This window comes from Arachis hypogaea, chromosome 9 (genome assembly GCF_003086295.3).
Source record: "Arachis hypogaea cultivar Tifrunner chromosome 9, arahy.Tifrunner.gnm2.J5K5, whole genome shotgun sequence".
Taxonomy (NCBI): domain Eukaryota; kingdom Viridiplantae; phylum Streptophyta; class Magnoliopsida; order Fabales; family Fabaceae; genus Arachis; species Arachis hypogaea.
Genome location: NC_092044.1, coordinates 92,148,763 through 92,220,851, shown reverse-complemented (window position 1 = coordinate 92,220,851; position 72,089 = coordinate 92,148,763). Strand labels below are relative to the sequence as shown.

Sequence of the window (72,089 nt, the reverse complement as noted above, 5' to 3'; positions counted from 1 at the left end):
TAAGAAAAACTAACACAAATTTCATTGTAACCCTTTGTTTGGTCTTTGAATCATAATAGAAATTTTGCCCCCAAAAACTAAAAAGCAATGAGAAACAAGATATTAAAATGGGAAAGAAAAGGTTACCGGAGTTTACATACTCAAAAGTTGTTTTCCCCTGCTAGAGCAGAGAGCAGGGACGATGAGGAGAAGTGGCTGCGATGCCGACGAGTTGTCAGTGACGGCAACGCCGAGGAGAAAATTTAGTGACGACGACGCGAGCAGGAGCGACGGGGACGCCAGGAGCAGAGTTAGTGACGGCGCGTTGAGGAGAAAGAGACAAACAGAGGCGTGGCCACGGTGGCAGTTCCTTCTTTGTCCGGCGCCGTGCTCTCCTTCTTCCTCTTTTCTTCTTCCCCTTCGATCCCACTCTCTTCTCTCTTGTACTTATCTGTTCTTTCTTTTATTCCTCCGTCCGTCAGTGGCTAAGTGAGCAAGAATAAGGTGTATGTATGTTTAATTTGGAAATTAGGTTAGGGTTTGGGTTAAGGAAAAAAAAAAAAAGTAGTGAGTTTGAAGATTTTGATAAAATTTTAAAGTAGAATAGTAATTTACAATTAAATTTATTATAACAAAAGTATTTTAAGAGTACTCAATTTATAAATTAGGGTTCCGTAATTACTCCTATTTAAAATTAAGAATAATTTAATATATTAAAAGATCAGGTCTATATATATTTTGTTCTGAAGGGAGGTTCTTAAAATTTTGTTAAGTGTTAAAAAAATATTATGTTAGATTTTAGAGTGAGAATGAAATCAAAAGTATATAATATTTGTTATATATTATAACAATAATTTTTGAATATTTTATAAATTTAATATTTATAAAAAAAATATTTAAATTTGCATGATTATTTATAATCATTTTTATATGTATTTTTTAATTTATATAATTATTTAAATAATATTAAAAAAATTGTTATTTGATAAAATATTATTGTAATATTTATAAAACCGTTCTTTTGGCAATAGTTTTTATGCGGTTTTTTTGTAAAATTATTTAAACAACAATAAAAAAATCATTACTTAAAAACAAATCATGATAACGATTATAAAATCATTTTTTAAAATAGTCAAAGAGAACGATTTTAGTTTGTTGTTATAAAATAATGAAAAATTAAATTCAATAATAACACTATAAAAAAATCGTTATCTAAAACTATCTAAAAGAAATAATTTTAAGACTTTGCGAAATTTGACGTTACTAAAGTCTATATTTATTGTAGTGTACTAAAGCTCTTATTTTTACCAAAACAAAAAATTGTTTTCTCATGATAATTGATTAAGGCAATTTGCTAGGTTTGAGATGTATGTGTGTGAAGAATAATTTTTATGGATGCTTCTGCATAAATAATTACATAAAATATCTTATGATGCCTTCTGATTCCTGTGTGAGTTTTCTAAGACATCAGATCGCACTCAATGGAATTGTTTTTTGCTCATTAGTCATAAGATAAGGTATATTATCTTCTTTTCTATATTTATAATTTAAATTTTTACCTGAAAGACTAACATAATTATTATCTTCAGTTACTTAATATATTTATTAGATAATCTTAATATTTATTATATTTTTGTCTTACGAATGGTATCAAGAGAGTGAAGTTATACTATAAAAAAAAGTTAGAAAATAGATCTTCTGAAATGAGTAATAAAAAAACGTTTTTTTTTTTTTGACGAAGACTTTATGTTTAGCGACTATATATTAAGACATGTATAACTGAAAAACTATATGTTATCTTTGATACTTTATTTATGGCTTATGCGGTATAACTTTTAATTTTTGATACTATGTATGAATTATAAAAATTATAACTCATATTTGATGTTTTGTTTATGGCTTATGATTTCTAACTATTACGAAATTCTAAACAAAAATTTATTTGTTCAATGAGGTTAAAATAACAGTTTTAATTGCTATTTTAATTAAGCAAAATGTGTCATTTTAATACGCTAAAAAATAGTATAAAATTATTATTTTAATCATGTAAAAATAATTATTAAAATTGTCATTTCAATTAGGTAAAAATGATGGTTAAAATTGCGATTTTAAAATGAGTAAAAGTTATCATTTTAACTGGTAAAAACGACAGTTTTAACCGCCACTTTAAATGATAAAAAATTACAATTTTATCAGATAAAAATGGTGGTTCTGACCGCCCTTTTAAATATAAAAAAGTATTATTTTAACTGATAAAATCGGTGTTTTAAACCGCTGTTTTAAACAAAAAAATCCCGCCATTTTTACCGGATAAAATGGCAGTTTCAACTGTCATTTTAAACATGGAGAAAACTGTAATTTTATCCGCCTTTTTAAACACGTAGAAAATCGCCATTTTAAATCATGAGAATTGTGGCGATTTTTCGAAAACCACCGTAATATCTAAAATGACATCCAAAATTATGGTTGAAAGCGCAGTCTTGAGAATAATGACAGTTAAAATTATTGTGCATAATTACTCTACAAAACCGTTATTTTAACCAAAATTTTTTGTAGTACTCATCATTCTTCTATTACTATTACTATTATTGTATTTTTTTCATTTCTTCTCCTTCTCTTTTTGATGTTATTATAATATTTTTTATTTTGTTTTTTTTATTTTTGTTTTTATAAAAAATAAAACAAGAAGAAAAAGATAAAAAATAAAAAAGAAGATTAACATGATGACAATAAAAAAGAAGAAGAAAGAGAATTTTAATTGTATAAAATTTATTAAAAAATATATCAAATTTTATTAAGATTGACACAAAATTTTTAAATTTTGATACCAAAATTTATTAATAGTAACATAAATTTTTTTTAACTAATTAAAAGTTATCAAAAATAAAAATAACACCAAAATTTGTTGAAAATAACATTAAAATTTGTCGATCATAATACCAAAATTTTTCCCAATATATCTCTTTCTATTTCTTTTTAGCCAAAATTTTCAATTTTTAACTAAACTAACAGTTAATTTTATCTTTGAATCGAACCCATCCCATGGTTCTGAAAATCGGACCGGACCGGCTGGTCGAACTGATTCAACCGAGAACCAACGATGCAAGTAGTCCGATCCTCCCCCTATAAGCGCTCGAAAAAAAATGATGAGAACCCGTCGAATCGGCTGAGAACTGACTGGTTGGGCAGACTGATAACCGGCCGGTTCGGATAACACGACGCCGTTTTTTAATTTGTAAAAAAAAAGAGGTAATGACCAATTCGGTACCTGAAAGATTCAAACGCTGACATTTTGGTACCTGACTATTGTTATTGACAAAAAGGTACCTGAATGTTTTAAATTTTTCCCATGCGTGTCCACGTGCTTGCCGGACCATAGCTCCAGTGAGTACGATGCTTACGGGGATGCCGGATTTTGCTGACAAGATGAGTTTTATATTAGATGAAATTTGTAATTAAAACTATGGTTAGCCTACCTGAAAATTAAGTTAACCTAATTCAATCTTGGTTTTGCCCCAATTTAATTTTGCCCTAAAACCCAATTAGCAAATGTTGTTACTAGTTACTGAGTTATTGTGACTTAGTGTGTCACTACTAGTAAAACTTAAAGGTCACGTAGAGAGGGAGAGACGTTGCTCTGGAAGCTTGGCACGAAGAAGAACGAGAAGCCTGAAGACTATGTCCATCACAAGCTCACCATTGAGGCATACAATAGGACTTACCAGTTTCACATTAACAGCATACCAAGTCAAGAGTATTGGGAGCATCATGAAGGGTTGCCTTGTCTGCCTCCTCCATACAAGAGTCCTATTGGCAGACCTTCAAAGAAAAGGAAGAAGGACAACAGCGAGCAAAAAATTCTGGGAGCCAATACAATGCCAAGAGAAAATATCGCCAGATAACATGTCAAACCTGCAAGAGAGTAAGTCAAACAAATTTATTCTCCACTATCTACTTACATAATATCATTCAATCATTTCTAAATTTGATGAATGCTGATTTACTTTATTCATTGTCTATCTGCAAGGTTGGACATAATAGTAGAACTTGCCCTGAAAAATCAACTAGAGCAGCAGCTGAAGAAGAAGGAATTGATGAGGAAGAAGCTAGAGAGCAAGAAACTAACTGGGAGGAGACCATGGAGGCTGCACATGCTGCACATGTTGCAGATGAAGAAGACCTCACTCAAAACCACCCAAAAAGTCAGCTTGATGAGGTAAACAATTGTATTTTAGCAAACCTTATTCTTTCCAAAATGTTGGACCTGGAACTGAGAAAGCCTTTTTTTAAACTAATGACCCTACTGATACAGAACACTGAGCTTGATGTGTCTATTACAACAACTACTACACCCCCTAATGCAGCCACTACACCAGCAACCAGCTCAGAACCAGCACCTCTAGTGGCAGCAAGGCCACTAGCACCAACATCACCAATACCACCAACAAGAGGAAGGGGCAGGACCACTCGAAGAGGAACAACAGCAAGCTCAACAACACCTCCCACTCCCACACAAAATGTTGCAGTTGCACCATCACCCCCTGCTCAACCTAGGGTTGTCAGGCATGCTGCTGGGTCTAAATCTCAGATCCCACCCTCACCAACCAATGCTGCAGGACCAAGTAGTGGGCCTGGGTCAATGCCACAAGGTCCATTGGTTAGGCCCACTCTTCAAGCCCAACCTTCAGCCACATCTAGGCCACCAAGTGTGACTAGGAAAACCATGGCAACAGCGAGCCCAACCACACAGAGCAGGTTCACAGGCTTCATGCCCACCCCATCCTTGAAGAAGAAAAAGCAATCTGGACCACAACTATCAAAGCCTTCAGCAAGCAACAAGAAGTGACCTTAGTTTCTTGGGTTTTCATTTTGTTTTTAGTTCCATGTTGGACCTGATGTAGTTACTATGCACCTAAGTGCCATTATGGCATGTTAAGTGCTAACCAAGTTTTTTGTGATTTTGTTACTGTCATCTTGGATTAGTAGTACTTGCTATGACCATAAGTGTCATTATGCCATGTTAGGTTTTTTTGGGGCTGGCTTGTGTTATTTGGGGTCTGAAATATGTTACTCTGAATACTTATGAATTATGATTTCATGCTATGAGACAGGTGTTTTATTCAGCTTCTGTTTATGTTATCTTTTCTTAAATGCTTACCTATCTTATATATAGCTTGCTCACAATTCAACAACAATAACTCAATCACAGAATAATAATAACATAGCATCCATTAATTCATCTCAATTACAATTAGGAGAACATTACAAAGAAATAAAATTTCATTCTTAAACTCTTAAATTTAACCATTGTCTTCCTACTTAGCCAAACAAAGCAGACTCAAAACCAGATTTAACCCAAACAATATACAGATAACAATCAATAACAACTCAACCCTCTTCAGCTGCTCCTTCATGTCATTCACCACAGAAAGCATCATCATCATCCTATCCCTTTCCCGGCCATCACTACACTCCAGATTAATTCTGCTTTTCTTCTTTGGTTTTGTTATGTCCACCATGTTGCTATTCTCCGAAGAAACTTCTCCTTCCACACATTGCTCTTCTATTTCATCCAAACATTGAAAATACCCACAACGTCTTTGTGTGTTCTAGCACGACACAAAAATTTCATGAATCAGAGTGCGATCGAAAACTAAATCTGAATAAGTGGAGAAAACAAACCCAAGAAGATTGCATCATTTCGTCACGTATCCATCAACATTCTAAGCTTACCTTCCACATAGGGCAACGTAGAAACCATCTATCAGGGTTGCTATTTGTCTTCGACTTCAACGGAACCACTGGAAGGGGACAAAAGCAACACCCGTCGTAGATTTTACTGACAATTCTTGAACCACCATCCACGTCGAAGGCTTGAATGGATGAGTGCTTTCTCACAGTTCCACCTTTTTCCACGAGCCCTAGTTGCTTGCATCTTCCAGATTAAGATCCTGCTCTACGAGCGAACGAAGAGAGCAAAATTGGGTTTTTGGACAAAATTAAATTGGGGCAAAACTAAGATTGAATTAGGTTAACTTAATTTCCAGGTAGGCTAACCATAGTTTTAGTTACAAATTCCATCTAATATATAAAACTCATCTTGTCAGCAAAAACCGGCGTCCACGTAAGCAGCGTACTCACCGGAGCTATGGTCCGGCAAGCACGTGGACACGCTTGGCAAAAATTTAAAACATTCAGGTACCTTTTTGTCAATAACAATAGTCAGGTACCAAAATGTCAGCGTTTGAATCTTTTGGGTACCGAATTGGTCATTACCTCAAAAAAAGGGAAACGGATCCAGGTCATTCCCAAACCCCCCCCCCCCTCGTGACCCAACCCCCCTCTCTTCCCTCAATAATTCATTCATTCATGTTCTGAATCAAAGAAACCCTAGCCGCCTAGCCCTCCATCGTCGCCGCCTAACCTAGGTCCTCAGCGCCGCTGCCGTCCCAAGTCCTCAGCACCGCCGCCTCTTCCTCCATCGTTGCCGCCTAACCCAGGTCCTCCATCCACTACAAGAAAATAAGCTTTCTGCCACGATTTAAAAGCGTGCCGAAAAGTGCAAAAAAGCTTGCCGATAGCTTTTCACCACGCTTTTTGAACTATCAGCACGCTTTTGAAAGGGTCACATCCGCCAGCGTGCCGGTAGCTCTAATGCCATGCTTTTGTGGATCTATCGGCACGCTTTTGTATCTTGCAATGCTTAAAAAGCATGGCCATATCTATTAACCTATAGCTACGCTTTAAAAGTGTACCAAAAAGTGTACATATCGCCACGCTTTTGAAGTGTGCCAATTAGGCTGGTTTTCGGTACGCTTTCATACAATCACACTTCAAAGCGTGGCTTGCCAGCTAAAATCTTTTGCCACGCTTTCCTTTGTCAAATTAAAAAAAAGGAGAAAATTAGAAGGTATAAAAAATTGATTTTTTATTGATTTACATGAATTATTTACATGCTAAAATTGTAATAAAAAATTACAATACTTTAACAAAACTAATAATTAAATTAGGACAAAATAAGTTCATCATTAGAACTTAGGAGATCATTAGAACTATCAAAATTATCATTAGAACTTATCACCAGTCTTGCTCTTTGATGCAGTCTCTCGTAGGTATGCTACCATTTTATTAGCACCTTCAGATTCACATTCCTACATGAAGGAGATGGATTTGTAAAATAAACCATTACACTTAACCATGCTCATTTTAGTAAGAAAATCAACAGATAAAACTGAAATGCCAAGATCATGTTACAAATGAAACTTCAATTGCAACCATGATGACACCTACCTCATAGTCATATCTAAAAAAAATTTCTTCTATAAGTTGTCCAGTGTTCCTTCACAACATCAGCCACAGTGATCAGTTTCCCCCCTGCCTTCTTGTCTTTGTTGTGGTGCGCAATAATAGAAGGCCAAGCTAAAATAGCCCTGTAAACACAAGATACATGGCTGATGCATGTTGCTGGTTATTATGCTCACAATTTATGAAAGTCTCGGTCTTGAAATTGATTACATCTTTTTATGTTTTGCCCCTTTATCAAAACAAGGAAGACGCAACGAACAGAGAGCGAATAGAGTCAAAATGAAAAGAACTTACCATTGCTTTCGAATAAATGAGTTCCACATATGCATGAATTTCTTCTCAGCATTGGTCACATTGTCAAAATTACCGAGCCTCTGCAAGGTATCAAAATGTTTCAATGAATCTTCAAAACGTATAGTATGAAGAAATACTAAAAGGTGCAATAGATTTCATATTCCCATCCCAAAGCCTCAAACTAAACCTTTACAATGATAAAGCAGAAATTTAATTGTCAAATTAGAATCACAAATGGTAATTAAGCTCTCCTAACAAGGTCTAAAATTCGATTAAACCATCCAATTTAAGTGTTGGTAAAGTACATTTTTTTTGTTCCTGAAGTTTTCGAAAAGTATCAAAAATATCAACGTTTAATTTGTTTCAATTGTGTCCCTCTTGTTTCAAATATGTCTCTTAACCCCGAAGGGTATAATTGAAACATATTTGAAATTAGAGGAACAAAATTTAAACGTTAAGGGTAATTTTAAAATTTCTCAAAAACTTCAGGGACAAAAGAGTATATTTTATCCTTTAAGTACAGTTGATGTAAATCCAAACAACAATTTGTTAACAAACGGCATATAAAGTAATTAGGAGACTCTTATGGGTTAAGTAATTAGTGACATCACTAACATGTAAACACTATTAAGTAGGTTTTTGGGTAAGCGGCAAAATATTTCCCTACAGCTTTTCTATGTTCTTTCTTTCTCCCTTTGAGACACTTGTATTTCAAGAAGTTAATAATAAAAGTAACAAAGAACTACTGAGCCTCATAGCCACAGGGCCATCCAAGTTTTACCCAAAAGCTTTATCAGACCATTCTTGTATCACAAGAGTTACATTTAAAAAGGTAAAAGAGATTATAAATTTTGAAACAAGGATCATATATATAATCATGCATACCCTTAGCTCTTCAAAATCAGCAACTTCATCATCAACTTCATCATCACTATCTCCTTCTGATAGAACTTCTTCAAGTTCCATTGGCTTGAAGGACAAATAAATAAATAAATGAAAACGGAAATGAGGAAAATATTTGTCCGACATAAAAAACCATTAAAGAGCATGTAATTACATATTTTGATTTCTTTTGAGAGAGGGAGAGTGGAGATATTTTTCTAAAATATAGAATTGCTAGCATACTCTATTAAGAACTTTCCATTTGATGGACAAAAACATATTTTTGGTAAAAAATTGCTATTTGCATCCCCAACATTATCGAACCGATGATCTAAAATCACATTTATTATCCAAACAATTGCAACAAATAGAAAATTTCCACAGGAAGATACAGGGAGCACTCTGTATAGGCCTCTCATTGTACTCGGCTCTTGTTTTTTCAGGACGATTTATATGTGGTATGTCAAGGAAACTGAAGTGCAGAACAGTAAACAAATAAATGGCAATCACTTATTACCTGGTATATGCGAGAGTGATAGAATTTTCGCTTGCTCAACTGGGAAAGGCTGAAATGTTTTCGAAGAGCTATGTCAGAGCTGTGTACATCAAGTAATTTACAGGAAAAAAGATTTATGATCACATGTAGACAATGACATGACAACTTATTTCAACCCTTCCTATATACCAGTCCAAATATCATTTAGGCAGATCAGTTTTATTCCCTCTTAGTAAAAATTGAGAAAAACTACATCTCTCTACTTCCAATTTTTATTTTTACATATTCACTTCCTCAGTATTCTACATTTGTAAGATACTCTCCAAACACTTGAAAACTTAAAGAATTGCAGGGAATCATAAAAAGCTTTAAAAAAAAACAATACTCCCACCCCGAGGTAAAGCACAAACCTTCATTCTCTGCTGATCTTGTGCAGCAGCTTTTGCTCACACTCTAACTTCTTCTGGATCAATTTTAGACTGGGGACGGATCACAAAATCCAAAAGTGTTGCTTTTGGCCTTGATGCATGTTGCCTTGAAGAAGACTGTCCAGACCTAGGCCTGCATTATACATTCAGAACAATTAGCATCTATAACATAAATCAGTGACAACTTAGTTCACACTGCTCCACCAGTAATATCTTAATACCCAAGACTTACTGTGGAAATTCCAAATCAAGATCACCATCTCTAGATTCTATCCCTGCTGCTTTATTTGCTGGCCTGTAGAAATTCAGCATATTGCAATACATAAGACAAATATTGCTTAAAGACAAGCAATTTAAATCAGAATGGTTGAGCACTTTTTAACAGTTGGCCTCCTGAAAGGAATCCTGTCGTCCTCAGCATTTCTCATGTCCTCAAACTGTGTACTCTTATTAAATATGGGTCGGCTCTGCAATTATAAAGCAAAAATGATGTGCTTTTTTAAGTATCTGCCCCCAAAAAAGAAAACTACTCCTGGATGAAAAAAGGATAGCTTGTAAAAAAAAGAAAATGCATACTATTATAATGTATTCAAGAATCAGTATAATTTTTAAGGAAAGATAAATGATACATGCTGAAGCAAGAGTTTCACAGATTACTTACCCATTTGTCAACCAGTTCCTTAGCTAGTTTTCTATTTACATTGATTTCTTCGTCAGACTTCGATAAGAGAAGAGAAAAAAATGTGAAGTAACTAATAACAGATGACAAGCATAGATATAGAAGCTAAACTTCAAATTTATACCAGCTTTTTCATGATCTCCCAAATCTGAAAAACATTGAGCTGCAATATTAATTATTCCTATTCCTTCAAAAATTTCAGCAGCTTGCCTAAGAATTTCGTGCGCATCCTCAGGATTCAAATCACGCAAATGGTTTGCAGTTGCCCTAAGACCAGCAGCCTTAGACTTTTTCTCCCAGTAGGAGTCCCCTGCTCTTTCAAAACACATTGTCGCCAAGCAGAGTTATTAATTAAAACGACTTATCACAAGCAGAGTTTCTTGGGGCAAGAACAAATCTAAACACAAAGTTTAATTCATTTAACAAGTTTCAATCCTCTTTCATAAAAACATACAACAACTCAGATCTTAAACCACACACATAGCAAAGGAACAATTAACTCAAACCATTAATATCAATCAACAAAAATTAAACAAATAAAAATCCTAACCGTGAATGCTTAAAGTATGAAAAGATTAACCTACTGCTAGTTGATGTAGAAAAACTAGAATAACAGAACAGGCAAAGCAGTAGCAGTTCAGCATCACATAGCAGCAGCTGAGCACTACCACAGCTGTAGCAGAACAGAACCAAATGTCAAGAAGTTTAGAAAAAAAAAACCTAACCCAAATATCAGATTAGAACAAAAAATATAAATTTAGAAAAATCAGAAAAAAATGAAGAACCAAGAAAATCAAAACAAAAATCAAATTCAAAAACAAATAATCAGATCAAGAAAAATTTTGAACAGATAATTTACCACGGTGCTGCGAACGCTGAACGTGGCTGATGGAGGTGCGACGAGTGAAGGAGATAGAGACGGCGACGCGACGACTTCAGAGAGGGAGACGGCAACACGGCGGGTGCTGAACCATGGAGGGAGGAGTGACGATTGAGGGTTTGCGAGAGAGAGTGAGCGTCGACGGAGGGTTTGCGATAGAGAGTGAGCGCCGAGGGAGGCCTTACCAGAGTGAGTCACCGCCGAAGGAGGGATAGGTGTTTACAGGAGAGACGGAAGGAGCGCCGACGCAGGGAACACCGGCAGAGGTGGCACCTACGGAGGGGTTGCTAGAGAGGGTTGGAACGAGGTTGACCAATGAATGTTATTGGGGGAAGAGACCGAGAGCACCGGCGATGAGCTCTATGTTAGGTGAAGAGCGCCGCCGCCGTTAGGGTGATGAGCTCTGTGTTAGGGTTTTCGCTTTTAAGGCATTGTTTCAAAGAAGAGGAGGGTGTGTTTCGAAGAAAGGAAGAAGTGTTGTTAGGGAGTTGTGTAAACTGTTTGTTTCGAATTAAGAGCGGTGGAATTTTTCTTTTTTTTTTTTTTGGAACTTTGTGGCCACGCTTATAAAGCATGCCGAAAGATTTAGAGGAAACGGCCACGCTTTAAAATGTCACGATAATGAAACCATTTTGCCACGTTTTAAAAGCGTGCCAATTTTTTTCTATGGCCACGCTTTTTAAGCGTGGTAATAAAAAAACGTAGCCAAATTTTAAATAAGTGGCCACCCTAATAAAAGCGTGCCGATTTCTCTCTATGGCCACACTTTTCAAACGTGGCTAAATCACAAATCAGTGGCCACCCTCGCAAGTGTGCCCATAGACCACTTTTGGGCACGCTTTAAAAGCGTGGCAAGAAAAAAGGGTGCCGACAGGCCTTTTTTCTTGTAGTGATCGTCACCGCCTAACCCAGTAACTCAGCAGGTCCTCTTCGACTCTTCGTCTTCGCTGGCTTCTCAGCACGGACCCAGGTTAGTGGCTTCTCGTCTTCATCTTCACTGAGGATTTCAACTGTTTCAAGTTTGGTTCGGTCTTGGTTTCAACTGTTTCAAGTTTGGTTCCATTTTTCTTCAAGTCTGCTTCGGTCTTAGTTCCAACTGTTTCCAGTTTGGTTCTAAGGGTTGGTTCTTCAATTCTTTTTTTGGTTCTGTCTTGTACTGGATGTTAATGGTGGAAATTTTACAAAATTGCAAATTTGTATGTATGGTTCTGATTGTATGGTTCTATATGTATGGTGAAAATCTGTATGTATTAGAAATTGTTTTACCAGTTGCTGATAGTGTTTTACCAGTGGACTACTTATTTGTTGGCATGAGCTTGATTGCTATCTGAATATAAGTATGAAGTTGTGTAACTAGTTCTTGAGAAGAGAACTTTCCCAAGATTTAAAGCATCTGGCAACACTCAGATGGATTCTTTTGTTTTCAAATACTATTTTTATCTTATAGTTGAGTTCTGATTATCTATATATAAGACGATTATGTACTTTTCTTATCTTCAGAAGTTTACTTCATTATTGGGAATGTGTGAAATGTTACATAATTGCTTGAATGCACAATTCTAATTAACAATAACTAAATTGGGTTTCTTCTCTCATAAGAAAGAAGTTATTTTGTTGGGGTTATGTCAAATTGGATTGTAATGTTGAAAGCTTAAATTGTAGTATATCTGACCACTTGATTCTGGTCAAGGTCAAGCAGCTTCTACTCTAAATTCAGATTCAAGTCTTCAAGCTAGACTCATGGATAATAGCAGCCTTGATCAACCTTTAGACTCATCTGCTCACAGCACTGCTCAACAGTTATTAGGAGAAAGGTATGAGACAGTGTTGAGCATACTTGATAACTTATGGTGGTTGTTTTATAAGTAAAATTTTAATGTGCTGACTGCAATCATTTTGTGTCAATACTAAGATGTTTATGGTGTTAAATGTTTGATAATTTTAATAGTATCGTGTACTCTCAACATAAACAATTATGAATGTAAATGGGAACTATGCTAAAATCAAATTACAATATTTTTTGCTTGGGCCAATTAATGATTACTATTCTATATTGGGAAGTTTGTGTTGTTGAGTATTGACCTGTTAGAATGTTCACTTTATTTTTTTGATTCAATTCAGGAATTCAGCTGATAATGTAGCAACAGTGGCTGCTAGTGTTCCATAGCATGATGCTCCCTTTACATTCCATTGTTACTAATGCTATTTTAAGATTTATATTAGACTATAATTATATTTTAGGATGTTTATTTATAATTTATTTATTATTCTATTCTAAAACGGTTTTTCTGGTTAAATCACCAATTAAACTGATTGAACCAATAAACTAATAAATTAGTGATTAAAACAGTTGAATGACCAGTCCGATTCTCATAACCTTGACCCATCCTGTACACGGTTCCAAGTTTACTCCGGGTTTCTCATAACCATGTGCGAAACAAAATACTACTAGCTAAAACTAAATAAGAGCAATGTAAATTTCGTCATAGTACTGCTAATAACAACAACAACTAGTTCACGCGCGCGCATCCTCACTGAAATTACATTTGTGGCTCTATTTTGGCCAACCTATTGTGGGTCATCATATTTGCTTTGCGAGGCAGAAACACACCCTAAGAACAATGCAACAAAATCAAAGTCTCGAAAAGAACTTCATTTTTCCTCTGCATATATTTTCTAAAATTTAGCTACTAATGACTTGATATGCTTAATTGGAATCAGTTTTAATAATAATAGATCTAACTCCTATCTCCTCGCACAACTTAAAGCTAGTGATTTTGTATCTAAGTATGTACATTCTAAAAAAAGTAAATCGTAAAATTTATCTTAAAAAGATTATTTGCTTTTTAAATTGATGTTTCTGAAGGATTTTTATTGTTCATGGTCATAGCATCAGAATTTTTTGATAAAGCAAGTTAAGTGATGTCACAACACACTTGACCCTCCTAATTAAATACTAACATAAAAAATTTATGAAATTAGATTAACTCAATCCTAACTTAAGAGATTTCAATACTTTAAAATTAATTTCTCTCAATTTATTATTTTAACCGTCAGTTAGCATTGTCAAATATGCTAATGTGATTAGTATGGTGTTACTTAATGTAGTATATCAGTAAATTTTGACGCCATCAACAACAAAAGTAACAGAAAAACTAATGTGACTAATTTAAAATATTTAAAACACGAATTTAATTAAAAAAATTTTAAAAAATAATTTAAAAAATGAGTAATTTTTAAAGGATAAATTTAACCATTTAGTCTTCTAAAAAATAAAATAAAAGAATCTTTCTAGAAACAAAAGAAAATTGTCAACTTGTATATATATTGACTTGGAAAGTAAACTTATGGGCGCCTACGTTCTTTAGTCATCACACTATTACTTCATTAGACTTTTTCTTTCTTCGGTCTCTGAGTTGAATAGTCATCTATCTACTATATGTACAACCAATTATATATTAATAATTAAATAATAATAGAAAACAGCTTGATAGGAAACTTCCCTATTAGTATATATAGTCTTCATAAATAGCGCAGCTCACATGTATGCATTGAGCTTCTGCAATAGAAAGGAGTAGCAAGCTACGCAAGACAAGGTGAGCTAGAATCATTCCCTCTCCTTTTTCGTCCCTTATATATGACTATGAGTTGTGATAGCCCCAATTAAGTACCTTAGTTACGCATGAATATATGTGTGGTCTTATTCGGGGAAATAAGAAAGTCTCAACTACTGAACTACCATATATTTCAATTTCAAAAATTATCATCTATAGGGGTTGATTTTTGTTATTTCTCCGTATTTATTCATATAATTAACGCTTATATTTGTACTACTACTCCTCCTCTAGAGTTGTAAGAGCTAAATGCCACTACCTGAAATTCACTTATTATTGTAAAGCTTTATTAATTTGCATATATACATATATATTATATATACTTTAATTTGGCTGATTGAGTAGGTTTCTGAAATATGAAACTTCGGTTCAGTGTTTAATTTTTTTTTTCTTCTTCCCTTTTTCATTGTATTAAAATTCCTTATTACAACTAACAAATAGTTGTACGTAGAAACTAGGCTACAATATCTTCTTATAAAGTTCTTTAGCTAGTTGTAGATCATCATTACTTACTTTTTGTTGTTGATTGGTGAATCATGGCTGGAATTAAGAAAGGACAAAAGAATATTCAAATGGCAAGATGGTGGAGAATTATTCTAAAAGATATAATAAAAGGATTGAAGAAGCTGACAGACGAAGGGGAGAGCAGGCAATGGATGGAGGACATAAGAGGGAACCTGGCTATGGTAGCCACCGTGATCGCAACCGTAACCTTCCAAACGGGACTGAATCCACCGGGCGGCGTTGTCCAGAACGGTGACCACGGGAATGTAAGTTGTTCAAAGATGGTTAAATCAGGAGGAGGCAATTATCAATGCCCTGGAATATCCGTTATTGCAGGAGGTGAAAGAGCATTTCAATTCAGCGTATTCGTGACCTTCAACAACCTGTCTTTCGCTTCGTCTCTGTTGGCATGTTTCTTTCTCGTGAGCGGGGTTCCTCTGCGTAAGCCACTCGCCATCTTGCTCATGGCGGTCGACATGTGCTTCTCTCTTGGTGCCCTTGGAATAGCCTATTGCGTCGGTGTTTTCATGACCGAACCGCAAAATATCAGCTTCGTCAGGCATTTGTCCATCATGATATCGGTCATTACCTTCTTTGCAATTGTGGTTTTCTATCTTCTTTTTCGCCTTTTAATTACCTTCAAAGAGTTCTTGAAAGGAAATCAAATCATTCATGCTGCCCCTTCATCAGCTATTGCTCCAAGTCTAGAACTAATCTGAAATCCGTATAACATAAAAATTCAATTTAGTTATTTTCGTGTTTGATTCCTGATCTTTTGTGTCCTAATTTAATTTGTAAATATTGATTCATATTCGTATTTTATTTAGTGGAATTATATAATGGTTTATTTTCAACATGTAAACTCCCTCTTAGTTACGTTGTTGTTTGATGGGATTATATAGGCCGGTTTGGTAATCAACTTAATTAAGCTCTTTTTGATAAAATAACTTAAACAATAAATGATTCTGTTAAAAGTAATTTATAAATAAGTTATTTTGTGTTTGAATTTTTAACTCTAAAAATACTTATTTTATAGAAATGTGATGAAAAGTAGAAGTATTATGAGATAAGTCATTTTTTTTACTTTTCTGTAAGCTCCTAAATAGCTTCTTAAAAAATTACAATTTGGTTTTGAAAATTGCACCAGACATTAAAACTACTACTTTTCATAAGTCAAAAATTAAAAAAAATTACTTCTAAAATTTTCAAACGGGCCTATAGTACTAGTTTGGATTAGTTTTTTTCGTAGAAAAATAATTTTTTAAAAAATAAAATATTTTTATTCAATTTAAAATTTATTTAGATTAAAATTGTAAAAATTGAACCAATGAATGGATCGATTGAATTACTGATTTAATAATTCAGTGGTCTAATCGAAATTAAATTGTAGTTAAATGATTTAATTCATTGTCCCACCATAAACTTCAAATTAGCCTACACCTAGTCCAAAACAAAAGAAACAAACATTAAAAAAAGGAAATAAAAGCTTGAATCATAATTCTCAACCAAATCAAATTGCATAGCATCAAAATTCTTTCACCTCTCTTGATAACCATACACAAAGAAAAATGTGACTGACTTTTTTGGCCGATGCTTTTTAGGTCATAGGCAACTGAAGTGCTTGGTATTGTCTGATACAAAAGTTGGAGATACTGGATTATTTAAATCTAAATCACAGCTTTCTCAGAAGTTAATATTTAACCACCTTAATTAGCTTTCTTATAGTCTAATGTTAACACACACACATCCTTTTCAAGCCGCTATTGGATTCCAACTGCCGTGGATAAATCGTCAGTTTCAATCCCATCTTTATGTTCATTGTTTCTGGTTTCTTTCTGGGGCCACACTTGATTCCTCTTATTCTTCATACCTTAAGGATAAGAGCCGCTGATTCAAAAGACCAAAAGTTATTCATACAATCATACTCAATCCATTTTTATCGAATAAAAGAAATTATTAGGTAGTTTTACGTACCTAACAAGCACTATCATTTATAAGTATTCTTGGAGTAGTAGAGCGATAATTTACCTGATTAACAAATAATGCAATAATTCATTGTAAAAAAAAAAGAATATACAAAAAGAGAAGATTTTTTTATTTTTCTTTTAATTAATATTATAAAATATGATCTCTTATTATATTTTTTATATAATAAAAAATTATGTTCGATAACTAATTAAAAAATTAAGATAATCCATTTAAAAAGGCTTGGCCTCATCTAATTGAAGACGCCTGATCCCATGTCAGTGATCATCACCACAACAATTGTTTTGCCATTGGCAGTTGTCACCTGCTTCCACTTTGTTTTGTTGGCTACATTTGAGCTCGAAGAATTAATATTTGAAAAACGTGAGAATGATCAAAATTTACTATTTTTTTGTTATTATTTATTTATTAATTTAATTTTTTTAATCTTTTGTTATTATTTTAGTCTATTAGTTGATTAGAAACACTTGGAAATTTTAGTACATTTCTTTTATAAAAAGACTGCATCGATTCCTAATGTTATCACACACAAAAAAATATTTCCAGATGAAAAAATAAAATAAAATTTGATTGTTTGAATTATAAAAATAATTACTTTTTTTAGTTTCTTAATTTGTTAATTCTTTATGAAATTATTAATTAGTTATTTTTTCCTCCTAGTTAACAGAAGATTACAGAATTAATTAAGAAATGATATGATAAACCATATAAAAATTTTGGAAATGTCCCTCTTTTATACTATATAAAGTAGTCATACAAGTTCATACCATATAGATATTTGTTAAACTTTATTCGGACTATTGCTATTTTATTGTGATCCATGCATTATAATTTATTTCATTAGGCATTATGGATGTTGAGCATCTTGGTCCTGCTTTTGATTTAAACATGGATTATTTTCTTGATTTTATTTTAGTGGCGCAAAACCAGAGGACAAACAGATTAAATTTAAAATAGAACAATCATGCAATTAATTGTCTATTTTTATTTTATGTGCTTTTTAGTTTCTTGTATGTAACATGCATTAATTGCAGCATGCGAAGCAAAGGTGAATTTATAAATTTTCAGTGTACAGTTTCATTTCAATCGATTGGGTACCATTACCAATCGATTGAAATTGGCAAAACATTCAACTTTATCACATTCCAATCGATTGGATTACATTACCAATCGATTGAATTTAGCTAAAACTTCAATGTCATCACTTTCCAATCGATTGTATTTGGCAAATCCATGTTGTTTTCGTGAATTCAATCGATTGAGTAACAACAACAATCGATTATTTTGAGGCATTCATTCGATTGGAAAGTATAAATAATCGATTGGTATAAGCTTTTTACCATTCTACCTTACAACTTTCAATCGATTGTTTTGTGATATAGTGTAAACCAATCGATTGAATTTCAAGGAAACACGATTTGGAAGCCATGGACGAACGTAACGAGATCAAAGTTAATTATTTAATCAATTGGAATTATTAGGATGAATGGAGAATATAATTGGTTGTTATTTTTGTATTTGATTGTTAATAAATATAATAGATAATTGATAAAATAATAATTTATAAAATAAAAAACTATTTTTATAATTAAATAAAATATATGGGGTTGATTTGTAATTAAAATTAGTTCAAGGACTACGTAGCAATTGATAAAAAAACTCTAAAAATATGTTTTCTACTTGGACCACTAAGTGGTCCAAAGGTTCCTGGACCACCGAATCCTGTGCCAAGTTAGAGTATCAAATAGTTCCATTGATGTTCCACTATCACCGCCACCGCCGCCACCTTTATTCTCTTCGGATGACGATTATGATGATGATGGGGATGAAGATGACACTAAAGACTATAGTTGTAAGTCCCAGAATTTTTTAAAATTTTATTATAAATTAATTTTAAATTTAATTATTTATTTATAACTTTAATTTTAAAAATTTTTTTATTAAAAATAATTAAAGTAAATTTTAATTAATTGAATTTGAAATAAATTAAGATTCTTATTTAATTTTATAATTATTGAAGTATTTTTTATATTTAAATTATAAAATTTAGTAATTATAAAATAATAAAAACTTTTTATATTAACAAATTGATAACTAAATAATATTTTAAAATTAAACTTAAAGAATTAAATTAAATTTTTAATTAATACTTTATACCCTTAATTTTATTAAAATTATCATAATTCTAACCCTCTGTCCTACCGCCATCCCCTTCCCCAAACCTAAACCTAATTGCTTCAGGAAACAAAAGCAGAGAAGGAAAGAAAGAAAAGAAAGGGGAGACGGAAGCAGGGGAAGGAAAGAAGAGGGGGAGTTGCGATCCAAAGAGGAAGGAGAAGGGAGACCACCGCTGCCATCTGCGCCACCGCCACCATGTACAGCTGCCGTCGCGCCGCCGTGTTGCACGGAGGAGGGAGAGAGCGCGAAGAGCAAAGAGGAAGAACGTGCGCGAGGTTGCTCAGCCGCGGGGAGAGGAGATGCGCGTCTCGCCCGTCGCCGCCGGTCCGTCCAGCCAGACCTGTCGCCGTCGCCGCTGGTTTGCCTTGGAGCCGCCGTCGTCACCATTGAAACCGAGGAGAGAGAGAGAGAGTTCCCGAGGAGAGAGGGGACGCGCGTGTGGCGTCGCTGTCGCCGTCTTCGACTGAGCCGCAACCAGATCCGCTGCTGCCGGAGCTTTTGGCCGCGCCTCTGCTTCCAAGGAACGTAGCTGTTGTCCGAGACCCATTGCCGTCGCCGGGATAAACTCTACCGGCAAGGTTTTAAGTATTGGGTTTCGTTTCTTTTGAGTTTTCGGAAGCGTTACAATCATTGCATGTTAGTTTCAGTTGCCCTCGCCGGAGCTCCACGCCGCCGCCACTACCGCCAGAAACTGCCACTGAAGCCTAGGTCTGCTTGGTAAGATCTAATCTTGCCTTAGATCTTCTTTTCTGTTAAGTTGGTTCTATCGTGAGTTGTTACCGAGGTTGTCTGGGTCAGGTTATACAGTCACCGCAAGTTTCTCTATTGTACGCCGCCATCGGAGCCACCATCCCACTGCTGCCGCCTTTGCTCTAAGTCGTTGTTACAGCGAGTGTTGTTGTCGTTGCGGCTACTCGGTTTAGTCATTCCTCTTTAGTACGGTAAGCTATTCCTTGTTTCAGTTTTGAACTCTTTTAGTCGCTGTTCTGTTGTATGTTATTAAGATTCTTGAGACGTTAATGTTTTAGAATTTAGTCTTCGGGGCTACATGTTGCGATTAAGGTTGCTTCTGTTGTGGCGGAAGTGAATGGAGCTGAGGTTGCAGTTGTCGTTGTTTCGGGCCTAGGAAAAAGGTTTATGTGTTTCGATTTATCGAGGTAGGAATTTTTTTAAAATTTATTTTATCTAGAGTTGTTATAAATAGATATTTTTGTTTACTAGTTTATCTTCTTCAGAAGCAAATTGTACGAGGATCTATATCAGGAAAAATGCAATTTTGTAAATCGTGGCTATAGATTGTTTTAATAGATACACATGTTCGATGATTATTTTCTCCTAATTTTTCTCCAATAGGTGTAAAAAGTCTTTAATTTAATAATTTTGTATTTGCTCTAAATTAATTGAGATCTTGATTGAAGTTGTTGTTGCTTGTAGCAGAAGATGAGTTGTTTGATGAATTAACTATGGATATTGTAGAACCTTAAGCTCGTCATACCATGATAGAGTTTTGACAATAATTTTGTACAACAAAAAGACTATGATAAATTCAAAAAAAAAAAATGTAGAGAAAGTTAGTGAAAAACAAAGATATGAATTAAAAGAGTTATAAAATCAAAAGCTTAGCTTTAGATTGAGAGAGAGCATTATTTACGCTGCTTTAAGTTTTGAAAACAAGATAAATTAAGACATTAAGAACATAAAATACAAAATATAGAGATATAAATATTAGTGTTTTTATATTTTGTTTAATAATAAATTAAACTAGAATAAATTATAAAAGTTCAATTTATTCTTTTTTTTCACATAAAAAATTTGGAATTAAAAATATAATAATAAAAAATATAATTATAAAAAATTAATAAAAATAATAAAAAATAAATAAAAATATAAAATACATTAATTCAATATTTTTAATTTGAACACAATGTTTTTATCGTCTTATCTATTCAAATAATCTTCTCGGAATTCCTATTTTAATGTCGCGGGTCTATAATAGACTAGCTACATACAAGATTAACTCAAAATTCTAACAACTATTACAACAGGAATTTTTTATTTAAAAAAATAAAATATATATTTTATTTACCAAAATAAATAATTTGTAGTATTTTTATGAAAATTCATTATATATATTTATTTTATTTACATTATAAATAAAATAATAATGTACAAATTTTATTTGCACTGTAAACGAAATAAGGTTAAAAATAGATGACATGTATATTTCGTTTACAGTATAAATGAAATAATAATATTTTGTTTACACGGTAAAGGAAATAATGATATTATTATAAAAAAATTACGATTAAAATAATATCAATTTAATTTTTATTTTTAAATTAATCTAATTTTTAAAAATTATATCTTACTCTACATATTTAAAACTAGTGATTTAAAATTCTTCATTTGAAATAAGTACATTATTTTCTTAAAAACTAACCTATTTGAATTAGTATTCAAAAAGAGTACATACAAAAATAAATCGAATTAGATTGATTTATATTTTAATTTTAAAAATTACATGGAAAAATTAAAACGTTGAGGATATGAGATAATATTAACGATGAGAAGTTATGTGATCAGGGATCAAAAGTTATGTATCTAGTTTTATGATGAGAAGAAACGAGTCCGTCTGAAAAAAAATATAATGTACACGGAATATATATATATATATATATAACATTAACTTACAAACATACATATTACAATTTTCTATCACTCTTACAGACTTAATAAAGATAAGGCGAGGAAAACATAATAGCTAAGATAATACAAAAATACCGAATAAGCAGAAAATAAACATAACTCTTCTAAAGTTTCGTCGTCCATATCCTGAAAAGGAATAATCTATAGGAGATTGAGAACGTCGTCCTCGCTTGTTCTCACTATAAGATTACAGAAATTGCTATAACAAGATACGTAAAATAAAATTATCCTTATAGTACAGTGATCATTGCTCGTCTTATAAGTCTTTCCGAAAATCATGGGTTCACATTCGAAATCTAGTCCTTTTCGAAGACTTGGTAAATTTCTCAAATATTTTAGAACGAAATCTTTTTCCTTTCTTGTAAAATCTGAAAAGTTTTTCCTAGACAGTATGGATGACCAATATGTCCCAAGTATAGGTTCAATTAAATCTAGGATGTAAGAGTTTGATTTTCCTTACTTTTCTAGACCACAACCATGAAAGCAGTTACCTAGGCGGTATAAATGATCATCCCGTTCCAAATATAGGTTCATTAAGTCTATGCTGAACCGGTCAGATACTTTATATAAAACTAGAACTCAACATACCAATCACGGCCTCAAGCCCATCCAATCCAACACAGCCCCCGGCCCAAACAACTCAATCATCAACCAATTCATCACAAACCAACTAATCAAACACAATCACAATTAATGTAGTTCAAATATAATCAATAGCAATTACAACAATTATAGCAGTTAGCAGTTAACATAAGTATTCACATACGCAAACTAATTACAATATACACACCCAAACAATGTCACATAAATGCATATGATGCATGCCTGTCCTACGGCCATGAGCTCACGTGTCGGTTACGTTGCCAAACCTGACTCGGATAAGCAAGATCCAACCACTGTCCTTACCCGTAGGTCCCAAAGACAAGCGGAATTAAACCACCGTCCTTGCCAAGGAACACGCAAGTGGGATTAAACCACCGTCCTTGCCTCCACCATAAGCGGGATCAAACCACCGTCCTTACGCGGGCGCTGCACCCTCGACAAGCAGGATTAAACCACCGTCCTTACCAGGTGCCAGCAACTTATCAACAATCTTATCTCAGCATAAGCGGAACGAACCTAGCCCTTATGCCTACCAAACTATAACTCATCAATCTTGAGGACATCCATAATCAATCAGGCTCAATAACTTATTTCAAATTCATTCTTGACCCATTTTCTTTTAAATAACAAACGTATTCAATTCACATCTTGCCAAGAATCACTTTCCAAAACGGAGACACTTTCCACATCTTTCCAACACTTCCAAATAATCACAAAATCATGCCAAGTTCAAAATCTCTTTGAAAGACTCAAAATCATTCATTTCTAAATCAAGATTTGGTCATAAAATTCCTCAACGGAGTCTCAAAACTTTAAGGGAGAATAACCTAACTCATTTCTTAAATTCGTTGAAAACCTCCAAAACTTTAACTTCTTGATTTGAATAAATAGAATAGAATTTAAACCAAAACCAAATTGTGTTTTCAATTATTCCGAACCAATTTCAAAACCAACGAAACATAAGCCAAAACCAAATCATTTTTAAACCAAAAATCAATTTCAGTTTCGTTCTTAAATCTGTTTCCAAAGGCTCGGAAAGTGTTTCAATTTTACTAAGTCAAAGTTTCAGAAAATACTTCAAACTCTTCCTAAAATGTCGTAAAGTGAAATTAGTTAATCGAACTCCATTAAAACTCCTTCAAATTTTCTTATTCAATCAAATTCTAAAACTTGATTCTTTTCTTCTTTAAATCGACTTTAAAACATGAGTCTTTTCTAACATAGTTTACATTCAAAATATAATAATTTTCTTAATAAAAGGGTTCAATCTAATTCTTTTATCGGTAATACAGTTCAAGGCATAATCCGTTCCTTCTTAAAATACCGTTTCAAATAAAGTCTCGTATTTTATAGAAATTTTGGCAGCATCTCCCTTAAAACTTGGACTTTGCCACCCTATCCAGGTCCCAACCAAACCAATCCTCAACTCTTTCCAACAGGTTCAAGACCAAATCAGTTTCTAATAAAACAAAAACTCGAACTTTCAGATTATCGAAAATCATTTCAATTCAACCAAATCCAGAAATCTCCAATTTATCAAAGCAGACATTATCCCAATCCAAAGGCAACCATATTCATTCAGGACAAAATCAGACAATTCATAAGACTCATATAATCACTAGAAATACGTTTCACACAACATATCTATTTATAACAATTTCTAATTTAAAATAAATTAGTTCGTATAAAAATCCCCTACCTCGACACGTTGAAACCACAACCCAACCTCGTTAACTGACTCCTTTCATCTCGACCTGAAATGACTGCAACCAAAACCTCAGCTTCACTTGCATTCTCAACAACCATTACGACTCTAATCGCAACTTATAATAATCAGGACTCGACCCCACATTACCAAAACTTATATTCATTAACCAAACACAATAGAATACTAACGCGAAACTTTTTGAAACATACTTACTTACCGAAATAACAAAATGAAGTAGCTGCAATTCCTAATCGACCCGGCAATAGCTCCAAGAATAATCCTAAGTGGCAGTCGCGAGCAAAAACCCCCGTGACGGTGACTGTAACAACTACGCAGTGTTAACAACCTTTCCGAAATTCTAAAAAAGCAGAAACCAAACTTAAAACTCTTACCGGTGGTAGAACTCCATGGTAGCAGAGGTGTTCTTCGGCGGCAGATTCTTGGCAGCAGCTCCGGTAGCGGCCAGAAGCTCCGATAGATCAACTATAATAACCACACAGCATCAAAACCTTCTTGAATCCAAAAAGGACAGAAGCCAAAATTAAAACCCTTACCGGTAGAGCGTTTTCCGGTGGCAGAGGCAGCCTCTTCTACTCTCATCCATAACCAACCCTGATGGAGGTGGAAGCTGGCAGTGACGGCGGTGGTTTCGACGGAGGCGCTCCTCGCGTGCCGTAGTTCGGCACGACTACCTCCTCTCTTCTTCTCCCTCTCCGGTCTTCTTCTCAACGCACGTCAGGCTCCTCTTTGTGCGTCCCCTTTCTTCTGGCAGAACCCCATTGACGGCGACGGCGGAATGGTGGCGGTCAGTGGCACAACAACGGCGACTGGACGCAGCTCGTCCAGCTCGCGTCTTCTTCTCCCCCAGCATCACTCAGTCTCGGCCTTCCTCCTCGACGCGACGCGGCAGCAACTGGCCGTAGTTCATGGATCCATGGGTGACGGCGATGAGGCACGAGCTCCCTCTTTCTCTCCGACGCAAACTCTCTCTCTATATCAGTTCGGCAGCGGCGGTGGTAGCGAGGCTCACTGGTGCCAGTGCCCCTCCCTGTTCTCTTCTCCTCTCTGCCGCAACTCAGTCTCCCCTTCCCCTTTCAGCTTCGTTATTCTCTCGTTTAATAAGGAGGGAAAGCTGTGTGTGCTACTACTACTAGGTAAGGAAAACATTGTGTGTGCTACGGCTGGGTCCTAGGGGGAAAACGGTAACCGAGTAGGGTTTCAGGGTTTGGGTTTTTGAGTAAAATTAGGGTTAGGGTTAGTTTTATAATTTCAAATAAAAGTAGGAGTAATATAGTAATTAGAAATAATTTTAATCCAACAATAATAATGTATAAAAATATTATTTGTTCACCAATTTCACAAATTATTTTCAATAAAATGTTCAAATCTAAAAATTAAAAATAATATACTTAATTTTTTTATTTTTCAAATAGCAGTATTAATATTTAAAATATTAATTATTTAATCCAAATCATATAAAAATTCTTATTATTTCATAACTATCAACTTTATAATTTAAATATAGAAAATAATTCAATAATTATAAAATTGGATAATAATCTTAGTTTATTTCAAATTCAATTAATCAAAATTGCCTATGATTATTTTTAATAAAATAATTTTTGAAATTAAAACTGTAATTAAATGTATAATTTGAAATTAGTTCGTAATAAGACTTTTCAAAAACTTTGGATCTTACATTCCACTCACCTTATAAGAATTTTCATCCTTGAAAATTAAAGTAATACAAAAGATCATACATAGACTTAGCACTCTACTTTTTAAATACTTTTTATGAAAATAAAAAATCTTAGCACACATATGTATAAAATTTCAAATACCGGATAACCATAAGGTTTAAATATAAGGATAAGGTATAATGTAAGGTAAAAGATACAAGATAGGCTCGATGCAAAAAGGTTATATGGTTTCAAAACTTTACAAAAGCTTGGAGAAACAAAATAGGGTGCAAGTCAAGATAGGCGTTCATAAAGCAAAGCGGTGGTTAACATGGCAAAAAGGCTACAAAGCAGGTTGGTATCTAACAAAAGATATAACGTTCACTCACAGATCTCGTACCCCTTTCCAAGTATCAACTTTCTAACTCCATCAATTACTTCACAACCCCATAACTGGTCACAAGCCTAACATCCGAAACTCTCCTGCGAGAAACAAAACTCCCATAACTTCTCATAACGTCGGACACTTACCGCTTCCCTTTCCATAACCACAAACCACAATCTAGAGAACTAAAGCATCGCATTACTGTATCTAAAGATCGCACGTGACATCAAAACAATTCTCGAGTTTATTCAGAAGGATAAAAGACTTCGAAAAAGAAGGACAAACAACAAGGATAATCTCTGCAAGAGTTTTGAAAGAACTGCTAAATCTACAAGTAAACAAGGATGTACAATCGATGAAGAGTATTGAAAAAAAATTCTGTTTAACAACCTCAAGGGTGACTCCTGAATCAGAGATAACTGATAGGAACACAAAAAGGATAAGCAAGGCTGTAGTTTGGAACTAAATCAAGCTGAGTTAAAAAGTATAAAATCATAAAAGAAGGTTAACTAAATCTAGTGATGACACTCTTAAGGTTTAAAATTTATGATTAAATACACATAATACATTTGAATATAAAGAATGAAAAAAACATAAAGAAGATCACCTCATGTGCTAAAAGAAAAGTATGTAACTGCCATTTCACAAAAGGGTGACATAACATATATCAAAACTGCAATATGGTTAAAGGAAAACAAAATTGCATTTTGTCTAAATAGCTTCCAAGTAAAAGACATAATAGGTGAGGTTTGCAAAATGAAAATCAATTGAGTTAAGGCCAAACAATTTTGAAAATCCTGGAAGACATTTAGGTACTCAATCAAATAAAGGTACACATTGAAATTGTGGCACGGTTGTAAGAAAATCAAATGTTTGTTCAAGAATTCTCAAAGTTTAAATTCAAACAAACGTGTATAAAATTTATAGCAAACATGGAACAAGTTAAACTCTATTTGGAAAAGAAAACTTCGAGGTAAAAATTTGCTTATCAGTCGATTTCAAAACTTTATTTAAAACAGTGCATGCCAACTTCAAAACAACTTTGCCAATTTAAAGAATAACTATGGATGCAATTTAAGCGAGAAGAATTAATTTAAATTTCTTAAGAGAATCCAAAACTTGTTTCGAAAGTTCACATCAAAACTCTAAGAATACACTTGAAATTGTCATCACATAAGAACATTCAAGAATATTAAGATGTACTTAAAAAGAAATCAGACCAAACAAGAAAGGATCTTAATTCAAGGGAGTTCAAACAAGATCCACGAAGCATGGGACATCAAATAAGTTTTTCATTGGTCCAAAAGAATACAAAACTCGTAAGAAAAGACAACTCAATCAACAGTGAATTTTCAAGAAAGAACCTTTGACTAAAGAAGGACAATTAAGAGGACAAACAACGCACTAGATAGAAACAAATTCAAGCTGACTTAGAGGAGTATGAAGCTCACAAGAGAAGAAAAATTAAGACTACTGCTGGTGTTCATAAAAGGAAAAGAATAGTTAAAAACTAAATCAAGTATCACAACCATAGAAACAAAAGCTTAAAGAATTAGTCCATACTTGAGAGGGAAGGTATGAACCCAATATTTTCAAAAGAACAACGAATGTATAAATAATGTATCATGCTAAATTAAAGTCAATTTGTCAGACGAAAGCTAACTAGAATAAAAGCGAAAATCCTTTCCTTTAAGAATTAAAAAAAAAATACCTAAGCACATCATCAAATAAAGTTATGTATAGGAATCGTAGTAAAATTATTTGAAAAGTCAAATTGTATTTAAAGCAAGTGCAGTTTCATAAACCAGTAAAAGAACATGCGAGGTATTAGAAATAAATAGTTTTTAAGTTGTATAAGGAATTTTCAAAGTTTTATATAGATAGGTGTATATCAAATCAAAAGTGATTTTATAAAAGTTTGAAAATTGGTTATAAATATATTCAATTAAGAGAAAAACTGAATCACCATTTCTTTTAAAAAGGACTCAGAGTAAGGACATAAAAAGGCACACTACATCAAGACAAGTTCAAAGTCATGTCAAAAAATTACATGGATCAAGAAAAGAGTTCGAACAGAGAAAGACAGATACACCAAGAAATTCAAACCGGCATATGCAATTTAGGATCAAATAAGAATGCATATGAACATAAAAATAGGATTGAAAACATCAAACTACTATCCAAAAGAAAAGGCAACAAGAACATCAAGATGGGTTAAGAAACAATAAGTTACATGACTCCGATAGAATCCAAAGTACATAACTGAGTAACCTCGAGAAATAGTTTCTAATGTTCCCAAAACCAATGAGTCGCGTTACCTATTACTCGTATCTCGTCTATGATAACCCATTAGTACATTCATATACATAATCCACTCGTTTTAAGCCGGCCAAACTTAACACAAGGAGTTATGCAATGCAAGACTAACAGCATTAATCAATAGACTGTCATGTGTAAAAAGCTCTAATTCTTATTATTTGAACAAGACTATTACATGACAAACGCTCAGAGTATGCAATTGAAGCATAGTCGGTCCATTCCTCAGGCTCTACAGGAAAGAAGTGCTTTGATACCACAATTATAACACCCTCACTATCCGAATGTCACGCTTCCGGCTGCATCACTCTGATAGCTTGGGCATTACGACAACTCTAAACATATTTAATACTAAAATAGGAGCCTGTTTAAAACTTAAAATCGCATAACCTTTCAAAAACACTTTTTCGTTGAAAACATAAACATACAAATACATACAAACCAGATACAATACCTTAAGATATATATATATATATATATATATATATATATATATATATATATATATATATATATATATATATATATATATATAACACTAGCTTACAAACATACATATCACAATTTTCTATCCCTCTTACAAACTTAATAAAGATATGGCGAGGGAAACATAATAGCTAAGATAATACAAAAATACCGAATAAATAGAAAATAAACATAACTCTTCTGAAGCTTCGTCGTCCATATCCTGAAAAGGAATAACCTGTAGAGGAGTGAGAATGTCGTCCTCGCTTGTTCTCACTATAGGATTACAGAAATTGCTATAACAAGATACATAAAATAAAATTATCCTTAGAGTACAGTGATCATTGCTCATCTTATGAGTCTTTCCAAAAACCATGAGTTCACATTCGAAATCCAGAAAAATCCTTTTCGAAGATTTGGTAAATTTCTCAAATATTTTAGAATAAAAGCTTTTTCCTTTATTGTAAAATCTGAAAAGTTTTTCCTAGACAGTATGAATGACCAACATGTCCCAAGCATAGGTTTAATTAAATCTAGGCTGTAAGAGTTTGATTTTCCATACTTTTCTAGACCACAACCATGAAAGCAGTTACCTACGCGGTATAAATGATCATCCCGTTCCAAACATAGGTTCATTAAATCTATGCTGAACCGGTTAGATACTTTATACAAAACTAGAACTCAACATACCAACCACGGCCTCAAGCCCATCCAATCCAACACGGCCCCCGGCCCAAATAACTCAATCATCAACCAATTCATCACAAACCAACCAATCAAACACAATCACAATTAATGTAGTTCAAATACAATCAATAGCAATTACAACAATTATAGCAGTTAGTAGTTAACATAAGTATTCACATAGGCAAACCAATTACAATATGCACATCCAAACAATGTCACATAAATGCATATGATGCATGCCTGTCCTACTGGCCATGAGCTCACGTGTCGGTTACGTTGCCAAACACGACTCGGATATGCGGGATCCAACCACCTAATTCTTACCCGTAGGTCCTAAAGACAAGCGGGATTAAACCACCGTCCTTCCCCAGGAACACGCAAGCGGGATTAAACCACCGTCCTTGCCTCCACCGTAAGCGGGATTAAACCAGCGTCCTTACGCGGGTGCTACACCCTCAACAAGCGGGATTAAACCACCGTCCTTGCCAAGTGCCAATGACTTATCAACAATCGCATCTCAGCATAAGCGGGACAAACCTGATCCTTATGCCTACCAAACCATAACTCATCACTCTTGAAGGAATCCATAATCAATTAGGCTCAATAACTTATTTCAAATTCATTCTTGGCCCATTTTCTTTTAAATAACAAACGTATTCAATTCACATCTTGCCAAGAATCACTTTTCAAAACGGAGCCACTTTCCACATCTTTCCAACACATCTAAACAATCACAAAACCATGCCAAGTTCAAAATCTCTTTGAAAGACTCAAAATCATTCATTTCTAAATCAAGATTTGGTCGTAAAATTCCTCAGCGGAGTCTCAAGACTTTAGGGGAGAATAACCTAACTCATTTCTTAAATTCGTTGAAAACCTCCGAAACTTTAACTTCTTGATTTGAATAGATAGAATAGAATTTAAAACAAAACCAAATCGTCTTTCCAATTATTCTGAACCAATTTCAAAACCAACTAAACTTAAGCCAAAACCAAATCATTTTTAAATCGAAAATTAATTTTAGTTTCATTCTTAAATCTGTTTCCAAAGGCTCGGAAAGTGTTTCAATTTTACTAAGTCAAAGTTTCAGAAAATACTTCAAACTCTTCCTAAAATGTCATAAAGTGAAATTAGTTAATCAAACTCCATTAAAACTCCTTCAAATTTTCTTATTCAATCAAATTCCAAAACTTGATTCTTTTCATCTTTAAATCGACTTTAAAACATGAGTCTTTTCTAAAATAGTTTACATTCAAAATATAACAATTTTTTTAATAAAAGGGTTCAATCTATTTCTTTTATCGGTAATACAATTCAAGGCATAATCCGTTCCTTCTTAAAATACCATTTCAAACAAAGTCTTGGATTTTATAGAAATTTTGGCAATATCTCCCCTAAAACTTGAACTCTGCCACCCTGTCCGGGTCCCAACCAAACCAATCCTTAACTCTTTCCAACAAGTTCAAGACCAAATCAGTTTCCAATAAAATAAAAACTCAAACTTTCAGATTATCAAAAATCATTTCAATTCAACCAAATCCAGAAATCTCTAATTTATCAAAGCAGACATTATCCCAATCAAACAGGCAACCATCTGCATTTAGGACAAAATCAGACAATTCATATGACTCACATAATCACCAGAAATATGTTTCGCACAACATATCTATTTATAACAATTTCTAATTTAAAATAAATTAGTTTGTATAAAAAGCCGCTACCTTGACACGTTGAAACCACAACCCAACCTCGTTAACTGATTCCTTTCGTCTCGACCCGAAACGACTGTAACCAAAACCTCAGCTCCACTTGCGTTCTCAACAACCACTACGACTCTAATCGCAATATAATAATCAGGACTCGACCCCACGTTACCAAAACTCATATTCATTAACCAAACACAACAAAATACTAACACGAGGCTTTTCGAAACATACTTACTTACCGAAATAACAAAATAAAGCAGCTGAGATTCTGAATCAACCCAGCAATAGCTCCAACAATAACCCTAAGTGGCAGTCGCGAGCAAAAACCCCGGTGACGGTGACTGTAACAACCACGCGGTGTTAACAACCTTTCCGAAATTCTAAAAGAGCAGAAACCAAACTTAAAACTCTTACCGGTGGTGGAACTCTGTGGCAGCAGAGGCGTTCTCCAGCAGCAGATTCTTGGCAGCAGCTCTGGTAGTGTGAGAAGCTCTGGTGGATCAACTATAATAACCACGCAGCATCAAAACCTTATCGAAATCCAAAAAGGACAGAAACCACAATTAAAACCCTTACCGGCAGAGCGTTCTCCGATAGCAGAGGCAGCTTCCTCCACTCTCATCCATAACCAACCACGATGGAGGTGGAAGCTGGCAGTGACGGCGGTGGTTCCAACAGAGGCACTCCTCACATGCGGCAGTCCGACACAACTCCCTTCTCTCCTCTTCTCCCTCTTCGGTTTTCTTCTCCACGCACGTCGGGCTCCTCTTTGTGCGTCCCCTTTCACCTGCCAGAACCCCATTGATGATGGTACACAAAATCGTGATACACAACTTCGTGCAGCTGACTAGCAAGTGCACTGGGTCGTCCAAGTAATACCTTACGTGAGTAAGGGTCGATCCCACAGAGATTGCCGGCTTGAAGTAAGCTATGGTTGTCTTGTAACTCTTAGTCAGGAGATTAATGATAAAAATGATTTTTGTTTAAGAATAATGAATAACATGAAATAAAAAATACTTGTGATTCAGTAATGAGGAACAGGTTGAGGTTTTGGAGATGCTCTGTCTTCTGAATCTCTGCTTTCCTACTGTTGTCTTCTTCACGCACGCAAGGTTCCTTCCATGGCAAGCTGTATGTTGGTGGATCACCATTGTCAATGGCTACCATCCGTCCTCTCAGTGAAAATGGTCCAACTACGGGTTACGTAGGGCTAATCATCTGTCGGTTCTCACTCGTGCTGGAATAAGATCCATTGATCCTTTTTGCACACTGTCACTGCGCCTAACATTTGTGAGTTTGAAGTTCGACACAGTCACCCCTTCCCAGATCCTACTCAGAATACCACAGGAAAAGTTTAGACTTTCTAGATCTCAAAAGTACTATCAATTGGTTCTAGCTTATATCACAAAGACTCTAGTTTCACAGATTTGAATGCTTTGTTGTCAAGAGAGGCAATCAAACTCGTGAACCAGGAACCCAAGAGATACACGCTCAATCTAAGGTAGAACGGAAGTGGTTTTCAGGCACGCGTTCATAAGTTGAGAATGGTGATGAGTGTCACGGATCATCACATTCATAATGTTGAAGTGCGAATGAATATCTTAGAATAGAAACAAGCGTGATTGAATAGAAAACAGAAATAATTGCATTAATCCATTGAGACACAGAAGAGCTCCTCACCCCCAACCATGGGGTTTAGAGACTCATGCCGTAGAAGATACAAATTCATATGTAAAATGTCATGAGGTGCATATTGAATTTCTAAAAGTAGTTTTTACACTAAACTAGTAACCTAGGTTTACAGAAAATGGGTAAACTAAGATAGATAGTGCAAAAATCCACTTCCGGGGCCCACTTGGTATGTATTTGGGCTGAGCATTGAAGCTTTCACATGTAGAAGCTATTTCTGGCGTTAAACTCTAGCTTTGGTGCCAGTTTGAGCGTTTAACTCCAACTTTTATGCCAGTTCTGGCATTTAATACCAGAAAAGGGTAAAAAGTTAGCGTTAAAACACCAGTTTGCGCTATCAAATCTCGGGCAAAGTATGGACTATTAGGCATTGCTGGAAAGTCCAAGATATCTCCTTTCCAACGCAATTGAGAGTGCGCCAATTGGGCTTCTGTAGCTCCAAAAAATCCATTTTGCGTGCAGGAGGATCAGAATCCAACAACATCTGCAGTCCTTTTTCAGCCTCTGAATCAGATTTTTGCTCAAGTCCCTCAATTTCCACCAGAAAATACCTGAAATCACAGAAAAACATACAAACTCATAGTAAAGTCCAGAAATATGATTTTTGCATAAAAACTAATAAAAATATACTAAAAAGTAACTAAAGCATACTAAAAACTACATGAAAATACCACAAAAAAGCATATAAAATATCCGCTCATCAGACGGCGACGGCGAAACGGTGGCGGTCAGTGGCGCAACAGCGGCGACTAGACGCAGCTCCTCCAGCTCGCGTCTTCTTCTCCTCCAGCGTCGCTCAATCTCGGCCTTCCTCCTCGACGCGATGCGGCGGCATCTGGGCGCAGCTCGTGGCTCCATGGGTGACGGCGATGAGGCACGAGCTCCATCTCTCTCTCTCTCTCTGTGTGTATCGGTTTGGCGGCGATGGTGGTGGCGAGGCCCACCGGTGCTAGTGCCCTTCCCTTTTCTCTTCTCCTCCCTGCCGCAACTCAATCTCCCCTTCTCCTTTCAGCTTCGTTTTTCTCTCGTTCAATAAGGAGGGAAAGCTATGTGTGCTACTGCTACTAGGTGAGGGAAACATTGTGTGTGCTACGGCTGGGTCTTAGGGAGAAAAACGGGTAACCGGGTAAGGTTTCAGGGTTTGGATGTTTTAGTAAAATTAGGGTTAGGGTTAGTTTTGTAATTCAAATAAAAGTAGGGGTAATATAGTAATTAGAAATAATTTTAATCTAACAATAATGATGTATAGAAATTCTATTTGTTCACCAAATTCACAAATTATTTTCAATAAAATGTTCAAATCTAAAAATTAGAAATAATATACTTAATTTTTTCATTTTCCAAAATAGCAGTATTAATATTTAAAATATTAATTATTTAATCCAAATTATATAAAAAATTTTATTATTTCATAACTATCAACTTTATAATTTAAATATAAAAAATAATTCAATAATTATAAATTGAATAATAATCTTAATTTATTTCAAATTCAATTAATCAAAATTGTCTTTGATTATTTTTAATAAAATAATTTCTGAAATTAAAACTGTAATTAAATATATAATTTAAAATTAGTTCGTAATAAAACTTTTCAAAAATTCTGGATCTTACACTAATAATTACTCGAGATTTGGAATATTCACTTTGGTCCAAATTGAAAACATAAAATAACAAATCGTAGTATAAGCAGTGGCGGAACCAGAAATTTCATAAGAGGGGGCCAATTAAATATAAAATATAACAAAAAATTAACAAAATATGATTTGTAGCATATATATCAAAAAAGTAATTATATTATATAAAAGTCAATGTTCAACTACATACTTTAAGATTTTGATATTTTTAAACTTGCTCGACGATGCTTCATGGAACTAAAATCATCAATTATCATCTCTGAAGTGAATTTTGAAGCAATTTCTTTTTCAATATATACAATCATACAATCTGCTAAAAATTCATCTTCCATCTTGTTTCGAAGCCTTGTTTTAATAATCTTCATAGCTGAAAAGGCCCGTTCAATTGTTGCTGTTGTCACAGGAAGAGTCAAAACAAGACGAATTAATTTATCAATTAAAGGATATATATTTGATTTTCCTGTCTCTGTCAATTTTTGACACAATTCAGCAAGAGTAGACAAATTCTGAAAATCTGGAGCTTTAACCACATCAAGTTCATAATGTTGTAACTCATAATCCAATTGAATCTTTTCTTGCTCAGAAAAATCTAAAGAATAGAAATTCTTTGCAAGATTGCATATGTTGCAAACACTAAATAACTTGAAAGCATCTTTAGGATCTAAAGATGTACTCAATATGAGGAACTCGGTTGCTTGCTCACTAAATCTACTATTTAGCTCTTTCAATTGAAAATCTATCACGCTAGTAAAAATGTCAACACGATAATGGTGTTCAATAGTGACAACATCCTTTTTACGACGAGACCGAATTATGTCACTAAAAGAAGCACCCATATCAGGTATCTGAATAGCATGATCATTGCAGAAAGAACTAACTTTCTCCAAAAGTGCTCCCCAACTACTATCTCTTAACTATTGAATCAATGACTTTGTACTAAAAACCAGATGCATAGCATTCAAAATGTCTTGAGATTTTTGTTGCAATGCTTGACAAAGTTTATCAGTGATTCCCATGATTTCTTTCATCATATGCAAAATGAAAACAAAATCAAATGATAATAAAGATTTAAGAGCATAAGTAGCATCACCACGTTGAGAATATGTAAATTCATTAGTAGCCAAATCTTCCAGAACTGAAGTTGTTGCTCCAAACATACGTAAAAGGCTACAAATTGAGTTGAAGTGAGAGCTCCACCTAGTATCTCCTGATCTTTTTAATGTGCCAATTTGATTTGCTCCTCTTCCTGTTTCAATTTGATTAGTTGCAACTAAATGAAAAATTTTAGTTGCATAAGCAGATCGTAATTCATCATTGCGTTTGCAAGAAGAGCACACAACATTGATAATATTACTCAAACTTTGGAAAAAAGCATGAACATCAACAACTTCTTTAGCCGCGGCAACAAGAGCTAGCTGTAATTGATGAGCAAAGCAATGAACATAATATGCATAAGGACATTCTTGAATAATTAAAGCTTGTAACCCTTTCCATTCTCCACGCATATTACTAGTTCCGTCATACCCTTGACCTCGAACATTTTGAATGTTGAGATTGTGATGAGATAATACATAACAAATCTCTTGTTTTAGAGTAGCAGAAGTAGTATCTTTGACATGAACAACATCTATTAGCCTTTCTTTGACAAATCCATGCTTATCAACAAATCTAACAACAAGTGTCATTTGTTCTCTTCTAGATTCATCTCTAGCTTCATCAACAATCAAACAAAATTTTGCATTACCAATCTCATTGCGAATTTCATTTTGCACCTTTCTAGCAAAAACATGTAGAATTTCCTTTTGAATAGAAGGTGATGTGTATATTGCATTTTGAGGAGCATTATCCAAAACAACTGCATCCACTTCTTTATTGTAAGAAGCTAATAATTTTAACATTTCAAAAAAATTTCCTCGATTCTGAGACTCATGACTCTCGTCATGTCCCCTAAAAGCACAAGCTTGAAACGTTAACCATCTGACAGTATCAATAGAGGCTTTAAGACGCAATCTATTGCTTAAAACTTGTTGTGAGCTTTGCTTAGCCAATACTTTGTCAATGTGATATAATTGATTAAGCAAATCTTTACAAGACTTAACAGCAATATTATGAGGAGAATTAAGAGATTTACCCACATGAGATAAAAATGCACAATCCTTTCCATTATTCACTTTTTTCCAATTGCGAAATCCTCCTGATGTGAATGGACTTGATTTTCTAGAAAATAAATAGCATGGAAGACAAAATGCAGCATCCACTTCTGGCGAATATTCTAGCCAAGAAAAACTCTTAAACCAATGAGCTTTGAAATGACGAGGATGACTTTCTAGACCAGAAAGAGGGTACTCATCCATAATAAATTGATATGGTTCAAACTTTATGTATGCTCTACGGATTTCATCTTGTTGATTGATAGGATAATTCCAAATTTGCGGACGCTTTCCGGGATCACGCATCGATGTATCAATATTAACTTGATCTATTTCAGTCCTTGTTATTTTGGAAGCAGGGGGTTGAATATCTTGCTCAACAAGTTGTGTCACAGGTTGTTCAATAATATTTTGAACATTACTCAAAGAATCTGAAGCTGAATTTTGTTCATCATATATTCTCTCTTTTCTCTTGAAAAATGAGTGAATTGTTTTCATCTTTGACATTTTTAACTTAACTTGAACTATCTAACAAAAAAAAAAAACAAAAATAATTGCATATATATTATTTTCTTTAAAAAAAATATTAAACCTATTGAGCAATAACAAATAATTTTAGAAACATAAATATATAATAACAAAAAATAAAGTTATTGATTTACCTGGTTTTTTTTGTTCCAAGTCTCACCCAAAAATAATTCTATTGAGTTTTGCCCTCACTTCAATCTTTGAACATTGTCCATTATAAAAAAAATAAATTAATTATTTTAAATAAATAATATGAATAATACTTGACATTGTTATTAACTTAAAAAAATTGAAATATACCTCTTTGAATCTTTGTTGTGCATTCAATGGTTAATATTTTGCTGTTCACTTCTCTTCAATAGTTTTTTTTCATATGTCTTGTTTTGGTATGAAAAGAAAATTAGAATGAGAAGAATAGAAGACCAAAAATTTGAAAACCACTAAAAGAGAGAGAAAAGTGGCGCCTGATGGTTTGAAACAAATATTTGAAAAATGTACTAGTGTTACTTTAATTAATAGTATGGACTTGAACTAGTATAATAGAATCATTTTTATTAATTATTAGAATAAACTATTTGTTAACAAGAGCAATAATAATTCAAATATCTAATACAAAGTGCAGTTTTTAATTATTTTAATTTATAAAATTTTATAACTTATATTTTTTTCAATATTATATATAAAAATAAATTTAATATTATTAATTATTACTATTTACTATTTTTTTTTAATTTTGGGGGGACCATGGCCACCTTAGGCCCTCCCTTGGATCCGCCACTGTATAAGGAGTAACCCCGCAGTGCCAACAAAATAAGACCAAACTTTGAATGTCTTGTTGGCAAAAAGGTAAGATCTGAAGCCATCGGGAGTGATCATGTATGCACACCAAAGCAGTAAGTAAGTGCAAGGATAGTAAGAAAAATGCACATTCCTATCGCCAAGAGACACGTAGGGACACGGTGGTTGAGAGGGAGAGGCACATAATCAATGAAGCAAAGGAAGAGATGCTGTTTAACACCATGAAAAAACTTAAATACTCCTCTTTTCATACAACGCAACTGCATATACTGGTTCTCCGTTTTGTGGACACAGGACGTATCCATTGGCCAGAACTGGGGCAATGCCGCCAGGTGGGTTGAGACCGACAAGAAAGGTTGTGATGGTTGTCCCCTCATGTTCTTCAACCATTCGCCTTTCTCCTGGGTATCCCCCCATGTCAAGGCACTGATTATAGCATCTTTAAATCTCTTGGTTTTGGGAGTTTGAATGGTTGTGGATGATGGTGATGATAGGTGCTCCATTTCAAATGTTGAGTTTGGTTCATTGTACTCTCTCTACCTTCTAAGAGACGGTATTTAAAGCCACCCTTGCGGGTTAAAAAAAGAAAAAGAATGTAGCTCGAAAGAAAAAGAAGAGCAATGAATTAATTCATCAGCAGAAAATAATACGAAAAGCTTTTAAGTATACCGATACAATAGTATTTCAGTAAATTTTAATTAGTGGTCTTAAATCTTAATTATATATCGTTTATCTTCTAGTAGTGTTGTTTCTGCTTAAGTACAAGGTTAATAGGTTTCTATATTACAAAGTAAGAGGTAATAAAAATAGAATTTTTACACACAACTTTCCAGCTTACAGTTCGAGCGAGGCATTTGATAGTAGAAGTGTTTGTGATGCGGTTTGAATCGGTTTTAAGTCAAAAATTCATTTGATTCGAACACTATATTTACTTATAGTGCGATTTGAATTGGATGATTTTTTAAAAAATTCCAATCCGATCCGATCCAATTTCGAGCGATTTGGATTGAAATGGATTTGCGGTTTTATAAATTAAAAAAATTAAATATATATAACAAGTCTCAACATCAAATTTTAAATAACTAATAATAACATAACAAGTCTTAACAATATGTTAAAAAATCAACGATATCATAATAATAGAAATAAAATTATAAGTTAGTTAAAATAAATAAATAAATCACATTTTGAACATAAAACATTTATTAAATAATAATAATATATAAAAATATAAAAATATATAACAAATTGAATATGTTATAAGTATAATTGTAAACATAATAATAAAATAATAATATTATAACACATTGTGCGGTTTGGATTGTATTGGATCAATTGTGAAAAGTAGATCCGAAATCCAATTCGATTCAGGAGTTTGCAAAAAATAAAAACCAATCAAATCTAAATTAGTATGATTTTAATCGGTTTTCGGTTTGGATTGAATTGGATGAAGGGTTTAATTTAGATCGGTTTAAATTTAAACACTCCTACTTGATGGTGGAGTTTTTTGTGCCTATATTTGTTTGGACAATTTCTATTAAGTCTTACATTATCTAAAATTAAAAATATAATAGTCTTTATAAATGCGAAAAAACTTTTATCTCTTGAATTAGATTTGGAATAAGTTAGATCTACTTAATTTCTTATATAATATTAGAACAAAACTAAAATTAAGAATTGTTATTGAACTATTCTCGCATCACAACAAATTTAAGCTAATTTTTATGATAAGTTAAACCGACTTAATTTTTTACAATTTCTTTGTCTCCTCCGTTGGATTGATGAGTTTGGGCTTCTCATTCTTGACAGAGGTAAATCAGGTCTGGTGTTTCAGTCTTTTTAGAATCATTTATATCCTTCAGTAATTATTGAAAAGTTTTTACATATATCATTATACTTTAAGCTCGATTTTTTTATTATCTTTAAAATATATGGACACAAATATAACTATACCAAAAAATATAAATATAAATAGACATAAATTTTTTAGCGTGTTTGGCAATAGTATGCAAAACATAACAATTTAATTCAAATGTCTATTTTATTCTTATTAGTTCTCTACCATTATCTATCACTAACACTGCCACCATCATAGTTTTAATTTCTACCACCACCACTGTCACCTGTAATTTTTTAACTTTATTGTAAAATACTATCTTCAACTTTCATTTATTCATTAGCTCAACAATTCAATTTTTTCATTAAAAAAATTGAAACAGGTTGAAATAAATAAAAAAGAGAATGAAAGTGAGACAGACAGGTCTCAAGAATGGTTAACCACTATTTTGAACTTTTTTAGTTTTTTTTTGCCTTTCTTAATGAAATTAAATCAAGTAATAGTGAAAACAAACAAATTTGAGCAACACTTGATGAGTGTAGACGAATAAATTTAACCGAAGATGATGACCAATGGTGGTGATGGGTGCGACTGTGTGAAGAGAGAAAGAGAGAAGAGTAAGAGGAAGAAGAAAGAAGGGGCGTCAGCGGTGGCGGCCCACGGTAGCAGTGTGGAGGGACACAACAATGGAGGGAGAAGTAGAGTGATAGGTGTGGCAATGCGAAGAGAAAAACAAAGAAGGAGATGAGAGGCAATGGCTATGGCGGTGATGTGGAAGAGGGACACGGCCGTAGAAAAAGGAAGATGGAGGAAGGGACATGGAGGTAGAAGAATTTTGAGGTTAGAAACACATATTAGAGAAGATAATAAGAGGGAAAAAGGGTTAGATTAATTAGAGATATAACTATAATTTAAAAAAAAAAGAAGGAATAAAAATATAAAATTTTGTGTCTTATAAATTGTGTCTTAATATCTCAACTCAAAAAAGAGACACTAAAAATGTTTATTTTGTGTATATTTATATACCACTATATCCATAAGAAAATTGTGTCTTAGAACAACTCTAATGCTGGAAAATAGAGTCCCCACTCTGACATATAGGAACCCAATTACCGTTAGAACAAAGAGAAAAGGGAGACTCTTCACGTAAATCAAGACTGAGAATTCTTTTAAAGAGGGACTTGTAGCAGCCAATAAAATCATGCCATATGGTAAATTAATAAAAAAATTAAAAACATATTAGATATATATCTATTTAATTAATTATTTATATTAATAATTTAATAATTAATTATATTAAATCATAATTAATATAAATAATTATATTAACTCAATATCAAATATTATTTATATTGTTATATTGAATCATAATTAATTAAATTTATTTACATAAAAAATAAATTTAATTTTAAAATATTATAAAATAATTTTTGGTTTGATTATTTATTTTTATTTGTAAAATTTAAAATACTAATTAAATTTAAGTTATCTATTTTAATATTTTATAATATTGAATTATTTTAAATTATAAATTTAAATAATATTATTATAAAAAATAATAATTATATTAATTTTAAGTATTTTAATTAATTAATTAAATGGGATTACAATAAGGATTAAAATTAATTCTTTTTAATGAAAAAGAGAGAAATATTTTAAATTCTTATTTATTATTTATAAGACAAAAACTGATGTAAAGTTATTTATAACAGATAAACCATAAATAAAAATTGAAATAAATTTTCTACCCAAAATGGTTTTAACAAATAAACGATGAATATGCGTCACTATGTTCATATTTTTAGTGTCCAGAGACACTAATCAATTATACGCTTATTGCCTTATTGTTATGTAAGTGTGCAGAGTCGTTGAGATTTATAATATAATATTCAAATGGTGCATACGTGTGATTTAGTAATGCTGTAGACTATTAGTCGATGAAAATTGTGGGCCCATATTTTCGTTGGGCTGTGTGGGCTAAAGCCAGTATGAAGGTAAAAAAAATATGGAACAAGGGAAAATAGAGTAATATACGTTGACAAAATAAAAGGGTAACACAATGGTTGTAGGTTATAATTAAAAAGTAATTTTTTTTAAGTTATTATTAAGTCCTTTTATTAATGATGGCTAAAAATAAATGATTTGCGTAGTGGTAATTGTAGTGACACGCATAATAATTAAGCTTTATTGGAATTGCTATGTTATTGTAAGTTGAATGTTGAAGAAAACTGAACGTTAGTTTCAATGAGAATGAAAGCAAAAATGACAGTGAGTTTAAAAAAATTAATGAGCTTAAAAAATTAATGATCTTGGTGGTAATAGTTTTGTTGCATATGAAAATACATGTGAAATATTTAATTAGCAACATATTAAATGAGACTGAATTTGAGTGTTGAATGATAAATATTTTTGTAACCAAATTGAAAATTTTTTTCTTTAAAAGCATTTTAATTCAAAAGCAACAAATTATAGTTTTTGCATTTCTGTTTAATTGTTAGATTGGGAACTAATTGAAAAAAGTTATTTTATTCTGCTAACATATCATTCAATATCATTTATAATAAAAGATACCAGGAACAATAATAAGAATTCTTGTATTTTTTCTATGGCTGTGCTTTACAAAAAAAATATTTTTTTACTATCATTTTTGTTTTATTATTTTTTGAGTTTTGATTTTTTTATCAATTTTTTATTTATTTTTCTTGTTTATACTATAAATGTTTTTGCTTAGAGTTCTTTTTAATGTTCTCTAATGCATATTATTGTATTTTTGTAATGAAACTTTAAGTACTCATTATTCATATAATTTTTTTAATCATTTTTATTAATACATATTTTTTATGAAACTTTATTATTTTTGTTTGGCTTTATATAATTTTCACTATTATTTTTGAATTAATATCTACTTTATTTACTATTGTTATTTGTTTATAATATAAATTATTAATTCCATTAGAAATGCCAAATTGACTACATAAAGTGACTAAGTGAGGATTCATTCATTGTGACCAAAATAAACTCGGCCACAACCTAATGGGACTTTATTGCACCTATCAGTGGTTTTGTTCAAATTTCGCAAGGCCCATTCATGATTAGTATTTAGTTCTAGTCCAACTGTTTCACGCCGTATGTGGCCTACTTTGCGAAACTCGACTTTAGTGACTTCTCCATGCATTCATCCAAGCTCAACGTGGCTGTCTTGACAACTTTCCTTTCTATCCTTTTGGACAAATTCCAAGGACAAACCTGTTACATCCAACCGAACCATACTTGCTATACCAGTACTGTTTCATTAAAGCAAATGGAACATGTAAAAATTTTTCTATACAATATGCTCTTATAGGCAGTAATCATTTTTATGATTGCAGTTAAAACTTAAAACAAATGACTTGGCATAATTTACACTGTTAAAGACAGTGACCTTTTGCAGTGCATCTACAGTTTGGAGGCTATAGGCAGAAGCAATTTAACCTTTTGTGTTAAAATTTGAGTATACTTTTGGTGTTCTATGATATTATTATTATTGCAGTGATAGATTCTCACCAGAGAATATTATATTGTAATTAATAATCCTTAAAATAGAGAGGCTTTTTTTGAATAGATATATTTAAAATAATAAAAAAAGGGGGGAAATGAGAAACATAATTCTTTAAGCAACGGACGCTATGACATTTTTCTCCCCACTATGTAAATCAGAAAAAAGAAGAAAAAATAAGACAGTCGTAAGTTTGAAGCAATGTAAGTAACAAAATTGAAGAACAAAATAGACATTTAAACAATGAAAAATCCTAAGACGAAGGGATTTTAAAAAAAAATAGAGACCGAGGGTCTCCATATTTTTGTTTCTTTACAGAAATTTAATGATACGGATAATTCTAAGAAATATGTATATGAACAAGAATAAATGTGCACATGCTACTCTAAGTTTCTTACAAAACAGACTTGAGGTAACCTCTAATTGAGGGACATGTACCACTAATAAGGCCTCTTCAAATCTTTGTTGCTTGCATACTGTGAGGGTGTTAAGAGTTGCCAAATACTTAGAAGTACAACAATCCATATACCTTGCCCTTGATTCACCTGTAAGTCAAGCTATCCCAGTTAATTCTAAAACCAATTGCAAAAGATTGTCAAGTTTATTCCTAATTTCCAACACCCTAAAATATAGCCCATAAACTCTACTAATTCTCCAGTAGTAGTAAATAATATTTATGATATGTTTCATTACCCCCTAAATGTGATTGGAGGATAAAAATTTATAAGGATAAATTTCATGTGCAAAAATATACATACAACTCAACCACAAAAATTTATACCCCAGGTTTACCCTAATCATATCCTTAAACTGGCTGGGAAGTTTTTAAAAAGTAGCGTGAAAATTATCATTGATAAACTCAATCAAAATTTACACCCAATTTTTATGCTCCCAAGCCATGAATTCCAGAGTATAAAAGATGAATTCAAGTTACTAAAATGTAAGCAGAAATTTTGTATAACAAAACATAGAACAAGACATGGAGAAACGAGGAAAAATCAAGTGTATCTAAGCAATCCAAAAATCTTGTGTTCATTATTGTCCAAATCACATAACAAATCTACCTAAGACAATATCATCGCTAAGTTAACTGAATTAATGCATAGCAATATTCAACATACCTAATTAATCTCAGAATGGAGCCTCTAGAGATTCTTCCCACACATCCCCACTGGCATTCGACATATCTTCGCCGTCTTCTTCCATAGAAAGCCTAATATATTCTCTATGCGCAAAACGATCCCACTCTGTCATACTTGGATCCTCACGCTCCTGAAGTTAGAACATACATGGAATTAGAATATTCCTAAAACTTCACGAAAACTGTTCATTGAGAGCAAAATAGGATCTAAAACTTGTGTCTACCTGACGTATAAGAAACGGATCACGGGTCTCAAAAGCAATGAATTTGTTCAGATTGAAAAGAATATTGAAAACGTTGCCAGAAAGTTTGCTGCCTTTAACATCTCGCAATGTAATAAATCCCTCATTCTGCTAAAAACATAGGAAGATTACCACTTGCCCTTAGAAACAGAAACAACTATAATTTAAGAGACAAAAAAGGAGAGACCTCTGGTCCAATCATATCAACAATCTGACATAATATATCTTCAAAAAGCACTGGCTCTTGGGCCATGCACTCCATCCGATGCAACTGCTCCTCATAAAAGAACAGCATTTCGTTTGGTGTCAGCACTCCATTCCCATCCAAATCAATGCATCTGAACCTACAAGGATAAAAAGATAAAACAAGCATAAACACATTAAAATTTTTTATTTAATGGTGAGGAGGAAAGAAGACAAATAAAACAATCCCACCAAGTGAAATTTTGATAATGAGATTATCTTAATGCAACTAAGCCAGTCAATATTCAAGTTCAATTTTGAGTGGTAAACAATGCTACAAAATTGCACATGTCGGTACATTTCAAGAACTGTAAGTTAGTAACATTGACATTGAACAACTGCAATTAGAAAGAGCATTCTCAGTCGTGATGCAATTTAACAAAGAACCAATAGTACCTATATTTTGGAAAAACAGTATGTTGAGCTTATGACTCTATCAAAAATGTTCACACACAACAGCAAATGGGTATCTATAGAACGTTGAGCTTATGACAGTATCAAAAATGTTCACACGCAACAGCAAATGGGCAATTTCAGACCCAAGGAGACCAGCATCAAGTTCTTCCATAAATTACCCTTAGATAACTTTTAAGACAAACCAAATGGTAAAAGAAAATAAATTGCTTTCATTTATCATCCAAGACTACTAGTTATCATATATAAAATACAAGAAAGAATATGTTTTACTACGACCAAAAAGATACCGAGAATTTGATGAGGATAAGAATTATACCAGTATTCTAGACTAGGTTCAGACGACTTATCTTCCTCTGCAAGTATGAAATAGACAAAATCTTCATAGTTCATCTTCCCTTCAACTTTGCTGGTAAATTTCCGTGGAACCTGTTTAAGCGTGAGAAAAGAAAAAGTTAAGATGCATTTTCATGTTTGGACCCATAAAAGAAAAAGGATTACAATTCAATAATTGAGCAAATAAAAAATGCATGTTTATAATACCTTTAAATTGAGAATAATATCAAACCAACCCATCCAAAATTTGAATGAACTTCTAACTTCACACGACTTAAAAGAATTTCAAAACAAAACAAATTTCTTGTTCTAAAGTACTGTAAACAGTAAAACTGAACTTGGCACCTTGACACCAATGTAAAATACCAAACAAACCTGAGAAAATATTCTATCAACAATCCGATATGTAAGAGAATGGTTCCCATATTTAATAAGGTTCTCTCTATCAATGAAAAAGTCATGATCTGTGTCGAGCTCCCAAAATTTGCAGTAAATGACATAAAAATGCTCATATGAGAAGTACCTGAAATTTCATAACAGAATGAAGCATATAAATAAACAACGAAACATTTAATTCCATGACAGAGCAAAACAACATTGTTTCATTGTCTGATCCATATAGCCAATCCCATCTAGTGGGATATGGCTCTGTTGGTGTTGTCCTCCACATAAAAATAACTAAAATCAAATGAAATTAATTCACTGTAATTCAGGTTCATATGCCTCAAAGTTACATATACCAAAGCACAACAGTTATGGATCAAAAGTAAGTTATTTGGATTGTTAAGGGTGTTTCTTAGCACCCAGAATTGGTATGGTCTATGGGATAGAGCTGTTTTCTCAGTCACTTGGCTGCTTTGCTTGTTAATGAGTTTGCAAATAAATGTTGAAACCCAAAGTTAATGGCCACAACTTAGGCAGTACATTCTGGAAGATTAAAAGCTAAATTGGGATGATGATGACTTGTATTATTTGTTCAACCTGTAGCCTCAGTTCCAAACTTCAGTTATTTAATTTTTGAGAAGACTCAGAGCTGCTTCCAGGAAGTTGCTCTATTGGATATGCAGAAATCAGGCAGCTAGACTACATTTATAGTTATATCAATTCGCTTGACTTTATCTTTTTCTGTTTTAGAGGAATTATCATACTCCACATTTTAATTGATCCTTTCTCTCGAACAAAATATCGTTCAAAAATGAAATGGAGATTTTCTTTTATTTCCACAGTACAAGGGCATATAAAACAATACAAGAATGGCAGAGTTACATCACCACCGCTTGGAAAGGGAACATTAAATAGGAATCAATGCTACCAAACAATAGACAGAATTTTCAAGGAATACAAGGATATAATTCTAAATGAAAAAATTTTCAGATATTATCATTTCAGCTATAATGGCTTTTACCTCAGAACTTTGTTTATATCCTCTTCCTCATCAACATGCAGCATGGCATCAATGAGGTTCCCACGTTTCAACTCCCGTAGTGTAAGTCGGCCATTGCCCGATCTATTCATGTAGTAAAATATTCTATGTATCACAGTCTCAGCTGTTTAAGCACAACACATGTCGTAGTGAGAAACAGCCCGAGATTTGGGTAATATAAAATAAGAAATATCTAAAATAACATTGTACCATATCTTTCCTGAAATTCAGGTGTGCTTTGCAAAAACTCCAACCCAGGATGAGTGGACAATAACTCCCTCAAGACAGGTTTGAAATCATCCTACAAAAAAGTAAATATCAAGACTACGCTAATGCATAACATTTAACTCGTGTCAACAATAACAAGCAACCAAAAAACATGGGAGCAAGGGTATGATAAAAGCAAAGAAAACCTGCACTAGGTATGTCCGGTAAGGTTGCTTCAGTATGGTATATATTTGTGTAGCTAAATCCATAGCCAACATATTGCCTCGAACCCAATAGTCAATAAATTGTTCCCTTGAATACATGTTAAAAAAGCAGTACAAATTCATCAGGTAAGAACACCAAAGGATAGAAAAAATGGGCAATTGCTATAGAATGTAAACTTTCATCAACAGCTAAAACTGTCTGCAAATGAGTAATAGCTCTATTTTTCTTGTCATCCATTAAGAAATAAAGGTATAAATGTGTACACATTTCAGGGGAAAAATTCAGAATGCTTCATCTGATAGCGTAATCCCATAGATCATAAATGGAATGATCCAACAAGAAGTTTGGTACCTTGTTACTGCTCCAGCATAATTGACATCAATCTTTCTGAAGAGAGCAGCAGAGAAGAATGACGGAAGTTTGCAAATCTCTTTCGTAATAGACTTAAATTCTGCAAATTGAAGACAGATTAATAACAAAAGTTGAAGACCTATTTTTTTCATTTCCTTTTTATTTTCCATGTAAATGGAAGAATCTCTCAATTCAGCATAAAGAACTAATAGCATATCTTACCATGTAACTGCAGACCATCCACATGACCAACAAATCGATTGTCAATTTGAAATAGGAAATGCTCTTTCATGTCATCCGGAGGAGGACGACCATTTTTGAAGTAGAACTGCAAGCACAATCAACACAATGCTAATAATTGTATAATAAGGGATATATATAACTCCAAAGATGGAAAGTTTAGAGAAAAAGAAATAAAGAATTCGTTTAGACAATAAGAAATACCTGTGGAATGATCTCCCGTACTGGCTCGCTGACTACTTTGAGTGGAGAACTTAATGAAGAAGGACTAGTTCTCTGTTTCATAGTACGTGGGGAACCAGCTGAACTTCGTGGTGAAAGCGGCGGTGTCGTACCAGCTGGAAACAACGAAGGTACTGAATTGCCTGCCAGAGCATTTGCGGTTGGTGAGTTCTCAAGTGCACATGACAAAGCTCCTGCCTTTGCATCATCTATCAATGACTTGACCTGTGTTCACAATTTATTGATTAAAAAGGACAGAATAAAATAAACATGACTATCTTGCAAAAGTTAACATGGCACAGAAAAAAGCTAAACTAAAGCAAAAAGAAGTAATCCTCTAATCCTCTATAGTCCTAGTACAGAAGTACTCCACAACCTAGCTTAAATTTATACAATTCAACAGAGAGCTTGTTCTGTTATGAAGAATAAGGTCGAAGACAACTATTTAATGCATCTAAATTTTTTTTAACGGAAGAAAAGATATTTTTAACAAGAGAAGAAATAGTACAGAGAAACTACATGTTTGAAAATCCACAGCCTTGCTTCAAAATTTATAAAATTCAAGAGACAGCTTGTTCCATTTAAAACATAACAAAAGAATAAATTTTATTAACAAGAAAAGAAAACAAAGAGCATGGAGGCCAACAGAAACTCATAGCAAAAAGGTAATTAATGCATCTTGAATAGAATGCCCTTTTTCTTCTACCAAGTGGTTCAACTTCTCATATAGCCTTCATTATATAAAATGACAGCTCAAAATTCAGCCACGGAAGTATCAAACCATGTCCACCACATGCATATTGCATAAGAAACTGAAAGTATAATATCTGACTAAGGAAGCAGGTAAACATAACGAAAACGCAGCCAAGCCATAAGAGAGACAAGATAAGAATCAATTTGAAATTACTTGTATCAACTATCAACAACTAAACTTTGTCCCACTATGTCAGGTCGTTTATATGGACTAAATAACACCTTAGTGTTTTTAACCTAAGCCAAGTTTACATATAAACTATTAAATCCTAACTCTCTTTTTGATAGTTTAATCTCTGTTTGTTTTCTAGGTCGCCCTTAACCCCGACCTACTTGACTCTGTTTTCTAGGTCGCCCTTAACCCCGACATATTTGACTATCATCCATCCAATCCACTTTCCTTACAAGGGCTCCTATAAGTGCTCTTCATGGATGTTTAAGTAGTTTCTATTTGAGATACTATAATATTATATTATTAAATATTACATAAAGGACACCACCTCAATTATTACTTTAGAGAAGTGCATCACTTTCAACCCCTCTAGCTCAGAACAATAGCCAGAGCTCTATTTTTCAAAACAGTGAAATGGAGACCAGCTTCTCTATTGTTGGATCAGACAGCATAAACCGCGGATATGTACAATATCATTTATTATGAAACTACGACAAATAGAATGGTGGAACTAGGCAGTACAAGTGAACAACTCAATTTCAACAGAACAACTGATATCAGACAACTGTGGTAAGTGCCTATAAACTGAGAGTTTCACATGAAAGCTCAAATGAAGAGTAGCAAGTTATTCACAAAGAGAACATACAGAACGATAGATGAATATGAATGGTGTTAGAATCATATAGCCGGACTCAAATGATCAGGTAGAATTGATAAATCTTGTACAGATTGAGGTTCAAATGTAACTATCACATAAAGGAATTTTCTTTCTCTTTCATCTTCAGATTTTTCTTACTTATATAGGATAGTGTGCTTTTGTAGAAGTTTTATTTCTTACTTCACAATTCTCTGTTTTTTCCCCTTCCAAAACTAAACATTTCAGGCCACATTAAGCTCAAATTTTGCTACCTAAAACCCTCATGAAACAATATAAAAACAATTTTAACTTGTCAAAGTATGAAATTTTACTTAGCTCTCTTTACTCCACTTCCATTATCATCAGTCAAGTGAATTTCCAAAATCATTCATTCATTCATAGAAAAATCATTTGTTCAATATTTGAAATCAACTATGTAGCATGTACCAGGCGGCAAGTATCAGGAAGCGAAAGCCACTGTGAGAATAGCTCCTCAGCAACACCAGGATTCGATTTCAGTGCAAAAGAAGAAACCTCCTGAAGCTGCAACATCTCTGGGTCCAAAGACACCAACTCCCCAGTTTCCTTCACATCCATATCATAAACCCGAACCCAATTCCACTTCTCATGCACACCACAACAACCCTAATTTCAATCACACACCTAAAAACCCTAAACCTCACTTTCTTCAGCAATCACTCTAATTTCTCCCCCGAGCTCTTGTTCTAACAGCAGGGTTAGCAAAACCAAGTTGCTAAGTTTGCAACTTCCCATCGAAAACAACCATGGCTAGCAGCCATGAGCTACAAGATTAGAGGAACACCGAAAAGGAAACTTTATTCAGCGTCGCTTGGTCTGAACACTCGAAGAAACCAATAACAGCACAGAATAGGAAATTCAGAAAGGGAAAGAGAGAAAGGAGGGTTGCTGAGAATCAGAGAGGAAAATTTTTCGGAAGGGGCGAGAAAATTCGAGTGTGAAGATGAGGACAACGAAATAGAGGAAAGAGGAAATTGTGAAAAAGGAATAGCCTATCTTTTTCTTTTTTTTTTTTTAAGTTTGGGGGGGGTTTGGGTTTGAGGTTTGAGAAAAGAAATAGAGAGATTAATGGTGGTGGTGGAAATCGCAGTGATTGAATCGAAGAGTTTTTTTGAGTTTTGTATTTAAGAGTGTGCTTTACTGTGTGCCGTAGACGCACTGTTACCAACTGAAACTGCGAGTGTTAGAAAAAGTGTGTTTCGATTGCGAAGACTAAGAAATTGATAATTGAATATTGAATTGGATTTTTCAAAGGAATCGTTTTGAATTTCTTTTAAGGGGGAAAAAGATGTAAAACAGCGGCAATTATAGGACGTAAAAGGAATTTGTTTTCATATATTGGGTTTAAATATAAACCAATACTGTTTAAATTTAATTGGATACGTTTATTTTGGTTTTCAGTATTTTTGTCTTGCTTCTGCAAATCCAAAACCAATATAATTAAGATTCGTTTAATTTGATTAGGAGGTTAGAAAATAAGAAATTATTTTTTTAAAAAATTAAACATAATTTACTTAATACTAGTATAAATAGAAAAGTTTTATAAATAAATGTTATCAAAGTTTATCAATCAACCAAATTTATTTGTCAATTTATCAACGTGACGTGTATTTATTCCATTTTCCTTACAACATTAACCAAATTAAACTTTAAAAAATTTCAAACAAATCTACAACATAAAAAAAAACTCAGGTCATAAAGTACCACACCATGTGTAACAACCTGAATGCCAACATTTATAGTATTAATTCAAAGATTGATTTCAATGATGTCATGCTTCAAGAACATTTCGAAACAATATAATCATTCGGCTTCCAACCACAGGCATGGAATTATGCAAAATTGCATAGCATTTTTTGCATGTCGTTTTTCTTTTTTCCTCAGCACAAAAATATAGAGAATGTATTTATCAAGTAGCCATATAGTTCTTGCATATAAACAAATTCCTAGAGTAACATAGTATCTCTTCTTATGGGTCCATGTGGAAATAAATCATGGAAGAACATTTGAAGAGGTATAGAAGAAGTCTGCCAAAGCTTCATGAGGTAATTCCAATTAGCTCTATAGCCTTTGAATGGACCCAATATAAAGATGGAAATATACATAGTAATCAACAATTGTGCGATATCTCAGAAGTTTCATGAATGGAACTGATGCCCTTTGGCGCAAGTAGTCTTCTGACCACACAGTTCTTCATTTCCTTTTTCCCGTACCAATTGACAGGAGTTCAAAGCTCCTGAGTGTGTCATCACGGCCTCCCCTTGTCCCGGATGCACGGGTGAATGACGTTTTGGACTCCAGACCTGGTTGAATCCTCTGAGTTGTAGATAGACGGCTGCTGCTTGCAAGCAGCCTACTTGAACGGTTCTCACTAGGCTCACCAGAAGAACTAGGCCGGCTGCTCAAAACAACAGGCCTTTTTGAGGCACTGCCATTGCGAGAAGAGCTACGAGTTCTCTCCGAATCAGCTTGCTGCAAAGAAAGAACAAAAGATTAATACAAGTTTGAGTAGTTGACTCATGATTCATAAGTACCAAATTTGATTATAGCAACAAATCCAAAAGAAAAGATACTGAAACAAGTACTAACCACATCTTTGGAAGATGGCAAATCATCTGAAGACCTATGCAGATTTAGTCCAGAGCCATTCCTTCTTGCAAATGCCTCAACGGCACCTGATAATCTTTCCCGAATCTCTGGCCCACCTAAGTTATAAATACAATAATCACTATCCGATGAAAGATTTTCCATCTACATATAGTATAATTAAACTTTAAACATATAACAATTTGAACACATTTATTCATGGTGACAATAATCTTGCTGTAAAAGAAGGATACCTGAAGGTCGATCTAATCTATCTCCTGACAGTCCTGGGTTTCCGACTGGCTTCCCGGTTAGCTGTAGAAAATTTCAGCTAATATAATTAATCGTAATTAAGAGGATTCTTAACTTCAACTGAAAATGCAATGGAACATTTCTTGTTACATCATAGACGAAAATCATAACTACCGAAAGAAGTACTCACTCGAGCTCTAGAACTGGATCCAATTTGTGGATACTTCAATATAGTCCAGTCAAATACATAGTCAAATTGATAACCTGTAGCAACATTTCAAATTTACTTTCAAAGACTCAAAGGAATTTTTCGCTGAGAAGCAGTGAAACTCATGTATACTAGCCAACCTTCTCGTATGAATAGGTCACGGAAGAGTCTCTTGAGATATGAATAATCAGGCTTATCTTCAAAACGCAATGACCGGCAGTAGTGAAAGTAGGATGTGAATTCCAGTGGGTGTGATTTGCACAAGACCTGTCTCATAAACCCATAAAATAAGTTATTTGCAACAGCTAAAATTGAAAGAATAATTAACTTATTACTCGATAGTTGAACTTATTTAAGAAAAGAAAATATGATGTGACACACCATTGTTGGGTGAACAAATAAAATTAGCAGAAAACCAGTAATCATAATATTCAGAGGTTTTCAGAAAAGTCGCTTGCAATAACAGTACCTCTATTGGAGTAAGCATCTTCTTTTCACTTATCTTGTCATACTTCTGCTTTTTAGTCCCAGCTTTCAAGCCTTGCCAAGGAAGACTGGAAAATAATTGCTAAACTAATTAGATACAATGAGAAAGTCAGTAATGGAAGTAAGAATCCCAGGGTTGCTATCAACCTTCCTCTCAAGAAGTACATGAGCACATAACCAAGAGATTCTAGATCATCTCTTCTGCTTTGTTCTGCACGAATTATCAGAGAAATATACGTTTAAAATTAATTACTTAACATACATTTTGAATCATACAATTCGTAGAAACCTTACTAATTAATAGCCAAACATAATTTCACTCACCAACTCCAAGATGAGTATTAACACTTGCATAGCGTGCAGTTCCAGTAAGGTTTTTGTTTTCCCTGGAAAAGAAAAGGTGGTATGGGCGATATACTCAAGCACAAGAAACGAAGTTAACATACTGCAGCATGTGGCAAAACAAAATCTCAATTTCAGTACCTGTATGGTATATGCTTATGGGTTTGAAGATCACGATACTTTTTTGCAAGACCATAATCAATTATGTAAACCTGTATTGCATTAAGGAAAAAAAAAATTCAGAAATGCCTTTGTATCAGTTATTGACATTAAACATCAGTGTCTGACTAAGTGCAACATAAAGTAAAACCAGCTTAGCATGCATATCTTCTACATCTGACAATGACATTTAAGAAACAATCCATACAAAAGATGGACTCATGCAGTATTCAATACTTCAGATGCCAAATAGGTGACCAGTGTTGCATGTGCAAAGAGAAGTGACGGTTTTTGGCTTCTCTTGCGAGCATACTTTTTTTTCCATTAAGTGTCTCACAGGGGACCTGATTGGGGTGAGAATTGACAGATTATTTCAAGGATTATTCGTGCATTGGCAATGTCTTCAGAAATGTGAGATAAAGCAAGATTCTGGTAGTCTTTGTAAATTATTAATGACAATAGTTCAAACTACAAGTGAGATGTACGGCTTGCATAAACACTCAACCAGGTAAGGTTAAAGTTCAAATAGCAGGATACCCCAGTTACCTGATTTGCCTTGCGGCCCAAACCCATTAAAAAGTTGTCGGGTTTTATATCACGGTGCAGAAAACCCCGGGAGTGCATGTACTCAACTCTGTTTAGCTAGTAAACCAAATTGAAGGGGAAAGTGTTAAAATACAGTAGCTATCCATTAGAAGTCTAATTCCCTTCAAATTATGGTCATACTTACGAGTTGATCTGCAAGCATCAGAACTGTTTTCAGCGAAAATTTCCTGTTGCAATAGTTAAATAAGTCTTCCAGACTTGGTCCAAGAAGGTCAATCACCATGACATTGTAGTCACCCTCAACTCCAAACCATTTTAAATGGGGTATACCAGCTACAGAATAGAATGAACACACTAATCAGACAGGCCCATAGACTATTAACTTACTTCATGCCTTGCCTACAGCAAATCAAAATTGAAAAAGTAAAAATTAGGAAAAGAAAAATTGAAAACTTACTTCCGCCTTGAAGAAGCATATACAATTTTGACTCATAATGAAGTTGTGGATGTTTGGTCTTCACAGATTCCTGACAAACCAATGAAGATAGAAGAAAAATTAGTGACAATACCAGAACTTTGAAACAACTCAGCAACAAATTTCCTAATAAATAAATAACTGAGGTTGATTGAATACAGAACCAAATATCTTTCTTATGTAATGCTCCACAGAAAATAATCAACTAGCAAAGATAAAAGTTAAAAAAGAAATACAAAGCCAAAACATGCATAATGTATTTAGAGCAACCCAATATGTTTACAAGGTTAACCTAAAATTGAGGGAAGAAGGGAGAATGGAACAAATGTACATTAATATTAAAGTCTGAAACAGATATTTCAAATAATGACACATGCAATCAAACCCAAGACTATACAAGGGAAAAGTCTACCTTATACTCCAGTGAGAAGCTATAAACATGCAGTCTAATGATCACATAAGAAAATACAGATTTGGATTGGAATCCACCCGATATCTTTCAATTTTTCATCACCGAAATTTTCAACTCCACAGTTATCTTAAAAATCCGTTACTTCTAAAGAGTAACTTCTCCCTAATATAAGAGTACTAGAAGCATGTCCGAGTTTAAGTAGATATCCTACCTGCCCAACCAGTATATAAAATCATAGCTATAAACCTATAAACATGCGTAATGAGTCTAAACTAACAATATACCAATCACAACAACAAAATCAACCGATGTAATATGACAGAAAAACATAAATACATAATAGGATACCAAACATTTAACATAAAAAGGATCCAATAGAAGCTAATAATTGCACCCACCAGCTTGACAGCAACTTCCTCTCCACTTTGCACATTAACACCTGGAAGTAAACAAAAGAAGAGCACCAGGAAACCAAAAGCAGTGTCAAGTCCAAATCATCTGAAGCAAACATTGTAACTAATTCTACTAGGGTAAAAGAAAAAAAAAAGGACTTTATAAATGATAAAAAATAAAAATAAAAAAGCATACCCAAGTAGAGCTCTCCAAATGACCCACTTCCAATCTTTCTCCCAAGCTTGAATTTTCCACCGATAACGTGATCCATGATCACAAAGATCACAAACTCAATATGTTCAACCTTCCTTAATTACAAAACTACTTGACCACACACATTAACCGATTTAAAAATAAAAAATAAAAAATTTTGCCCTACTCCGAGAGTCTCATCAACGATCCACCTTTATTTCCCGAAAACCCTCAGATCCAAAGAGATTCTATTAAGATTAACACAGCGATCCAAAAACTGTATCGAACAACTCAAAAATTCAGGCCTTGCTAATCCTCAATACCTCAAAAATCATCATCAACAACAAAGAGACGGAAAAAATAAACAAATTAAGAAAAAATTGATCAGTTAAAAATAAGATCAAGAACTAGAAATCTCAAGGCAGCTTAGTAGAATCGAAAGCTACAATTGCGATTATGGGCTCACTCAAAGAAAAACCCCTTTTTTTATTTCTTATTCAGATAAAGTAGCTAGAAATCGAAAAGGATGTGAGGAAAATCGGAGTATCCTTTAGCGGATTAACTAAATTTTTTTTGCTGAACAAGAGTGAAGTACTGTGCAAAAATGGGGAAACTGTATAGGAAGAAGAAGAAGGAGGAAAAGAAATCTAATGACTACGATGATCTCGGCGAGAGATGAGTTATTGTTGGATTATGCATCCGGTTTTCGGATCTATCCCACCTGATGAGGCGGAGGTGAATTTTCTCGGGAAATTTTTCGAGATTCCGGGAAAGAAAGGAAAGGAAAAGAAAAAGAAGAGAAAAAAGAGCGTGGGTTGGAGGAGAGAGAGGAAATGGTGTGGTCTGTCTGTGGTGTGAATGTGAGAGGTGCAAAACAGGAAGAAATTTGGATGACTGTCCAAAACCTGTGTCCTGAAGTGATATGATATGCTCTCGTTTCTCATTTTTTCCTTTTTCTTTTTTATGTAAATATTTTTTTTCAAAACAGGATAATGCTAATTACGTCTAATTCTTTATGTTATTACTTATTCGATGCTTAAATTAAAGAAAACTTTATTCGTAATCCTTTGTGGTGCTTTTAGAATGTGTAATTTAGGATTTAACTCACCAGAAGAATACGTAATTATAATTTATGTCATTCATCCTACTAAAATATAAAACATATCTATCTTAGCCTATAAATATTTGATTTATATAAGTATAATTATAGGTAAAAGAAATTACTAGATTCCCATAGGGAGCCATGGAGGCAATAGTAATGGTAATAAGCTTTTCATATAATTGGTTAGTGTGAGAAATATCCTTTTCCTTAACCAATAGTGTTGAATTCAAATCAGGTATGAATTTTCGTTTTGGCTTGTATTGCCAATAGTTTATTTGGTTTTATTTCAAAATATTTTTGTTTATATTTTAAAATATAACATTTCACAAAATAATATTTTTTTCTCTTTATAAAATTATGATAAATTTGTTTTAGGTATTTCAAACTCTTATTTTATATTAAATCAAATGTAATTTTCTAAGAACTTAAAATAATTATATTATTTTGTGGATATTTTAGAATTTAAGTTGGATACACTATTAGTGTAAAACCATTTTATTCGTGTATTCAATCACATAATGTTATATTAAAAAAATAACTATTTTTTATATTAACCGCGTGAATAACCATCTAAAAAAAATTATTGTGATTACACAACTATATAAAACGCTTTATATTATTAATGCATCAAAATTAAACTCAAATTATATTATTAAATTAATTACTTTTTAAAATTAGACAATTACAATAATTTAGATTTTTTTACATTTGAGTACATTTTATTTTCTATAAAAACATGCTACGAGTTGTAGTGTTTTAGTATTTTACATATATAATGAAGTGAAAATCGTTACGATAAAATCACTAATCTGCTTTAACTTGTAGTGGATTATGCAGTTGTTTTTGACAAAAATTCAGTTTAATTTGTAGTGGATTACATACCGTTATTTATTTATTATTTTTTTTTTGCAAGAATTCGCGATTCATTGTAGCAGTTTATATGTTTGGATAATTGATGTGAAATTTATGAAAATAGAAGAGTCAATAATAGAGATCAACTCAATTTATACTGGAAGATGTGGACAAAATACGGGGAATGATGGAATATCATTAAAGTAAAATAAAAAATTGAAGCTAATAAGTATAACAAGGCCTAAAGTTAAAAAAGTTAAATTGAAGTCAAAATGTTAAATAGTTTAAAAAAAACTTAAATTGAAGTCAAAACGTTAAATAGTTTTCTTCTTTTTTATTCGCCGCGAATTTGATCTCTATTTAAGAGGTTTACCGCTAGCTAATGGATTACTGCATATATAAGATAGGATTTAAACTCTGAACATTTACTTAAGCAGACGAGTGGACTAACTATGTGACCAACCTAAATTAGTTTCTCACTTTCCTTATTGACATGAAAAGAATAACTTAATTCGTTGTCCGGAAACGTTTTGATAGGATGTAAGATCATTTTTTATCACTACAATGGATTGGTCTGATGCTCTTGTGAACAAAATGCTATCATCAGCAGAAAAAAGATGATTGTTCTCTAGGTTGTCCCTCGCAATTCTTATTCCTTAAATTTGCTTGTTGTTTTGTGCTTTTTTGAGCAAACTCGATAGGGCTTTCGCACACAAAATGAATAAATATTGCGAGAGATGATCTCCTTACCTCAATCCTCTTGAGGGTTGAAAACTTTGGCTTGATTTCCATTTAGAAGAATCGAGAAGGATATCAACCTCACATATTTCCCAATTGTTTGGACCCATCTAAGTGGATATCCCATCGAAGTCAATACTTCACTCAAAAAGTTCCACTCCACACAGTAGTATGCATTTTTCATATCATTCTTCATTCCCACGTACCCCTTGTTTCCTCCGGTCTTCTTCTTCATGTATTGAAAAATGTCAAAAGCGACAAGACCATTGTCCATGATCAATCTTCCCGAGACAAAAGCACTCTAAAATTCTCCTATAATCTGTGGGAGGATGTACTTAAGTCGGTTCGCTATTATATTTGTTGCGATCTTGTAAATCACATTGTAAGGTGATATCGATATATATTCTTTTGTGTGTTTTGCCTTGTTACTTTGGGAATCATATATATTTGAGTATGGTTTAGGAGGCTTTGGGTCAGACCATTCGTTTAAGATCATTAAAACTGTTCTAGTTACATCTTCACCTACTATTGGCCATATTTTTTGGTAAAAAAACGCCGCCATTCTATCTAGGTCTAGGGTTTTTTTCGGGTGCATTTGCGGGAGGACTTGAAAGACTTCTTCCTTCGTAAAATTTTTGTTAAGGAATTCAAATCTTTCTTTGTTTATTCTACTTCCGACCACTTTCTGTCGATTCTTCAACATTTCAAGTCTCCTTCAATGAGAACAACTTTTAACAAAAAGTTACTTTTAACAAAAAGTTATGCATATTTGAAGTTTGGTATGAAAAACTGAATTCTGCAGCAAAATAGCATTTTCTAAAAATTGGGTGGTATGAGTATGCGGAATAGGGCATGCCACGCGAGCATTGGCCTCGGCCAAACACTGATGCGTACACGACCCTGGCATGCGTATGCGACAACCCTTTGCTGTTTCGAAACTTTCGCGTACACGGACAATGCACGCGTATTCGACTTTGTCAAAATGATACCCATGCATACGCGGGACTGTCCTACGAACACATGACTCTGTTTTGCTAAAAAAAATATAATTTTTGTATTTTTAAGCACTCCTCTAGTCTTCTAAACTTCTTTAATCATTGTTTAAGATCCATTAGCTAATGATTAGGCTTTGGGATGAGTGAGAGCATATTGGGTGGATGAAATAAGTATTTTAGATGATGAGCTTAGAGTCGGTGATTAGGTTTTGGAAGTCTTGTGGATGAGATTAGTGTAAGTTGATTTGTGGGGTATTTTATTGATGGGGAACTAAGAAATGAAGGAAATTGAGCAATATCTTACATACATGGTTTGTGAACTTGAAAGAACTCAAGAATTGAGGATGATTAAGATGAGATGAGAACTTGATAGTGAGTAGGGCATTATCTCCCTAGGATGCTGAGAACTTGAGAGTTAAGAATAAATTGAGATGAGAAAGATAATGGCAACTGATGGAAGTCTGAGGTTGATGAACTTATTGAGTATGAGCAGTTATCACTAAATGATGATAGTATGGTATGCGTTGATTGGTAAGTCGCTATACGCCTGGCGAGGATGGTGGTTTAATTTTGCTTGTCGAGGTAGCGACATCGGTGTAGGGGCTGTGGTGGTAGACTCCCATCTACGTTCAGATGTCAGGGCTGAGGTAGTATCCCGCTCGCATAATCTTTCTTGCCATAAGAGTGAGTCAGGTACTATATCCCACGGTGGAGAGTGAGATAGGCACTATATCCCAGGGAGCGCATAAGAGTGAGTCGCGCACTATATCCCAGGGTGGAGAGAGTAAGTCGAGCACTATATCCCAGGGTTGCGCATAAAAGTGAGCCAGGCACTATATCCCATGATTGCACACAGTGAGCTGGGCACTATATCCTAGGGAAGGATGTGTTGGGTAGGCAAATTTGAACCGACAAGTGATATCATGAACCAAATGGGATAGGCATTCATCATATGCATCTTCTACATGCTTGCTTGCTTTGATTACTTGAGTTATGCCTAATTGATTAATATGATGCTAATTGATTTACCAACTATATATGTATATTACTTGTGTTTTACTTGTTTGCATTAAATGTGTTTTACTGGCATTGAGGAAGATTGGTAGGTGGTGGCGATGAGATCGCACGGGGTAGGTTGGCAAAGGTTTTGGGATAGCGGTGACCGTTAAAGTAGAAATCCCTTAAGTTAGATTACCCTGTTTATGGTTTTATTATATATTTCTTTAAGCTTGAATACTTGTATCGATGTGAAGTTCTAGGATTCCCTTTGGCTTCTCAGAACCTTATATCTTATCTATTAGGCATTGTTATCATACTGAGAATCTCCGGTTCTCATACCATATGCTGTTGTTGTCTTTCATATGCAAGTCGCAACTCACCTCAGTGAGTTTGCGGATGGTGACAGAGCAGAGGATGATCCAGCTTCCTTTTTTGATTTATTTTTGTAATATCTCGAAAATGAGTATTTTGTTGCCTTAGAGGCTTTTGTACTTAAAATTTGAGAGATAGGATGTCAGCTATTTTGAACATCAATACCCTACTGTATTTTCTATTTTGGCTAACCGGCCTAAACTCCGCAGGTTGTGACTAGTCCTCTTGTGTGTGTGTGTGTGTGTGTGTGTGTGTGCGCGCGCGCGCGTGTGTGTGTATTGTTTACGTTATGTATTCTGTTTATCTCTTATGCCTACGCATTTAGTTATCATGTGTGAACGCTTCGCACTTTTGTATCTCTATTTTCTGCATCTTTGAACTCCTGTTCTTTATACCAGGCTTCTAGTATTATTACTTCTTTCTATATATATTATTGTATGAATTTTATAACTGTCGTGGCACTTTGTTGCATTTGTTTTACGGCTAGAGGTAAGACTTAGGGTGAAAGGGTGTAACAGTGGTCACGTTGTTACTATCACTTCCACCTCCTATCACCACCACACCTCCACCATCCTGCAGTCACCATCAAAGATAATTTTGGTATAATTTTTTATTTTTTTTAGATTTTTTTGTGAGTTTAGGATTTTGTTAGGTATTTTATCAAATTATTGATTAAATTAGTGTAATAAAGTTTGTGATTATGATTTCTTATGTTAATTTAATGTAAATAGAAATTAAATTAAGTTAAGGTAGGTTAAGTAGGGTGAAATTAAGAGTGTTCGAGCTGTTGGAAGACTTTGATTAGTTTATTGAATTAGTTTCATCTTATGAATTTAACAAGTTATCTGTTTTATTAGGACGGTGCTATTTCTCTGAGATCAATTGGAGTTCACTTCTTCTGTATTCTGTGTATTCGTATTCCAAGTAGGTTGCCTATCTCTAAATATAATCAATTGTTTAAGTTTTATGCTGGACTTACTTTTTCTAAGATAGTTTTTTAGGATGGTGATGCATGAGTATCTTGTATCCATTTTCTGCTTATTTTCTAGTTATTTTTAGTTAGAATTTATTAAGTTTTATTATTGAAGAACGGAAGATTGATGGTTTAGAAGTTATAATAAATTCTCGTTGCAAGTATAGTTTATAAACCAAGCAATCAACCTTTCTTACAAAAGTTTTGGTTGTCACAATTAACAAACCCCTTTGGAATTGATAACCGAAATATTTAAACCTCGGGTCGTCTTCTCAAGGAATTGCAGGGAGGTGTTCTTATTATTGGTTATGCAAAGGTATATTTTGGGATTTTTAAAAGGGTTGAATAAGTAATGTAAAATAACAAGTCATTAAAATAATAAATAGTAAAGCTCTTGGCAAGGTATAAGAACTGGAAGTCCTATCCTAGTTATCTTTATCAATTGTGATGAGAATTGGATTTTAATCCCACTTGGTTAACCTCTAACTATGAAGGTAAGTTAAGTGAATGAATTAATTTTGATTCCTCAGGTCCTAGTCTTTCCTTGGGAAAGACTAGAGTTATTGGAACTCGAGTTAATTCTTGAAGAATTTCAATTTTCAATCAACAATGAGTTTGATAACTCAAGTGTCTCCAAGGACTCAACCAAAGCCAAAAGGGAAAATCTAAATTAAATTAAAAGCATCAATAACATAAATTGAAGAAGGCAATCAAATTATGTTTAAACATAAATTCAAATTTAACATGAAAGAGTTCATAAATTAAATTGGAAAAATAAATAAAAGGAATAATAAACCTGGAACTCAGAAGAGATTCTAAGTTGAAATAATAATAAACCCTAATTTCTAAAAATCCTAATTCTAATCCTAATCCTAAGAGAGAGAAGAGAACCTCTCTCTCTAAAAACTACATCTAAAACTATGAAAAGTGAATTATGATCTGATCTGAATTGATGTCCTGAGTCTCTGCATGTTCCCGGACTTTAATATGTGTTTTTGGGCCGAAAACTGGGTTGAAATGCGGCTCGGAATCTATGCCAGCAACTTCTGTAATTCTGCAGATCGCGCTCGTCACGCGTTCGCGTCGTCCACGCGTTCGCGTCACTCAGCATTTCTCGTACCACGCGTGCGCGTCGTCCACGCTTTCGCGTCGTTCGTGCAGCTTCCAATCCGTGTGGTCGCGTCAGGCACGCGAGCGCGTCACGGTAATTCCTTCAATTTCGCGCGGTCGCATGAGCCATGTGACCGCGTGACTTCTCGCTGGTCATCTCCTCGATTCCTTGTGTTCCTTCCATTTTTGCATGCTTCTTCTTCATTTCTTACGCCATTTCTGCCCTATGAAGCTTGAAACACTTAACATACAGATCACGGCATCGAATGGTACGAAGGAAGATAAAAATATACAACAAAAAGGTCCTTAGGAAGCAAGTTATTAATTATAGGATATTTTTAGGAAGGAATTGTAAATTCATGCAAATCATATGAATAAGTGGGTGAAAAGCTTGATAAAACCACTCAATAAAACATAATATAAACCATAAAATAGTGGTTTATCAACCTCCCCACACTTAAACATTAGCATGTCCTCATGCTAAACTCAAGGAGACTAAATAAATGAGTAGGGAAAGGCAAGACTCATGCAATGCAACCTATGAATGTGAATGCAACTACATGCTAAAATGATTCTACCTACTTGGTGAAAAAGTAAATAAATATTTCAAGAATAAATATGAGCTGGATTTCACTAATTCAAATCACAAAATACAATACAAATAATTTGCAAGAAGAAGATAGCTCATGAAAGCAGGGAACATAGAATTAAGCACTGAATCCTTACTGGTAGTGTATATCATTCCAACTCTCAAGTGTCTAGGGTCAATTCTCTCAATTCTCTACTAATCTTGCTTTCTATAGCTTGCTCTTCATCTAACAATCAACAAAAATTTAATGCACCAATACACAAATCAAGAGGTCTTTTAAGGGTTGTAATGGGGTTAGGGTCAATGTAGGATTGTATTTGGCCAAATGGACTAAAATCTGAATCCTTAATTAACATAAACTTTTTCCACCTAACTTAAGACAATCCATATAATCACAATACAAGATCTAACTTCCCATTAACTGTATTTTCCACATATTCATGCATCCTAAATTTGAGTTCAGTACATATGCATTGATACCAACACTTACTTTGGGGTATTTTGTCCCCTTTTATTATTTGTTTTTTTTTCTTTTCTTTTTCACTTTTTTTATTTTTCTTTTATTTTTCTCAATGCATATGATTAAAGTATTGAATGTAATAATATGTTCTCAACTATTATTTTGCACATTTTCACTAAAATATACAATACCCAATTATTCAAACCAAATATTTTCAAATCCAACTTCCCCCACACTTAAATCATGAGCACGTTTACTAGTCTAAGCTAATCAAGGATTCAAATTAAGGACATTATTGTTTTCCGCTTAGAGTTAGTAATGAGCTAAAGTAAAGAACAAATGGGTAAAATAGGCTCAAATTGGTTTGCAAAGGATAATGGAAGGGTAATGCCATATTGGTATGTAAGCTTAGTGAAACAAGGCCTCAATCATATAAGTGAATGCATACATCAAACAGTGGAAATATAGAATTAAGCAAGACAAAGATCACAATTTTAGAGAGAAAAACACACAAAAATAAAATATATTGGTTGATAAAATGCAACCAATCAAATAGGCTCAAAATCTCACTGGTTTTGTGTGTTCGAGCTCTAAACTATGTTCTAAAATAATATTTCTTGATACAAGTTTTTTCAAAAAGTTTTTAATTCAAATTAGTGAAATACTATAAAAAGTTTCTTGAAAAAGAAAATGTTACTTCAACCAAGTGGTAAAATATGCACAAAATAAAACAGACATGCAATCAAATATGCAAATGCAACAATAAAAAATAAAAATTGGTGTTGAGAAGGACTAACTTACCCGTGAAAATCGGTATCGACCTCCGCACACTTAAAGATTGCACCGTCCTCGGTGCATGCAAAGATGTGCAGGTGGCGGAGGTTGTGGTTCCTCAGCTGTTGCTCGTTGTAGAGGCTTTCTCCTTACCCGTCCTGGAGGCCATCCTGAAAAGGGAGAAGAGAAAGGGACATGAAGTCAAAAGGGATAGAGCAAAGAAGAGGGCAGTACGAGTGATAATCATGCCAAGTAAGGAAAATAGTGAATGAAAGACATGGCTGCGATTCCATGTGATTAGTTCAATAATGGAAATATAGCAAGGCATGGTGAGTATTGGATGCAAGATGTTTATCAGCATGCCGGCAAAGGCATGAGTAGCATAGATCAAGCATCAAAGATTAAAAATGTATTATTACTCATAACAAACCGACAATCACGTTTGTATTGACAATTATAATTAAATAATAAAATGTGGAAAAGGTTTTGTGAAAAACAGGCATTAAAGTAGTAGGATAACATAAAAGTAGTGCATGATGCCATACGGGCTTTTTCACAAACACATAGCATGCATGGTAAATAAGTTATTGAAAGTATTAAATTGAACATGCAAGCAACCTTTTAAAAAAAATTATATAATTGTCAAACAATTCTTTGAATAATCCACAAGCAAAATAAAGAAATTTCTAACACCAATGAAAATAATGCAATGAATGAAACTATGCAAATAAAGTAAATGGAAGTGAAGAGGGATGAGAAGAAGAAAGTAAGAAAAGGAAGAAAAAAGAAGAAAAGAAATAAGAAGGGAAGAAAAGATTTAGATATAGGGAAGAAAAGATAAGATAATTGGCTGCTCTGGATAAGCTGTACGCCGCTTGTGACGCAGACGCGTGAGTGACGCGTTCGCGCGGATAGCTCTTCCGTGAAATGACGCGGACGCGTCATCCACGCGGTCGCGTGGATCGATTTGTGCCATTAGCACGAGTGCAGCCTCGTGGTCGCGTGACTCTCTGTTTGAAATGCATATTGCCAAATCTTTGAGTGACGCGATCGCGTGGTTGACGCAATCGCGTGGATAGCATGAATTTGAAAACGGCACGGACGCGTGGGACACGCGTACGCGTGGCAAGGCTTGTGTTTCTAGCACGAGCCCAGCCCAATTCTAGCTCAACTTTCGGCCATACACCATTTTTACGTCGATTTTGAGGCACGCGTTCGCGTGGGTGACGCGGACATGTGGGAGGCTTTTTCCCACATGACGCGGACGCGTGGACCAATTTGTGCCAAAGGCACGCCTCCATCCACACTCTCGCGTGACTCTCTGTTCAATCTTATTTTCTTCCCAATGCACTTGTGACGCGTACGCGTCAGCGACGCTTACGCATCGCGTACGTGAAATTTTTTTAATGCAAAATGCAGAATGCAATGCTTAATATGAATACTATGCATGATTCCAGGTTCAATCAAAATTCAAAAACAGACTAAAATTAAAACAGAAAAAGAAACGATTATACCATGGTGGGTTGTCTCCCATCTAGCACTTTTAGTTAAAGTCCTTAAGTTGGACATTTGATGAGCTTTCTGTTATGGTGGCTTGTGCTTGAATTCGTCCAGAAATCTCCACCAATGTTTGGAGTGCCAGCATCCTCCGGGGTCCCAAACAAGGCATGTAAAGCCTTTGAGCAGTTTCAAACGGGTTTCCAGGCTCCCGGGGTGTTGAATGTCAGAATAAATTCTAGGATCCCAAACTCTACTTTTACACCCATGTTTGTCTTGATCTGCATTTTTCCAGTCGGGTGGTGAGTAATCTGAATTCTCACTAAAGCGGCCAAATAACTTCCTAGACCCATTCAGTTGAGCTTTATACCAACCCTTGCATTTAAACCTTGAGCATACAACCATGTTGAACCTTGCTTGACAACTTCTACCACTGACCATCTCCCTCTTATGCTTAATGCCACAAAGGGCTCTAAGCTGACCATCCGTCTCTAGTAGCCCATATTCAAGTGGAATTAGAAAGCTAAGGGATATGAATTTTACCCACTTGAATGTTGTGAAGGATGATGGCAACTTAGGGGGAGGGGTTTCTAATGAACTTGCAAGCTCCACTCCCTTGTGCTCTTCTTTGACCTCTTCCACCTCCTTGCAAGCTTCTTCAATTTCAACCTTTTCCTCTTGGTAGCTTTCTTCTGATTCAATTTCTTCTTCATTGTGCACCAAGGGCGTGGGAGGTTGTGCTTCTTCTTCTTTAATCTCCATGTCAAGTCCAATGGGAGAGGATTCAAATGTAGATAAGAATTTATTAATGGTTGAATCCATCTCTTGATCATCCCCTTCAAAGTCTTCAACCATGATATGCTTTGGAGGTTGTACACCCTCCTCAACATCAACATCAAACACCTTGGAAGGAGGCTCTATGAATGGACTTCCCAATAGAGGCTCAGCATCTCCTAAGTCTTCGACCACTTCTTCTTCGTCAATAATTCCGGCTTCCTCCACTTGTTCCAGTACAAAGTCATGATCCTTACTGTCCACTGGAGTTTCTAGTATCTTCTTCATGCTACGTTTTTCATTAGATTCTCCACATGAAGCCATGGGGGTTCCTTGAGTGTCCAAACGTCTGGAAGGTAATTGATTTATCCTTGATCCAGTTGGCGAAGGGTTGCATGAAACTGATCTACTGTTTCCTTGAGATGAGCCTGTGAGTCTTGGGTCGATGGATATGGACATGGTGCATATGGAGGTGGTGGTCCTTGGGAGTAACTAGGTTAGAATTGGGGTGGTTCTATATATGGATCATATGGTGGTTGGTGTGGTGGATAAGGGTTAGGGTCATCTGGAGGTGAATGATGGAAATGGACTTGTGAGTGTGGTGGTTCAAAGCTATGTTGAGGAGGTGGTTCATTGGCATATGATGGGGCTTGTTGGTGACTACAAGGAGGTCCACCATACCTATCATCTTGGTATGCATTATAGAATGGTCTTCGTCCATGATATCTTGGAAGGTGTTGTCGCCTAAAGGGTTGATCAGCTCCTCTTGACTCCGTCCATCTTTGATTGCTTTGACCTTGATGCATATTCATGTTATAGCTTCTTCTTCCTGCAACATAGTTGTAACCAGACTCATAGCCAAAGGGGTGAGAGTTCATAGCAGTAGGAGAAAATGAGAACAAAAACTAACAAAAAGAAAATATTTAGAAAAAGATATGATTTTTGAAAAAAGATAAGATAAGATTTTGAAAAAGATATGATTTTTTTTAAAAAGATTTGAATTTTGAAAAATAAGATAAGATAAGATAAAAAATTTTAAAATCTAAATTATTTTTTGAAAAATATTTACAATAACCAATAATAAGGCACACGTTTGCAATTCCCCGGCAACGGCGCCATTTTGAAGAACAGAAGATTGATGGTTTAGAAGTTATAATAAATTCTCGTTGCAAGTATAATTTCTAAACCAAGCAATCAACCTTTCTTACAAAAGTTTTGGTTGTCACAATTAACAAACCCCTTTGGAATTGATAACCGAAGTATTTAAACCACGGGTCGTCTTCTCAAGGAATTGTAGGGAGGTGTTCTTATTATTGGTTATGCAAAGGTATATTTTAGGGTTTTAAAAGGGTTGAACAAGTAATGTAAAATAACAAGTCGTTAAAATAATAAATAGTAAAGCTCTTGGCAAGGTATGAGAACTGGAAGTCCTATCCTAGTTATCCTTATCAATTATGATGAGAATTGGATTTTAATCCCACTTGGTTAACCTCTAACTATGAAGGTAAGTTAAGTGAATGAATTAACTTTGATTCCTCAGGTCCTAGTCTTTCCTTGAGAAAGACTAGAGTTATTGGAACTCGAGTTAATTCTCGAAGAATTCCAATTTTCAATCAACAATGAGTTTGATAACTCAAGTGTCTCCAATGACTCAACCAAAGCCAAAAGGGAAAAATCTAAATTAAATTAAAAGCATCAATAACATAAATAGAAGAAGGCAATCAAATTACGTTTAAACATAAATTCAAATTTGACATGAAAAAGTTCATAAATTAAATTGGAAAAATAAATAAAAGGAATAATAAACCTGGAACTCAGAAGAGATTGTAAGTTAAAATAATAATAAACCCTAATTTCTAAAAATCCTAATTCTAATCCTAATCATAAGAGAGAGGAGAGAACCTCTCTCTCTAAAAACTACATCTAAAACTATGAAAAGTGAATTATGATCTGATCTGAATTGATGTCCTGAGTCTCTGCATATTTCCGGACTTTAATCTGTGTTTCTGGGCCGAAAACTGGGTTGAAATGCAGCCCAGAATCTGTGCCAGTTACTTCTGTAATTCTACGGATCGCGCTCGTCACGCGTCCGCGTCGTCCACGCGTTCGCGTCACTCAGCATTTCTCGTACCACGCGTGCGCGTCGTCCACGCTTTCGCGTCATTCATGCAGCTTCCAATCCACGCGGTCGCGTCAGGCACGCGAGCGCGTCACGGTAATTCCTTCTATTTTGCGCGGTCGCGTGAGCCATGCGACCGCGTGACTTCTCGCTGGTCATCTCCTCGATTCCTTGTGTTCCTTCCATTTTTGCATGCTTCCTCTTCATTCCTTACGCCATTCCTGCCCTATGAAGCCTGAAACACTTAACATTCAGATCATGGCATCGAATGGTACGAAGGAAGATAAAAATATACAACAAAAAGGTCCTTAGGAAGCAAGTTATTAATTATAGGATATTTATAGGAAGGATTTTTAAATACATGCAAATCATATGAATAAGTGGGTGAAAAGCTTGATAAAACCACTCAATAAAACACAATATAAACCATAAAATAGTGGTTTATCAATTATATTTTAGTACAAAAATCCTCTTTGAATGCTACTTTGAGTGTTTTAGTATTTTTATTTATTTCAGGTGAAATTCGGAGTAATTTGACAGAGTTTTGTGCTAAAAGAAGAAAAATTGAAGCTGTCCTCTCTGGGCGTTAAATGCCCATCTAGCATTTAGTGCCAGCGACACCCCTCAATTAGAAATGCTTCTGCCCATTGGGGGCGCTAAACGCCTAACCAGTGTTTAGCGCTAGGCATCCAGACCACACTTGCACTTTTAGAGCATTTCTAGTTAGATTTAGCTTTTATTAGCTAACTTTTATTTTTGTAATTTTTATTTACAAACAATATCTTTTAGTTTTAGAATTTATTATTTTATTTTAGTTTCAAATCAAATTAGGTTAGATATAAAAGGGAAAAAATTCACCCTTCAGAAAAAACCCTATGATTTCCGCACGTTTCACTTTTCAGAATCCTTGTTTTCTCTGTAAGTCATGAGCCACTAAACCTCCTTGGTTAAGGTTAGGAGCTCTGCTTATTTCTATGCATTAAGATTATTGCTTTTCTATTTTAATTAATGTATTGATTCGGTTTCAAGGATTACTTTTGTTCTTCATTTTATGAATCTGGATGGAACGAAAGTCTGACCCTTATTCTATTTGCGTTCTTGTGACCCTTAAAAGAGGATCTCACCTGAACAACAACTTGAAAGTAAATTTCTCCTAAATTGCTAATTACTCGAACTAATTGTGATACATGACATATAATCCTCTTAGCTTTGGGTAATTAGGATTTTTGTGGCCATAAACTAGATATGAACGTAACCCTCTAATCGAAATCAAGTCACCAAGACATTGTCGGTTGATGAATGTTAGAGGAGACTAGATCATTAAGACATTAGAGTTTAGTCAATTACAGTTTGCCATGAAATGAATCTTGCATGATTATAATAGTTGGTAAGAAAACTTAATCCGGAAGAATAATCATCTCCGTTACCTTAACTGTTTTCTCTTATTGATTTCTCACGAATTTTGTTGTTTGCTTTCTTTACTCCTGAATTACCATTTAATGTGATTTCAAATCACCAAACAAACTTTTCTGTCTGCCTAACTAAACCAATTATTTGACCATTGTTGCTTAGTCCATCAATCCTCATGGGATTGACCCTCACTCACCTGAGGTATTACTTGGACGATCCGGTGCACTTGCCGATTCAATTGTGGATATTCCTAAAATCCGCACCAGACGGAAGTGGGAGAAGGTCGCGTAGAGGCGCCTTCTCGAAACCCTTGTTTGCTAGAAAATTGTGGAGTTATAAGGGGTTGTGCACAAGAATGGTTAGGATTTGATGTGTTATTAGATTCGTGTTTGTTCTAATTTATGCCTGCAGCTATTTTTTCGTTGAAAACTGTTAAATTTATTTGGTGGATGTCTCTGAATTAAGGGAACGTTCTACCGAAATTTCGTTTAAATTGTTTAAACATGTTTAGTTTGTGAGAAAATGATAATCAATTTTAGAGATTCTAATTATAGGATACAACTTGCCGAATTTTCTAAAAATTTCAATACGTTGTGTTGTTAGATGAATTCTAAGGTGTGTTTGTTGCAAGATGATTCCAAGTCATTGTTGACGCGCGCGTGCGCGCGCGGGAGGTGGGGAGGGGGTTGGTTTTAAACTTGAATTCTTTGAAGGGATTGACGTGTTTGTTGCGTATGTCTTCAATATGAAACCATTTAGGTCTTAAGGGGGGTATCTAGGTGTCTCTAGTATACGTGTCAGCTGACTAAGTGGTTAGGACCTTCAGATATAAGACTTCACCTCTACCTAATGGGTTCAAGGATGGGTATTGGATGTGGACAGAACACGAAGAAGTTGATGAGTAAGGAATTAACCAGTCTGCCTCAAATTTCAATATGTCTAGGGGTCGATTAACGAGGGTTCGGGTGGTTAGAG

At 34.1% G+C, this 72,089-nt stretch overlaps 3 protein-coding genes and 2 long non-coding RNA genes across 15 annotated transcripts; 2 read left to right on the top strand and 3 right to left on the bottom strand.

Moving 5' to 3' along the window:
- Window positions 1–6,894: 6,894 nt before the first annotated feature.
- On the bottom strand, window positions 6,895–11,429 carry LOC112711226 (protein IWS1 homolog 1-like). 10 transcript variants are annotated; one of them, XM_072203183.1, is made up of 12 exons: window positions 10,923–11,429; window positions 10,648–10,736; window positions 10,188–10,378; window positions 10,046–10,102; window positions 9,760–9,851; window positions 9,617–9,679; window positions 9,367–9,517; window positions 8,978–9,026; window positions 8,464–8,547; window positions 7,579–7,658; window positions 7,270–7,430; window positions 6,895–7,130 (listed from the first exon to the last, which is right to left on the bottom strand). In XM_072203183.1, exons 9-11 carry the CDS (start codon window positions 8,542–8,544, stop codon window positions 7,283–7,285), a joined length of 309 nt encoding a protein of 102 aa, XP_072059284.1. In that variant the 5' UTR covers window positions 8,545–8,547; window positions 8,978–9,026; window positions 9,367–9,517; window positions 9,617–9,679; window positions 9,760–9,851; window positions 10,046–10,102; window positions 10,188–10,378; window positions 10,648–10,736; window positions 10,923–11,429; the 3' UTR covers window positions 6,895–7,130; window positions 7,270–7,282. The 10 variants fall into 10 exon arrangements, with proteins under 10 accessions (XP_072059284.1, XP_072059279.1, XP_072059281.1 ...); XM_072203178.1 differs by having other exon boundaries at window positions 7,270–7,409; XM_072203180.1 differs by having other exon boundaries at window positions 10,188–10,373.
- A 2,993-nt stretch (window positions 11,430–14,422) lies between these two features.
- LOC112711225 (uncharacterized) lies at window positions 14,423–15,917 on the top strand. The gene is made up of 2 exons (XR_011865919.1): window positions 14,423–14,539; window positions 15,109–15,917. It is a non-coding gene; the product is annotated as an uncharacterized lncRNA (long non-coding RNA).
- A 3,368-nt stretch (window positions 15,918–19,285) lies between these two features.
- On the top strand, window positions 19,286–20,564 carry LOC112711224 (uncharacterized). The gene is made up of 3 exons (XR_011865918.1): window positions 19,286–19,942; window positions 20,024–20,166; window positions 20,254–20,564. It is a non-coding gene; the product is annotated as an uncharacterized lncRNA (long non-coding RNA).
- Window positions 20,565–43,889: 23,325 nt separating this feature from the next.
- LOC112711223 (serine/threonine protein phosphatase 2A regulatory subunit B''beta) lies at window positions 43,890–51,547 on the bottom strand. 2 transcript variants are annotated; one of them, XM_025763833.3, is made up of 13 exons: window positions 50,708–51,547; window positions 48,681–48,923; window positions 48,459–48,564; window positions 48,237–48,336; window positions 47,867–47,972; window positions 47,664–47,754; window positions 47,436–47,577; window positions 46,406–46,553; window positions 46,014–46,123; window positions 45,225–45,381; window positions 45,020–45,148; window positions 44,776–44,926; window positions 43,890–44,199 (listed from the first exon to the last, which is right to left on the bottom strand). In XM_025763833.3, the coding sequence occupies exons 1-12, from the start codon at window positions 50,855–50,857 to the stop codon at window positions 44,786–44,788; spliced, it is 1,623 nt and encodes a 540-aa protein (XP_025619618.1). In that variant the 5' UTR covers window positions 50,858–51,547; the 3' UTR covers window positions 43,890–44,199; window positions 44,776–44,785. The 2 variants fall into 2 exon arrangements, with proteins under 2 accessions (XP_025619618.1, XP_025619619.1); XM_025763834.3 differs by having other exon boundaries at window positions 45,020–45,145.
- A 657-nt stretch (window positions 51,548–52,204) lies between these two features.
- Window positions 52,205–57,290, bottom strand: LOC112711222 (casein kinase 1-like protein 10). Its single transcript, XM_025763832.3, has 14 exons — window positions 56,354–57,290; window positions 56,164–56,204; window positions 55,336–55,405; window positions 55,063–55,211; window positions 54,879–54,974; window positions 54,315–54,385; window positions 54,156–54,217; window positions 53,979–54,042; window positions 53,815–53,899; window positions 53,486–53,612; window positions 53,328–53,401; window positions 53,140–53,200; window positions 52,889–53,004; window positions 52,205–52,771 (listed from the first exon to the last, which is right to left on the bottom strand). Exons 1-14 carry the CDS (start codon window positions 56,427–56,429, stop codon window positions 52,493–52,495), a joined length of 1,371 nt encoding a protein of 456 aa, XP_025619617.1. The 5' UTR covers window positions 56,430–57,290; the 3' UTR covers window positions 52,205–52,492.
- Window positions 57,291–72,089: the final 14,799 nt, after the last annotated feature.

What these genes read in the sequence shown, in the direction of transcription:
- LOC112711226 (XM_072203178.1), bottom strand. An exon ending in AGGAGGCCAACTGTTAAAAA is followed by an intron (nt 9,680 to 9,759) that starts GTGCTCAACCAT and finishes GAATTTCTACAG; the next exon opens with GCCAGCAAATAAAGCAGCAG. An exon ending in CTTGATTTGGAATTTCCACA is followed by an intron (nt 9,518 to 9,616) that starts GTAAGTCTTGGG and finishes TGTATAATGCAG; the next exon opens with GCCTAGGTCTGGACAGTCTT.
- LOC112711223 (XM_025763833.3), bottom strand. Translation starts at nt 50,857, where the DNA reads ATGGATGTGAAGGAAACTGGGGAGTTGGTGTCTTTGGACCCAGAGATG. An exon ending in GATATAAACAAAGTTCTGAG is followed by an intron (nt 46,554 to 47,435) that starts GTAAAAGCCATT and finishes ATGAAATTTCAG; the next exon opens with GTACTTCTCATATGAGCATT. An exon ending in ATCCGTTTCTTATACGTCAG is followed by an intron (nt 44,927 to 45,019) that starts GTAGACACAAGT and finishes TTCTAACTTCAG; the next exon opens with GAGCGTGAGGATCCAAGTAT.
- LOC112711222 (XM_025763832.3), bottom strand. Translation starts at nt 56,429, where the DNA reads ATGGATCACGTTATCGGTGGAAAATTCAAGCTTGGGAGAAAGATTGGA. An exon ending in AGGAAGTTGCTGTCAAGCTG is followed by an intron (nt 55,406 to 56,163) that starts GTGGGTGCAATT and finishes TTGGTTTGTCAG; the next exon opens with GAATCTGTGAAGACCAAACA. An exon ending in ATGTACTTCTTGAGAGGAAG is followed by an intron (nt 53,900 to 53,978) that starts GTTGATAGCAAC and finishes ATTATTTTCCAG; the next exon opens with TCTTCCTTGGCAAGGCTTGA.